The sequence below is a fragment of the Salvelinus namaycush genome, chromosome 41 (genome assembly GCF_016432855.1).
Source record: "Salvelinus namaycush isolate Seneca chromosome 41, SaNama_1.0, whole genome shotgun sequence".
NCBI classification, from domain to species: Eukaryota; Metazoa; Chordata; class Actinopteri; order Salmoniformes; family Salmonidae; genus Salvelinus; species Salvelinus namaycush.
The window spans coordinates 3,095,251-3,167,339 of NC_052347.1; the positions used below are offsets into that span (position 1 = coordinate 3,095,251).

A 72,089-nucleotide genomic window follows, 5' to 3' on the forward strand; every position below is an offset into this window, starting at 1 on the left:
GTTGCCCTCCTACGGCCTCCTCCACATCTCCTGATGTACTGGCCTGTCTCCTGGTAGCGCCTCCATGCTCTGGACACTACGCTGACAGACACAGCAAACCTTTTTGCCACAGCTCGCATTGATGTGCCATCCTGGATGAACTGCACTACCTGAGCCACTTGTGTGGGTTGTAGACTCCGTCTCATGCTACCACTAGAGTGAGAGCACTGCCAGCATTCAAAAGTGACCAAAACATCAGCCAGGAAGCATAGGAACTGAGAAGTGGTCTGTGGTCACCACCTGCAGAATCACTCCTTTTTTGGGGGTGTCTTGCTAATTGCCTATAATTTCCACCTTTTGTCTATTCCATTTGCACAACAGCATGTGAAATGTATTGTCAATCAGTGTTGCTTCCTAAGTGGACAGTTTGATTTCACAGAAGTGTGATTGACTTGGAGTTACATTGTGTTGTTTAAGTGTTCCCTTTATTTTTTTGAGCAGTGTAGTATAGAATCAGCTTGATCCCCTCTGTCAAAGACACTTGAACCTTCTTTTTTATATTTTCAGTGGTATTGTGAACAAACATGACCCCATAAAGAAAATAAGAATTTAAAAAACAGGTTCAGCCCTGGTTCGAATGTGATCTTGCAGTTACTCCACCTCAATAATTGCATTTGGTGAAAGGCTCGGCACACGCATACTCAGGCTGTGACTGGCTCTCGTTCAGGCAAATGAGATATAAGGCTATCCGGAAGGCCAAAGTTAGTTAGCAGTTCTCTCTTTGTGGGTATAACACCAAGAAGTTCTGGAAAATAAACCCTCCTCACAGCTGCCCATATCCCTTAATGTTGATACTGACTAGAAGCACATGGCTGAGCTCTTTAATCACCACTTCATTAAGTCAGGATTCCTATTTGACTCAGCCATGCCTCTTTGCCCGTCCAACATTTCCTAATCTCCCACCCCTTCTAATGCGATTAGCCAGATGCTTCTCCCTCTTTTTCCCCTGCAGGCAGTCACTGAGTCCGAGGTGCTAAAGGAGCTCCTGAAACTTGACCCCAAAAAACATCTGGGTCAGATGGTTTAGACCGTTTCTTCTTTAAGGTTGCTGCCCCTATCATCGCCAACCTTATCTCAGAAATGTTTAACCTGTCTCTCCATTATGGGGAGTATCCCATTGCTTGGAAGGCAGCCACAGTTCGTCCTTTTTTAAACTGTTATAGGCCTATATCTATTTTGCCCTGTTTATCAAAATGGTTGGGAAAAAATTTCAATAATCAACTGACTGGCTTTCTTGATGTCTATAGTATTCTCTCTGATACGCAATCTGTTTTCCGCTCAGGTTATGGATGTGTCACTGCAACCTTAAAAGGTCATCAACGATGTCACCATTGCCCTTGATTCTAAGCAATGTTCTGCTGCTATTTCTATCGACTTGGCCAAAGCTTTAGACATGGTAGACCATTCCATTCTCGTGGGCCGGCTAAGGAGCATTGGTGTCTGAGGGGTCTTTGTCCTGATTTGCTAACTACCTATCTCAAAGACTGCAGTGTATAAAGTCAGAACATCTGCTGTGTCAGCCACTGCCTGTCACCAAGGGAATACCCCAAGGGTCAATCCTAGGCCCCACGCTCTTCTCAATTTACATCAACAACATAGCTAAGAAAGAAGGAAGTTCTCTTGGCAATTTATATGCAAATACAGTCTTATACTCAGCTGGCACCTCCCCGGATTTTGTGTTAAACACTCTACAACAAGCTTTCTCTACCCTTTACCTTTTGTTTTGGAGGTGTTCAGAACAAGGTTATGTGGTTTGGTAAGAATGCCCCTCTCCCCACAGGTGTGATTAGTACCTCTGAGGGTTTAGAGCGTGAGGTAGTCACCTCATATAAGTACTTGTGAGAATGGCTAGATGGTACACTGTCCTTCTCTCAGCACATATCAAAGCTGCAGGCTAAAGTTAAATCTAGACTTGGTTTCCTCTATCGTAAACGCTCATCTTTCACCCCAGCTGCCAAACTAACCCTGATTCAGATGACCATCTTACCCATGCCAGATTACAGAGACATAATTCATAGAGTGGCAGGTAAGGGTGCTCTCGAGCAGCTAGATGTTCTTTAACATTCGGCCATCGGATTTGCCACCAATGCTCCTTATAGGACACATCATTGCACTCTATACTCCTCTGTAAACTAGTCATCTCTGCATACCCGTCGCAAGACCCACTGGCTGATGCTTAATTTATAAAACCCTCTTAGGCCTCACTCCTCCCCATCTGAGATATTTACCCCCCCCCCCCCCCACACACACACACCTTTGGGGGGGTGGAGAGATAGAGGTCCAGAGTAAGAGCTATTTAATCCCTGGGCCTGTTCGATCTGACAGAGCAAGTCTTATCTTAAGCCATTCTCTCATGCGAAACACAGGAGGAAAAACTCCAGTTTGTTGGCTAAAAAAGGGTGTTGAGGCAGCTGTGTGTGAAAATCTTCACTGATGAATCGTTCGGTTGGAAAATGTAACCCATATGGCCTTCACTCATATCAAATCACACCATTAAAACAATCCGGTGCATCACAAAGAATGGCATCGATGGTTTTGTCATCGTGGCCCAGACATGAAGGTCACAATACACCTAGAATTGGTCTAGGAGACACGTTTTCTGTCGTTTCGCTCTCGAGGTTTCTTGTCGCTCGTAGTGTTCACAGGACAAGTCTAACACTTACTTCTACTCAGGCAGACCTACCTAGAAATGACTTTTTCCACTCTACAGAAGGGTCACAAGCTCACTACAGAGCAGCTCCATAAGTTCACTACAAAAATTCAACTGTTTCAAATGGTCAAACACATTTTCTTTAAGTTCAACAAGGTCACTTCACCACACAATCACCAGTCCATTACTTTTGATTTCAAACATGTGCTTTATTTCAGACAGGTGCCCTATCAATTTACACAAGCACACCCGAAATAGCGAGAACATCTGGACAGGATATCCTTAAAAAGGGCATAAACACAGGACACAGAAATAACTCATAAATCACTTTTTGACCACAACTGTCTACTATACTCTTTATCACTAGTGAGCACAGAACTCAGTAGAGGAGAAAGTACCTAGAGTGACAGTTTTCAGACCGTTTTAAATTTGACTCTGTAAAACCTTTATTTTTCCCACAAACAGTCAAAACAAGATACTGGTTTTGTCGCCTCATACTCATTTGCTTCCTGTACATTTTTTGAAGAGAACTGCACCACTAGACGGGATGCCGCGATTACACATTTGGAATAGTGCACCTCACTATTGCACCACTATTTTCACCGTTTAATTATTTGTAAACTATCCATAACGGATACATTTCAGGTGGTTCTTGAAGAAGTGGTGGGCTAGTTTCTCTTCCACATCTTTTGATTGTTGATGTCGGAACGACGAGTACTTTGCGTTTTCAATTTTGGGTTGGTGGCCGATGCTGACATGACTACAGCTGGCAACCAGCAAACTGCCCAACCCATCCATGAAGAACTCTGAAACGGACATATGGACAGGGAAAATGGAATGGAGAAAATATGAATTACCAAAGACAGCAGTGCCTTGTGTAAGAACAGCAACTTGGGTTAAAAAAAAAAGCAACATGTTCATAATCATCTGTAGAAACAATTGACTTTTTCCAAACTTACCACACGTAACCCAACAACACTGAAACGGAACATCACGCTCGAATTTGTCCATCTGTCTTTCTTATTGACACAGCTTTCCAGATTTCCTATTGACATAGTTTACAGACTTGCTGCAATCTGTCGATGTGCCGTTGAGCAAGGCACTTAACCTAATTGTTCCAGCAAGTCACTCTGGTTAGAGTGTCTGCTAAATTACTCAAATGTAAATGTAAAATGTGTGCAACGGTTTTTAACGGGGATTTAACGGCCGTCTTAGCATAGGATAAACTTTAATGACACTGGTGGGAAAATTGTCTTAGACACACAGTACTGCTATAAACAATACCAACAGACTGAAAAATACACACTCAACATTATACGATACCGCCGCCACACACATTGTGCACGTCTCATATTGTATATCTACATACAGATGAAGTAGGAAGTTTACATACACTTAGGTTGGAGTCATTAAAACTCTTTTTTCAACCACTCCACAAATTTCATGTTCAAACTATAGTTTTGGCAAGTCGATTAGGACATCTACTTTGTGCATGACAAGTCATATTTCCAACAATTGTTTACAAACAGATTATTTCACTGTATCTCAATTCCAGTGGGTCAGAAGTTTACATGAACTAAGTTGACTGTGCCTTTAAACAGCTTGGTAAATTCCAGAAAATGCTGTCATGGCTTTAGAAGCTTCTGACACAGTGCCTCTTTGCTTGACATCATGGGAAAGTCAAGAAATCAGCCAAGACCTCAGAAACAAATAATTGTAGACCTCCACAAGTCTGGTTCATCCTTGGGAGCAATTTCCAAACGCCTGAAGGTACCACATTCATCTGTTCAAACAATAGTACGCAAGTATAAACACCATGGGACCACGCAGCCATCATACCGCTCAGGAAGGAGACGCGTTCGGTCTCCAAGAGATGAACATACTTTGGTGCGAAAAGTGCAAATCAATCCCAGAACAACAGCAAAGGACCTTGTGAAGATGCTGGAAGAAACAGGTAGAAAAGTATCTATATCCACAGTAAAACGAGTCCTATATCGAAGAAGCCACTGCTCCAAAACCGCCATAAAAAGCCAGACTACGGTTTTCAACTGCACATGGGGAGAAATGTCCTCTGGACATAACTGTTTGGCCATAAAGACCATCGTTATGATGGGAGGAAAAAGGGTGATGCTTGCAAGCCGAAGAACACCATCCCAACCGTGAAGCACGAGGGTGGCAGCATCATGTTGTGGGGGTGCTTTGCTGCAGGAGGGACTGGTGCTCTTCACAAAATAGATGGCATCATGAGGTAGGAAAATTATGTGGATATATTGATGCAACATCTCAAGACATCAGTCATAAAGTTAAAGCTTGGTCGCAAATGGGTCTTCCAAATGGACAATGACCCTAAGCATACTTCCAAAGTTGTGGCAAAATTGCTTAAGGACAACAATGTAAAGGTATTGGAGGGGCCATCAAAGCCCTGACCTCAAATTCAATAGAAAATTTGTGGGCAGAACTGAAAAAGCGTGTGCGAGCAAGGAGGCCTACAAACCTGACACAGTTACACCAGCTCTATCAGGAGGAATGGGCCAAAATTCACCCAACTTATTGTGGGAAGCTTGTGGAAGTTAAGTTAAACAATTTAAAAGCAATGCTACCAAATACTAATTGAGTGTATGTAAACTTCTGACCCACTGGGAATGTGATGAAAGAAATAAAAGCTGAAATAAATCACTCTACTATTATTCTGACATTTCACATTCTTAAAATAAAGTGGTGATCCTAACTGACCTAAGACAGGGAACTTTTACTAGGATTAAATGTCAAGAATTGTGAAAAACTGAGTTTAAATGTATTTGGGTAAGGTGTGTGTAAATTTCCGACTTTAACTGTACATAACACATACTGGCCAAGTCTCCCTCCTAAAATAATCAAGAAGCTAAACAAATAACATACACTGCTCAAAAAAATAAAGGGAACACTAAAATAACATCCTAGATCTGAATGAATGAAATATTCTTAAATACTTTTTTCTTTACATAGTTGAATGTGCTGACAACAAAATCACACAAAAATGATCAATGGAAATAAAATGTATCAACCCATGGAGGTCTGGATTTGGAGTCACACTCAAAATTAAAGTGGAAAACCACACTACAGGCTGATCCAACTTTGATGTAATGTCCTTAAAACAAGTCAAAATGAGGCTCAGTAGTGTGTGTGGCCTCCACGTGCCTGTATGACCTCCCTACAACGCCTGGGCATGCTCCTGATGAGGTGGCGGATGGTCTCCTGAGGGATCTCCTCCCAGACCTGGACTAAAGCATCCGCCAACTCCTGGACAGTCTGTGGTGCAACGTGGCGTTGGTGGATGGAGCGAGACATGATGTCCCAGATGTGCTCAATTGGATTCAGGTCTGGGGAACGGGCGGGCCAGTCCATAGCATCAATGCCTTCCTCTTGCAGGAACTGCTGACACACTCCAGCCACATGAGGTCTAGCATTGTCTTGCATTAGGAGGAACCCAGGGCCAACCGCACCAGCATATGGTCTCACAAGGGGTCTGAGGATCTCATCTCGGTACCTAATGGCAGTCAGGCTACCTCTGGCGAGCACATGGAGGGCTGTGCGGCCCCCCAAAGAAATGCCACCCCACACCATGACTGACCCACCGCCAAACCGGTCATGCTGGAGGATGTTGCAGGCAGCAGAACGTTCTCCACGGCGTCTCCAGACTCTGTCACGTCTGTCACATGTGCTCAGTGTGAACCTGCTTTCATCTGTGAAGAGCACAGGCCGCCAGTGGCGAATTTGCCAATCTTGGTGTTCTCTGGCAAATGCCAAACGTCCTGCACGGTGTTGGGCTGTAAGCACAACCCCCACCTGTGGACGTCGGGCCCTCATACCACCCTCATGGAGTCGGTTTCTGACCGTTTGAGCAGACACATGCACATTTGTGGCCTGCTGGAGGTCATTTTGCAGGGCTCTGGCAGTGCTCCTCCTTGCACAAAGGCGGAGGTAGTGGTACTGCTGCTGGGTTGTTGCCCTCCTACGGCCTCCTCCACGTCTCCTGATGTACTGGCCTGTCTCCTGGTAGCGCCTCCATGCTCTGGACACTACGCTGACAGACACAGCAAACCTTCTTGCCACAGTTCGCATTGATGTGCCATCCTGGATGAGCTGCACTACCTGAGCCACTTGTGTGGGTTGTAGACTCCGTCTCATGCTACCACTAGAGTGAGAGCACCGCCAGCATTCAAAAGTGACCAAAACATCAGCCAGGAAGCATAGGAACTGAGAAGTGGTCTGTGGTCACCACCTGCAGAACCACTCCTTTATTGGGGGTGTCTTGCTAATTGCCTATAATTTCCACCTGTTGTCTATTCCATTTGCACAACAGCATGTGAAATGTATTGTCAATCAGTGTTGCTTCCTAAGTGGACAGTTTGATTTCACAGAAGTGTGCTTGATTTGGAGTTACATTGTGTTGTTTCAGTGTTCCCTTTATTTTTTTGAGCAGTGTATATACAGTACCAGTAAAAGGTTTGGACACACCTACTCATTCAAGTTTTATTTTCTACATTGTAGAATAATAGCTAAGATGTCAAAACTATGAAATAACACATATGAATCATGTAGTAACCAAAAAAGTGCTAAACAAATACAAATATATTTTTCAAAGCAGCCACCCTTTGCCTTGATGACAGCTTTGCACACTCTTGGCATTCTCTCAACCAGCTTCACCTGGAATGCCTGTCCAACAGTCTTGAAGGAGTTCCCACATATGCTGTGCACTTTTTGGCTGCTTTTCCTTCACTCTGCGGTCCAACTCATCGCTCGTCTTTCTTGGTCCCACATCTTCTTCTAATTGGTGTCCTTTAGTAGTGGTTTCTTTGCAGCAATTCGACCATGAAGGCCTGATTCACACAGTCTCCTCTGAACAGTTGATGTTGAGATGTGTCTGTTATTTGAACTCTGAAGCATTTATTTGGGCTGCAATTTCTAAGGCTGGTATCTGAAATTAAATTATTCTCTGCAGCAGAGGAAACTCTGGGTCTTCCTTTCCTGTGGCGGTCCTCATGAGAGCCAGTGTTGTCATAGTGCTTGATGGTTTTTGCGACTGCACTTGAAGAACCTTCAAAGTTCTTGACATTTTCCAGATTGACTGACATTCATATCTTAAAGTAATGATGCACTGCCATTTCTCTTTGCTTATTTGAGCTGTTCTTGGTCTTTTACCAAATAGGGTTATCTTCTGTATACCAACCCTACCATGTCACAACACAACTGATTGACTCAAACGCATTAAGAAGGAGAGAAATTCGGACTACAAAGGGACATCGACGGGGCTGTAGAGGAGCGGGTCGAGAGCTTCAAGTTCCTTGGTGTCCACATCACCAACGAACTATCATGGTCCAACCACACCAAGACAGTTGTGAAGAGGGCACGACAACACCTTTTCCCCCTCAGGAGACTGAAAAGATTTGTCATGGGACCCCAGATCCTCAAACAGTTCTACATCTGCACCATCGAGAGCATCCTGACCGGTTACATCACCGCCTGGTATGGCAACTGCCCGGTATCTGACTGTAAGGTGCTACAGAGGGTAGTGTGTATGACCCATACATAACTGGGGCCAAGCTTCCTGCTATCCGAGACCTACAGTGGGGAGAACAAGTATTTGATACACTGCCGGTTTTGCAGGTTTTCCTACTTTCAGAGCATGTAGAGGTCTGTAATTTTTATCATAGGTACCCTTCAACTGTGAGAGACAGAATCTAAAACAAAAATCCAGAAAATCACATTGTATGATTTTTAAGTAATTCATTTGCATTTTATTGCATGACATAAGTATTTGATCACCTACCAACCAGTAAGAATTCCGGCTCTCACAGACATGTTAGTTTTTCTTTAAGAAGCCCTCCTGTTCTCCACTCATTACCTGTATTAACTGCACCTGTTTGAACTCGTTACCTGTATAAAAGACACCTGTCCACACACTCAATCAAACAGACTCCAACCTCTCCACAATTGCCAAGACCAGAGAGCTGTGTAAGGGGTAAAATTGTAGACCTGCACAAGGCTGGGATGGGCTTCAGGACAATAGGCAAGCAGCTTCGTGAGAAGGCAACAGCTGTTGGCGCAATTATTAGAAAATGGAAGAAGTTCAAGATGACGGTCAATCACCCTCGGTCTGGGGCTCCATGCAAGATCTCACCTCTTGGGGTATCAATGATCATGCGGAAGGTGAGGGATCAGGCCAGAACTACACGGCAGGACCTGGTCAATGACCTGAAGAAAGCTGGGACCACAGTCTCAAAGAAAACCATTAGTAACACACTACGCCGTCATGGATTAAAATCCTGCAGCGCACGCAAAGTCCCCCTGCGCATGTCCAGGCCCGTCTGAAGTTTGCCAATGACCATCTGGATGATCCAGAGGAGGAATGGGAGAAGGTCATGTGGTCTGATGAGACAAAAATAGAGCTTTTTGGTCTAAACTGGAGGTGGAAACATCATTCTTTGGGGATGCTTTTCTGCAAAGGGGACAGGACGACTGCACCGTATTGAGGGGAGGATGGATGGGGCTTGGCGAGATCTTGGCCAACAACCTCCTTCTCTCAGTAAGAGCATTGAAGATGGGTCGTGGCTGGGTCTTCCAGCATGACAACGACCCGAAACGCACAGCCAGGGCAACTAAGGAGTGGCTCCGTAAGAAGCATCTCAAGGTCCTGGAGTGGCCTAGCCAGTCTCCAGACCTGAACCCAAAAGAAAATCTTTGGAGGGAGCTGAAAGTCCGTATTGCCCAGCGACAGCCCCGAAACCTGGAGGATCTGGAGAAGGTCTGTATGGAGGAGTGGGCCAAAATCCCTGCTGCAGTGCGTGCAAACCTGGTCAAGAACTACAGGAAACATTTGATCTCTGTAATTGCAAACAAAGGTTTCTGTACCAAATATTAAGTTCTGCTTTTCTGATGTATCAAATACTTATGTCATGCAATAAAATGCAAATTACTTAAAAGTCATACAATGTGATTTTCTGGATTTTTGTTTTAGATTCCGTCTCTCACAGTTGAAGTGTACCTATGATAAAAATTACAGACCTCTACATGCTTTGTAAGTAGGAAAACCTGCAAAATCGGCAGTGTATCAAATACTTGTTCTCCCCACTGTATATACTAGGCGGTGTCAGAGGAAAGGCCCAAAAATTGCCAAAGACTCCAGTCACCCAAGTCATAGACTGTTCTCTCTGTTACTGCCGGGCAAGCTGTACCGGAGCGCCATGTCTATGACCAAAAGGCTCCTTAACAGCTTCTACCCCCAAGCCTTAAATCTGCTGAACAATTAATCAAATATTTTCTTAACTCTTCTTGAACTGCATTGTTGGTTAAGGGCTTGTAAGTAAGCATTTCATGTACTCTGCGCATGTGACAAATAAAGTTTGATTTGATTTCCAAAAATTAACTTTTAATTAACAAAGCACACCTGTTAATTGAAATGCATTCGAGGAATCTGGTTGAGAATGCCAAGAGTGTGCAAAGCTGTCAATGCAAAGGATGGCTACTTTGAAGAATATAAAATACATTTTGATTTATTTAACTTTTTTGGTTATTTCACCGTTTTGATATCGTCACTATTATTGTACATTGTAGAAAATAGTAAAAATAAAGAAAAACCCTGGAATGAGTAGGTGTGTCCAACCTGTTGACTGGTACTGTATGTATATAAAATAAAAGTATCCCACCAAATAGAGATCTTCAGACCTCAGCGAGACTTCCTGGATAATTACACGTTAAATATATATAAATAAATAAAAATTCAAGCCAACCTGAATGCGCCACTCTCTTCAGCCGGGGGTCAAAGCCCACTTTGCGCACGGCGTCGGTGCGACCAAGGAATAAGTTGACCACCCCGCTGGTGAAGGAGCAGGTGGGGAAGCCTGGAACAGGTTGGTATTTCACTGCACCCTTTCTGTTCAGACAACCCCCGTCCTCCCCATTACCCTCCTCGTACACCAGAGAGAAGTAGAACTGGCCGTGGCCCGCCACAGAGCCCCCCACCTGATCACAGGAGGCAGAGAACAGATCAGGTCCACATGTAGTAATAATTATTATTATTTTTATCATTTGTAAAGCACATCTCAGACCCAATGTGTAGAAGAAAATTGAATAAAACAATCCAAAACAGAGAACATAGCACTCCCCCTCCCTAAGAGTGTATCTAGATCCTAAAAGAGTTATTCTGCTGTACCCATAGGAGAACCTTTGATTAACTATTTTTAGTTACAGGTAGAACCCGTTTCGTTTCCATGTAGAAACCGTTCTACGGAGTGTTCTACATGGAACCCAAAAGGGTTCTACCTGTAACCAAATTGGGTTATCCTATTGGGACAGCTGAAGAACCATTTTGGAACCCTTTTGAAAATAGAATTAGCAGAGGTCCTTGAAAGCTTTTCTGAACAGCAGGGTATTGACCTGTGCCTTAAACGAGGACAGAGACTCTGCAGCCCTGACAGTGTATGGCAGTACGTCCTACAGCCGCAGAGCCGCTCAACTGAAAGCCCTGTCACATAGTTATTAGTCTGCTGAAGGGAGATGGACCTGGAGGAGTGAAATGTGCATGTGGGGCAGGAGGGTAGAGGTCAGACAGGTACTTGGATCCAGAGTTGTGGATAGCTTAGTCGGTCTGAAGCAGGATTTTTTTCTTCTTCACACCATCAATATTGTGACGAGAAAGTGTTGATTTGGAGTTGTGTTAGCACTGAATTCCAGCCCCAGTCTAAGCAAAACAGTTAATACTTGTTCTAGCCTGGTGACATATCGGGGGAATCAGGCTACAGTTACTCTGCTCACCACGTCTAGTTCTGGTGTGGCCTCCATCACCTCCACCAGATTCTCGATCTTGGTTTGGTCTGTGAACAGGAAGTCGTCGTCGACCCAGAGGAAGTATTTGGTAGTAACCTGAGAGACAGCCAGGTTCCTGCCAGCAAACCAGCCCTTTGGGAAGGAAAATGTCCTCAAAATTACTTTGTAATCTGTGATGAAAGTATCCTATAAAAGAATGGTAAACTTGTTAACAGCAGAATGTGTTCCTGACTCAACAGTTCATCATCAAAAGTCTTTGGGTGCAGGGTTCGAAAGGCATACAGATGTAGGATCTTAATTTGACCAGCACTGTCATCGCAAAATAGTCCTGCAGCAAAGGGATTTGAACATTTAGTACATCATGTTGCTTGATAGGTGATTAGGGTATTAGCTGGCTAAAATTACACTAAAGAAGTGCAATACTGTTAATATAACCATGTGTTAGTACAGGTTCAGTGAATTTATGTAAATCCCAAAGCTCATCTGTATTTTCTTACGGTGTGTGAAAATTCACAGCAACAGTGATCAAATTAGGATCCTACACCTGTATAACATAGAAAAGGAAACCCTGCACCAACTGAAATAGAATGTTCTTTAGATCTGCTGACAAATTTCTCTAGCGGTAGGAGAACAATTGGCATGCACCTATTATTTCTAGCTTATGCCACATTGTCATACTGCTTTTCTTCATATTGAACATTTCTTATGTACATGATAAAAAAAACACTTTTAAACAATTCCAAAACAGCTTCACAATGGTTGGCATGATTATACACCAAGTGTACAACACAGTAAGGACACCTGCACTTTCCATGACAGAGATTGACCAGGTGAAAGCTATGATCCCTTATTGATGTCACTTGTTAAATCCACTTCAAATCAGTGAGTATGTTTACATGCACGCTAATAATTGGATATTAAACTGATTATGGTAGTAGGCAGATTATGCAATAGTCATGTAAAATAGTCACCTTACTCTGTTTATCTTAAATCGGCGTCAGGTCAAAATCTAAGTAAGCATACGCCGATTAAAACACCTGGTTTTCTGAGCAATCTTTCAAATGATTACGACATGTAAACACCTTATATCAGAGGTACTGGATCTGCGCATGTGATACCACCAGCCGAGCGAGCATCCCTCTTTAGCGCGAGTGAAGTGTGTTCGGAACAATGGATGGCTCTTAGAAGTAGTTCACATGCAAACTTTATATGTCCGTACTCAGAATAAAACACGCTTCCCAAAAATAGCATGCTCGCTGTGGTAGAACGTTTAGTGTGATTGGCGTTTGTCTGCATTTATCAAAGTAGCATTAGTTAGCCTGATTTCAGGTGTGTCCATGGAAACAGGATTGTTATGGAAATCGTTCTTCTTACAAAGCACGCGAATGTCTTAATCAAACTATTATATTAAGGGGGGAGTGGAACTCAATATTAGGAAGGTGTTCTTTATGTTTTGTACACTAAGTCTCAGTGGAGGCTGGTGGGAGGAGCTATAGAAGGATGGGCTCATTGTAATAGCTAGAATTGGACTAATTAATTTCATTCCAGCCATTACAATGAGCCTGTCCTGCTATAGCTCCTCCCACCAGCCTCCACTGCTCCGTGTATATTGACAATCAAAATAAAATCTGATTTTGATATGGTTAGATTGGTGAAAGCAATTTACATTACTGGAGTTAGCATAATATTTTTTAATACCACACAAAATGCCCAAAATGACAAGCTACCCTGACACTGACAAACAATAGTGGTTTTATCTATATTGTTACAGAATAGCTTTTTTAACAATAGTAGCACAAAAACTACAACCAGTTTCTATGTTGATAAGGCTAATAAGAAAATATGTCAAATGACAAAGGCGTAACAATTTGTATTTGCATCAGTAAGTGACTGAAACCCATCATACAAATATTGATCAGTAAAAAAATATCTGCATTTCTTCATTTGCGGTTTTGTCACAGTACCTTCTAATGTCGCCTGCGTGGCTGGTGAGCATTGTGAAGGGAAACAGTCTTACCTCTCAGGAACGGGGTGATAATTAAAGTTAGAACGAACGTTAGAGCGCAATGTGGAGGAAGAAAAACAAAACCACTTAACTGCTGATTGCGGACATTTCATCTACAATCTGAGCCAGATTGACAGCGCTCTGACCCAATGAGAATGGGGAAGCAATCATATTTCAGGTGGGGTTCCACCCCTGCTACCCACATGTCCACATCGTAACCGTTTGCATCTGCACATGGTAGTAAAATGTCTCTTAACCTTCCACTGTGTCTGCATCGTGACCATATCCTAGTGCCTCCCTCTATTCAAAATATGACAGATATTCTTTCTAAATAATATTTATTTTAAGACATATTAGATGCCATAAGTCAATGGCATCACCTGTCAATGATTTTAGAGGGCGGGATAATGATGATTTAAATGGTTTCACTGTCCAGATCCATCTACACTTGTAAGATATCCAGACAGAATGCTCGTCTTCCTCGGGAGATGGTCATAAAGATCTGATAACAATTAGATCACAATGAGTCTTTTAATGGTCTACACCCATCTAAAAATGTGGGCACAATAATAAGGTGGACAAGATCAGGACAAAGGACACGTTAGAGCCAGGTAGGCTGTGTTTAAGCAGGCTGCCCAATTGTAATATTTTTTCCACTCATTGGTCTTTTGACCAATCACATTAGATCTTTTCACATTAGCTCTTTTTCAGAGCTGATATGATTGGCCAAAAGACCAATTAGTGAGGGAAAAAAATTATCAAAATTGGGCTGCCATTTAAACAAGCCTTTTGTTTCAACAATAGCCACCATGAATGAGAAAAACGTATGTGACGTCATCTAAATAAACGTGCATGCTTACGAAGGCTGTTGCCTAAACCTGCTCATTTGTCTGACTGCTGCTGATAATGACAATTCAAACTTCAAGGCTTTGGTGGTTGTCTGCGTTCTTCTCAAATGTATTTTTATTCAATTCCAGTGTGGCCGACTGGAGTTTGTTACAGATGTAGGATCTTAATTTGATTACTCATTTGTTGAGAATTTTCCTGCACAGCTAACGTTTGTAATTTGCACTTCAAAACTTGCCCCAACGGGGGAAAAAAAAAGAATCAACCCCTACAAAAATGTCCATTAATTATAATCCACATTTCCTGTTGCTGCAAGATTATTTTCCTGCTGTAGCAAACTGGCTCAAATTAAGATCCTACATCTGTAAGTGTAAGTCTATGGCAGGTTGCCCTTATTGCACTGATCTGCTCCTGGAGACAAATACATACACCTGGGTTAATTAATAACAGACAATAACATTTCAATAAAATGTTATTTCTATTCCTTACAACTCAAATTCAATCACACATGCTCAACATGTATTTTATGTCCATCATCAATTCACGTTGAATGTCCAGTTTGAGGTTTTCAATTTGACCAAAACCAGCTTGTACCTGTGCTGGGGGCATGATGTACTGCTCAATGTTGGAGCCGTTCACTTTCTGTGGCTCCAGGCTGTCGTCGGCGATGATGATTTTGATGTCCTTGTAATAGGTCCTTATGCTACTGATGAGGACCTGCAGCTCGGTGTATCTCAGAAACGTCTTGGTGACGATGGTAACCCGGGAGTTGATATCTGCAATGAGAGAATCTCTGGTTTAATGCAGCGACATCCGAGAACCTACTGCATTTGGAGGTGGACGTGTCTGTTTGATTTGTATAATGAAAAAAATATAAACGTAACATGTAAAGTGTTGGTCCCATGTTTCATGAGCTGAAATAAAAGATCCCAGAAGTTTTCCTTCCACAAAAAAAACGTATTTCTCTCAAATGTTGTGCACAAATTTGTTAACATCCCTGTTATTGAGCATTTCTCCTTTGCCAAGATAATTCATCCACCTGACAGGTGTGGCATATCAAGAAGCTGATTAAACAGCATGATCATTACACAGTGCACACATTACCTTGTGCTGGGGACAACAAAAGGCCACTAAAATGTACAGTTTTGTCACATCACAATGCCACAGATGTCTCAAGTTGAGGGAGCGTACAATCGGCATGCTGACCGCAGGAATGTCCACCAGAACTGTTGCCAGATAATTGAATGTTTATTTCTCAACCATAAGCCACCTCCGTCATTCTACAGAATTTGGCAGTACATCCAACCGGCCTCACAACAGCAGACTACATGTAACCATGCCAGCCCAGGATCTCCACATCTGGCTTCTTCACCTGCAGGATCGTCTGAGACCAGCCACCTGGACAGCTGATGAAACTGTGGGTTTGCACAACCGAAGAATTTCTGCACAAACTGTCAGAAACCGCCTCAGGGAAGCTCATCTGCATGCTCGCTGTCCTCACCAGCGTCTCGACCTGACTGCAGTTTGTCGTCGTCACCAACTTCTGTGGGCAAATGCTCATCTTCCATGGCCACTGGCATGCTGGAGAAGTATGCTCTTCATGGATTAATTCTGGTTTCAACTGTACTGGGCAGATGGCGTTGTGTGGACGAGCAGTTTGCTGATGTCAACGTTGTGAACAAAGTGCCACATGGTGGCGGCGGGGTTATGGTATGGGCAGGCATAAGCTACGAACCCAATTGCATTTTATCGATGGCAATTTTAAAAATGGACAGAGATACCGTGACGAGATCCTGAGGCCCATTGTCGTGCCACTCACCGCCATCACCTCATGTTTGATAATGTACAGCCCCATATCACAGGGATTATAAAGCACAGCCCCATGTCGCAAGGATCTGTACACAATTCCTGGAAGCTGAAAATGCTCCAGTTCTTCCACGGCCGGAATACTCACCATATATCACCCATTGAGCATATTTGGGATGCTCTGGATCGACGTGTACGACAGCGTGTTCTAGTTCCCGCCAATATCCAGCGACTTCGCACAGCCGTTGATGAGGAGTGGGACAGCATTTCACACGCCACAATGAACCACTCTATGCAAAGTAGATGCAATTTTTTACATTTTAATTAAGGTATCTCTGACCAACAATGCATATCTGTATTCTCAGTCACGTGAAATCCCGTATTAGGTGTCCTTTTAAGGTTTTATACACAATGTTTGCTAGTGGTAGGCACCAATATTGATAGTTCAATAAGATATTGATAACTTTCATATTGGTTTATTCTCCCTGTTAACCTACACTATTATGTAAAAAAAAGGCATACATGACTGTTCCTGCATGCACAAAACCTTCTCACTGACCTTACAGGCTGTCACATTAGGAAAGTCTGTTTAATAATGTGTTACCAGACAACCGGCAGAGGAAGTTGAAATTAAATTTTATTTAACATCTGACTTCCCACAGACTGTTCCCACGGACTGTTATGGTGGTGGATCTGTGATATTATGGGGATTTTTTTGTTGCTTCCACTGGTCCAGGGGCCCTTATGGACAACGGCATCATGAACTTGACCAAATACCAGGATGAAGGATATCAAGGATCTGTAAAGATTCTGTATGAAGGAATGGTCTAAGATCCCTCCCAATGTCTTATCCAAACTCACAAAGCATTTTAGGAAAGGTCCTCGAGTGTTGAAAACAATCATTTTTTGACCCCTATCTTTTTTACTTCTTAAATCTATTTCTGAGCAATTATATTACTATAAAATAACAATTTCTCTCTTTTCTTGTATACAATATACAGCAACTCAGTGTTTTTTATTTTATAGTCTTTTTAGCTCTCTTTATCAAAAGGTGCCAATAATTTTGGACCCGACTATGTCAATACACCAACATTGCTGATAGCAGTTCAGTGATGGCAGGTTGAAGTTGGTAAGACAGCAGAGTTTGGACTCATGATGAAGATGCTTAAAGCTCAACTGTTCAGGAATGGAGGAAGTAGGGTTATGGAATGTTGAATTTGGCAAGCTGACAGCATGTTTGTTCTGCTTTCATATTTTCATCATATGAGGGGTGATGTCATAATTCTCCCTGATGACCTAATCTTGGTACCTGCCGATAGCCATAAGTTTTGCAGTTTAAAGACGCCGCCGTTTGCACATACCTGTAGAAGCTTCATGACCAAAAACAACAAATTAACAATCACATTATCTTTAGTGTACCCTTTATGTCTATCCCCACCACTCTGATCCCGAGTCTTGATCCTCCCCCTATGGTTGATTCATTATCCCCAATTTCACTTTCAGATACTGGCTACATTACAAGGGAATAAAGGGGGATCTCACCGTTTCCTATGTCATATAAAACGGGCACTGATGTCTGCTGGATGACAATGGGGAAGACAGCCTCATGGTGTTCAAACGTGAAGTGAGCTGGTGAAAGAGCAGGGAAGGGTGGTGTCATATGATGGTCTCAGATCATGTGGAGAGGAAGACATGGGTATGGTAGGAAAGCTGGATCGATGGCCTTACCCAAGTCTCCAGTCCTCATCCGGTACACAGTGCTGGTGTAGGTAATTCGTCCCAGAAGATTGTTGAGGTCAGATAGGCTGGTAGACTGGACAGTGATCTCTTTCTCTACCTGTCCCTCTTTGTCCCCCTCTCCAAGGGCCTTGATGGCCAGGACACCACTGGACACACTCAGAGTCACCTGCAGGTACATAACGCCATAGCGTTTTCATAGACTCAGGTCAAAGGTTGAGCAGATGGACCATTTCCCACTTCTATGGAACTTATGTGATTGTACAGTTGTTGAATCAATGTGGTTCCCGTTAGCATCTGCATACTTCGTTCTCTAATCAATTAAGTTCCTCAGGGGTGTATTAAAATTAAGTAGCTGTTAAAAGTTAGATTGAAGCAGAAAAACACTGAATTGAGATTTAGCGTTTAAATGTACAGTTCAAAAATGATTTGTATCTTTTGGAGGACAAAACGTGTTAGCATTACTGTCATTGTAGACAAATGTGAAAAGTAGGTGGAAGATTTGTTCTACATGGTAAAACTTTAAATTTGAACATTTGCCTTTAATATTTGCGAAACTGTCTGTGAATAGGCAGTTAGCTAGGAAAACATCTGGAAAAAAAAACCTTGTCAATCCTGTTCATTTCAATGCAGTCTCAAAAAGACATACCGTAACCGAGGAATGAACCAGTGGCAGAAAAAAACGATTTGCTGCTTACTTCAAGGAAAGGAAGAGAGTGAGAACCGGTGTGATGGTACTGATGATTTGTTTACATAGCAGGTTATGATAATTAACGCGGCAGGTTAGGTGAATTAACGTGGCAGGTTAGGAGAACTAACGACGCAGGTTATGTGAATAAACGGAGCAAGTTAGGAGAATGGCTTAGGGTTTGCTACAGTTGTCATGCGTCCACTAAATGAAGCTGTTGTTACTCCATCTAGTCACAACGGTAGAAGCATAAACAAACCATCTGTGGGACAAATCATAAGCATCATAACACTGGGACGAAAGTAACACAGGGTTGAAAGTAACATGCCCATTTTCTCAGATAACTCAGAAGCTAGAACGATGTAGGGAAGTCAGCACGACCATCGGACCCAGAAATGTTTTTGGGTTGTAGAGATGTGCTTACATATGTCATTTTCTTAACCCATCTAGTGACTAAACGACAGCATAGCTTTTAAGTATCATGTTAGCTAGTCTTGGGTGAGACAAAATGTCAACTGATGACCTGGAATAAAATAAACACATGTTTAAGCACTGGCCATTGCCTCTTCTAATTCATATTGCTATCTAAATGTTTAAAAATTATATGACATCTTTAAAATAATGCCTTAATTGACTTGATAGCTTCTCACAATAAGCTTTTATCGACAGGTTAGAGGTTAAAAAAAAAAAAAAAAATATATATATATATATATATATATATATATATAGCTATGATTCTGGGGGTCAATTATCTCACGCCATGGAAATGTGATAAGCATGATGAGTTTGCCATTTGTGAAGAGAATATAAATGTTTATTCCATTACGTCACGAGGAGTACGCATGACAAAGCCAACTGGTGCACATCTGATTTGTAGGGCTAAACATGAATAGTCATTTAACATTTCCATTAAAGAAAACTTTGGTTAATATAGCTATTATGTGTTCATTTTAGTCCGATTAATAGGCTAAATAAGTCAAAAATAGTGGTTGCGCGACTTAGCGATGTTGACGCATGGTTAATTTGAATGAATTTCGAACCGATATACTTATTTATTGAATCGAGACAAATAAACTATGGCTGATAGTACCTTTGTTGAAAGTAAGGAGCATTACAAACCAGAAAAAATGTAAATAAGACAGATAGTGCACTTTTGGCCAGCTGTTAATTTTGCCCCAAGCCTGTTTTAGTTTAGACCCGCCTGGCAGGTACAAAAGTAGTGTTAGTTTCGTTCTCTGTCTTTTTATTTTAAAATACTCTATCCTAGACATTTAATTACAATTTATAATGGTATAGGACATATATACTGTAAGTTGTTTATCAAAAAATATGATTTTTTTCTAGCACTATCGATCTCTGAGTAAATAGGAAAAAACTAAGAAAAAGTGTTACTTTCATCCCGGTTCTCCCCTACATGAAGTAAAAGCTAAGCAGAAAATGGTAGGCATGACAGCTGATGTAAAGAACCACCACCAAAAAGAGCAGGTAACTCTTAACAGTAAGGGTAAAATTGACTTTGTTTGTACACTGGCTTTAGCCATAACATACACTGCATACGTTAAGTCAATAAATATCCTGACTGTAAAGTCTATACCAAAGATTCCAATCAAACACCAACAAATAGTTGTTCATTACAACACAAGACCCATAAACCCATTATCAATTCAAAGCGTTTCGAACAAACCGTGTAACTTTGTCTTTTTGCTGCATGGAGAGCTAAACCTGAAATAATATTTTTATATGCACAATTTAAACATCGAGTTACTAATCTATTGTGTAACTGCTTTGCAGAGAACATACTGTATACAGTTAGCCTTTATTGATGATGGACGGTACATAAACAAAATGGTTATTGCATAGGCTACCTGGTATCAATGTCTTCTGAAGAGGGACAACAGTGAACCCCTGGATTGGATACTGAAGAGGGGAGTTGGATGGAGCAAAAATAAGCCTGTTCAGACTGGAGCTTGTCCTAGGTGATTATCAAATGGGAAACATTAATGTTTCCCCGAGTACAGCACGTACAGTAGGCCGTGCGCATATCTAAGACATACCAATCAATTTAGTGAGTATTCTTACATTTTTGAAATGGAAGAATATCATGCCCAGAAATGACCTGCTTGCCAGTGTAACGGAATTACAATAAACTAACTCCACAGTTGGCTTGAAATGTTAAATGGGTGACGGTCACGAGTGTTGCGAAGCACTGGTCTCGTGTTCGAGCCAGGTATGAGCCGAATCGGGCGGGGAAAGGGGTTACTCGCTAAGCAAGCTACGTGATTTCCGTAACACCAGGTTACATTTGTAATATTTTCACCCACCTGATATGATGATTCCTGTACTCCTCAGCTCTTCGTTTGACTATGTCATCATACCGGTCTTTTGGAAGGTGATCTTTCAGTACCAACACTCCGCTTCCCTGACAGGTGCAATTGGGTTGTCTGAGACTGGTGGATGGTACGGCTCTATTGATTCGCAGGGACAAATAGATCAATCTGCAAGAACTGGAAAGGTTCCATTGCTGAAGATAGAGGCCCAATATACAATTTTAAAACTGGTACAGTACTTTATTGATTTTCGCAATTGCAGAACCGTCTTTAAAAAACAAGTGTGTTTTCAGGCTTCACCATAACCGGTGAAAGTCTTCCAACTAAAAGTTCAAACAAACAGTTACTGATAAAGAAAATGTACCTTGTTTGCTGAGGAACTAATTGATATGCGTCTTCTTCTGTTGTGCTATGGTGGTATATGAAGGAGTACATCACTGATGCTGACAGACAGAAAATAGCTAGGACAAGTACCTGCTTGCACCTACCCATCTGTAGAAGACTGCCCATCTGTTAGAAGACAAGAGCATCATATTTTGACCAAGGAAGCAATGTAAAATCTTGAAGGGGCTACCCACTGGGAACAAACTGGTTGAATCAATGTTATCGCCATCATATATATATATATATATATATATATATATATATACACACACACACTGCTCAAAAAAATAAAGGGAACACTTAAACAACACAATGTAACTCCAAGTCAATCACACTTCTGTGAAATCAAACTGTCCACTTAGGAAGCAACACTGATTGACAATACATTTCACATGCTGTTGTGCAAATGGAATAGACAAAAGGTGGAAATTATAGGCAATTAGCAAGACACCCCCAATAAAGGAATGGTTCTGCAGGTGGTGACCACAGACCACTTCTCAGTTCCTATGCTTCCTGGCTGATGTTTTGGTCACTTTTGAATGCTGGCGGTGCTTTCACTCTAGTGGTAGCATGAGACGGAGTCTACAACCCACACAAGTGGCTCAGGTAGTGCAGTTCATCCAGGATGGCACATCAATGCGAGCTGTGGCAAAAAGGATTGCTGTGTCTGTCAGCGTAGTGTCCAGAGCATGGAGGCGCTACCAGGAGACAGGCCAGTACATCAGGAGACGTGGAGGAGGCCGTACGAGGGCAACAACCCAGCAGCAGGACCGCTACCTCCGTATTTGTGCAAGGAGGTGCACTGCCAGAGCCCTGCAAAATGACCTCCAGCAGGCCACAAATGTGCATGTGTCAGCATATGGTCTCACAAGGGGTCTGAGGATCTCATCTCGGTACCTAATGGCAGTCAGGCTACCTCTGGCGAGCACATGGAGGGCTGTGCGGCCCCACAAAGAAATGCCACCCCACACCATGACTGACCGACCGCCAAACCGGTCATGCTGGAGGATGTTGCAGGCAGCAGAACGTTCTCCACGGCGTCTCCAGACTCGGTCACGTCTGTCACATGTGCTCAGTGTGAACCTGCTTTCATCTGTGAAGAGCACAGGGCGCCAGTGGCGAATTTGCCAATCTTGGTGTTCTCTGGCAAATGCCAAACGTCCTGCACGGTGCTGGGCTGTAAGCACAACCCCCACCTGTGGACGTCGCGCCCTCATACCACCCTCATGGAGTCTGTTTCTGACCGTTTGAGCAGAGACATGCACATTTGTGGCCTGCTGGAGGTCATTTTGCAGGGCTCCGGCAGTGCACCTCCTTGCACAAAGGCGGAGGTAGCGGTCCTGCTGCTGGGTTGTTGCCCTCCTACGGCCTCCTCCACGTCTCCTGATGTACTGGCCTGTCTCCTGGTAGCGCCTCCATGCTCTGGACACTACGCTGACAGACACAGCAAACCTTCTTGCCACAGCTCGCATTGATGTGCCATCCTGGATGAGCTGCACTACCTAAGCCACTTGTATGGGTTGTAGACTCCGTCTCATGCTACCACTAGAGTGAAAGCACCGCCAGCATTCAAAAGTGACCAAAACATCAGCCAGGAAGCATAGGAACTGAGAAGTGGTGTGTGGTCACCACCTGCAGAACCACTCCTTTATTGGGGGTGTCTTGCTAATTGCCTATAATTTCCACCTGTTGTCTATTCCATTTGCACAACAGCATGTGAAATTTATTGTCAATCAGTGTTGCTTCCTAAGTGGACAGTTTGATTTCACAGAAGTGTGCTTGATTTGGAGTTACATTGTGTTGTTTAAGTGTTTCCTTTATTTTTTTGAGCAGTATATATATATATATATATATATATATAAAATGTTCAAAAAGTCATCAATCTAAATAAAGGAATTTTGTGGATTTCTTAACCTAAATCCAATGACATGGTTCCACGTTTTGTTGATTTCACTTTTAAATTGTTTAGTTGACAACTCAATCAAATGTACATCAAAACTAGACTTAAACTGACGTCTGTGGCCCGTGGGTAATATGCTTTCGTCACTCAAACATTACAGCTCTGCTACTAACACTTCACAGGGCAGCTTTTTATATTTTTTTTTGCCAAAAGTTTCAATCACGTTTCCAACCAGTTTTTATGCACATTTTTATGCAAATAAAATCATACCATATATAGAAAAAAGTAATGACAGCTGTGAGAAAAACAGGAAGTTGCGATGAAATTGTATAAATTCATTATGCAAGAAATGGCGGTGGAAACGTATTTATGCGGGAATATTGATATAATAACCAATTTATCGAAAGTAATCTTGGAGTCACGCGAGGATATGGTGTGTTGTCCTCACACAACGACTCGGGAAACCAGGCAGTTTATTAGGATACAGATTAAATAGATTATTAACTTCACAGGGCACTGAAAGTGCACAGAGATGAACTTGATGCTCCTTTCCAATAAATATTGAGGGTCTTATTCTCATGACATGATGATCGATGCTTGACTGCCGTTCAGTGCTTAATTTGAGCCGGATGCACCTCTCAGTTTCGTTCCGGAACCTATTTGCCAAGATCCGGTACCTCTCGTGGCACGAATAATAATTTCCACTGTTTGCAATGTAAACATTTTAATAAAAGCGATGAAAATGTATTTCAGTTGCCTACTCTGTAATTATCCTGCCACCTAAAAAAAAAAAAACGTACTCGAATGTGAAAACGTAGATGTTCAGCCCGCGCCTGATAAGCGTGACTGTATCTCTCACAGAACCAGCATTTTTATGATCTTTCCCCCTCTCTGCTCTGAGACATGAGCCTGCAACTACCATCTCTCCAGAGTTGTACTTCATCATGTATTTCATTAGAGAATCATAACCATGGGAAGTACATTGAAATACATTTGCCTGTAATTTAGCCACAGAGGATCAATAGATTACAAAAGAAATCATGTATAGCCTAGCTGTGGGTTGTGTGTAAACCCAATCACAATGCATTGCTTACAGTCGGGAACGCATGGCAAATCTGTCAGTGAACAGCATGCGGCCAAAACAGGCCTTTTGCAATATTTCAAATGCAATTGTGGGATAGCGAGGTTGGAAAGCAAATGGCTCCTGCTGAAACAAAATAAAATAAAAGCCTATCTTGAGAGAGATAGGCATTTGGCAGGAGCCAATCGGCTATCGTCAGTGAGTGAGATGCACATCATTGGGTGAGTCATTGAACCTGGAAAGCTGTTTGATGACTAGATTTTCCTCCTCATATCAAATCAAATGTTATTGGTCACATCCACATATTTTGCAGATGTTATTGCAGAAACATTAGTATACATACATACAATAAGTATACAAACAGACAATGATAACATATGCTAGGGGGCACAACAGATTACAGATTGAAGACCTTAAAAGATGCACACGTATTCACTGTTTTAACAGCTTTCTTATTGGAAGAATGTAGAATGGTCTTAAATGTACTGCTCGAATTCCTTATAGAAAACATGAAAGAGTTCACTCGTAAAAAAACATTTACATTTATGAATATGACATTTTACCATTAGCACAATTAGATTTATGAGGTCAAATTGTTTTTTCTTTATCCTTATTATAGATAAGGAAACCGAGCAGCACATTCTCCCAAAATAAACAAAAGTCATCAAGAATATTAACAATTATAAATATCTTGCGGTAATGCCATAATAAATGCAACATTGTTTCTGGATGCTCAACACAATGTGTTGTTAATGTCTTTTTTGAGTTTCTTCCGGTAATGATTCACAAGGTAATACTTATAGATCATTCTGAGAGACCTCTTTGACCTTGTTAACAAGCAGGTTCTTGTGTGGTAATAACCATACTTTTTTCCAACAGATATTATTGACAAATGTATTCTAGTAAGTTGTGACATAAGGAATATATACAGTATCCCTTTGAAATAAAGCACGTGTAGATCGGTTGTTCTGAGGAAGTAATGAGAAACACATTTTTCCTATTGGAGAGTCAACTGGATTAAGCGAGGTTAGCTCAAGAAGTTGAGGTCTGGTTACACCTCTAAACAACATGAGAGTTCCAGATGGAATAGCATCAAAGACTATGGCGAACTCTCTACGTGTGAGTTATATTGTAACGAGATAAACATTCCTCATAATTGAGTAACAATCCTTCTGCATTAAAAAGTTGACTCACCAGGAGGATATGAAAAAATAAAGACTTGTTTCTATACAAAATATCCTTACTGTTCCAAATGAAATACCTATGCGGGGGGAATTACACACACATATATTTTAGTGACCACGCTAAGAATACTTGCCTATGAAAAGCAGATAATTTTGCAGGAATCTTATCAATTTTATAGTTACAAAGTAACAAAATTGAAGCCGATATTATTTTTATTTGTCAAACGGCAGCAAAGGATCGATCATAATTTCACCAGAATAAGACCCTCGATATTTATTGGAGTATAAAACGCCATCACAACATTTTCACCACCCTGTGAAGTTCATAACATATTTTAGCCTAATAAACTGCATGCTTTCCTGAGTCATAGTAGGAGGTACAACACCATCGTGTGACTCCATGTTTAATATGATGGTTATTATATCAATATTTGCCGCATAAAGGCGTTTCACCAATATTTCTCGCAAAATTACCGCCACAAAGATCCCACCTTGTCTAGTGCATTTTATTTTGTGACATTTGAAAAGTTTACCGACAAATTTGCCCTGTCATAAAAAAAAATTATCCGACACATAGGCTACTCACATAAAAAGGTTGGATGGAAAACTAGTTAGTGTAGCTCCGCGCAATTATAGTTGTAGGCTACAATCTTATTTTAGGTTTGTGGTGCGTGGAACAAAAAGTAATCGTAATGAATAAAAAAAAGAACAAGGTTGGGACAGTTGATCTAAGAGGCATGCATTTAATGCATTTATGAGCTCCGAGTGGCGCAGCGGTCTAAAGGCACTGCATCTTAGAGGCGTCAATACAGGCCCTGGTTCGATGTATCACAACCGGCCAAGATTGAGAGTCCCATAGGGCTGCGCACAATTGGCCCAGCGTCTTCCGGGTTAGGTTTTGGCTAGGGTAGGCAGTAATTGTAAAAAGGAATTTGTTCTTAACTGCATATATTTTTTAAACTAAGTTATATTCTTTCTTTATTTAATCTACCGATTTTGAAGAATGGCTTGCAGATACTTATTGGATGGATAAACCACAATAAATGTAAATTGAATAGCCTAATGTAAATACAAAAAAAGCTGTTATAATATAGCCATAGCATTACTAATAAACATTTACATAAGACAATATGCAAATGTTTACTATTAATTTAATGAATGTTCCGTAGGTCTACTATTTAGGCCTATAGGGCTAATTGTATGCCTTGACGCATAGCCTACTAGTCTATACAAACAGAAAGCCTATATCAATTATTCTAACTACATTTTAAAACTGCTTAGTGAAAAGTAAAGCTAAAATACAAACCTTTTTGCACACAATTCGACGATGGTCCAGTCTGTCCATTCATTTAACTTAAAAAATCAAAAAAAATCTACAGCAGATCTGATCAGAGGGTGAACCAAAGATTATGGATATATTGACAAGACACACGTCTCTCTGCCCTAACAATGAGTCGTTGTCAGCAAAGCAGCACAACGGCTGTCTAGCTCCCGGCAATACTTTATTTAGCTTGGTGCATAGGTCATTACTGTAATCAGTTTTTGAATATTCGATAAGGTTGTTGACATCATCCGCCTGTATTCAATGGAGAGAGATGCTATTGTAACCCTTGTTATTTGGGTGCTTTGAGGTACAGTCCATATCCTTCCGCCACTCTACATCCTCTGATATTAATGAACCTAGACTATTCAAATGAGATGTGTACGTGTTTTAGGAATGCTGCTGAGACACGTAGTCACATCCTTGCTCATCGTACATTACTTCAAAAACGTCACATGGGTAAGCAATACTTCTGTGAGCTGTTTTATATTGATTTAGGTACTTAATATAACGTAGTTCCATGTGTAATGGTGTTAAAGTGAAAATATGTTAGTATTTACAGAGCATTCGAAAAGTATTCAGACCTCTTGACTTTTTCCACATTTTGTTAAGTTACAGCCTTATTCAAAAATGTATTCAATTGTTTTTTCCCCCCTCATCAATCTACACACAATACCCCATAGTGACAAAGCAAAAACAGTTTAGATTTTTTTTTTATAGCAAATTTATGAAAATAATAAATGGAAATATCACATTTAGATAAGTTCAGACCCTTTACTCAGTACTTTGTTAAATCACCTTTGGCAGCGATTACAGCCTTGAGTCTTCTTGGGTATGACGCTACAAGCTTGGCACACCTGTATTTGGGGAGTTTCTCCCATTTTTCTCCGCAGATCCTCTCAAGCTCTGTCAGGTTGGATGGGGAGCGTCGCTGCACAGCTATTTTCAGGTCTCTCCAGAGATCTTAGATTTGGTTCAAGTCCGGGCTCTGGCTGGGCCACTCAAGGACATTCAGAGACTTGTCCCGAAGCCACTCCTGCGCTGTCTTGGATGTGTGCTTAGGGTCGTTGTCCTGTTGGAAGGTGAACCTTCGCCCCAGTCTGAGGTCCTGAGTGCTCTGGAACAGGTTTTCATCAAGGATCTCTCTGAACTTTGCTCCATTCATCTTTCCCTCAATCCTGACTAGTCTTCATGTCCCGGCCACTTAAACATCCCCACAGCATGATGCTCCCACCACCATGCTTCGTCGTAGGGATGGTCCCAGGTTTCCTCCATACGTGACACTTGGCATTCAGGCCAAAGAGTTCAATCTTGGTTTCATCAGACCAGAGAATCTTGTTTGATATTTTATTAGGATCCCCATTAGCTGTTGCAAAAGCAGCAGCTACTCTTCCTGGGGTCCACACAAAACATGACATAATACAAAACATTAGTAGACAACAGCAGCTCAAGGACAGAACGACAAACATTTTTTTTAAAGGCACATGTATCCTACATATACACAAACTATCTAGGTAAAATAAGGGAGAGGCATTGTGCAGTGAGGTGTTGCTTTATTTGCTTTTTGAAACCAGGTTGGCTGTTAATTTGAGCAATATGAGATGGAACGGAGTTCTATGCAATAATGGCTCTATATAATACTGTACACTTTCGTGAATTAATTCTGGATTTGGGGACTGTGAAAAGACCCCTGGTGCCATGTCTGATGGGGTAAGAGTGTGTGTGTCAGAGTTGTATGTAAATTGACTATGTAAACAATTTGGGATTTTCATCAGATTAATGTTTCTTATAAAAAGAAGGTGATGCAGTCAGTCTCTCCTCAACTCTTAGCCAATAGAGACTGGCATGCATAGTATTTCTATCAGCCCTCTGATTACAATGAAGAGCAAGATGTGCCGCTCTGTTCTGGGATAGCTGCAGCTTAACTACGTCCTTCCTTGCAGCACTGGACCACACAACTGGACAAGAATCAAGATTAGACAAAACTAGAGCCTGCAGAACTTGCTTTTTGGAGTGTGGTGTCAAAAAAGCAGAGCATCTCTTTATTACAGACAGACCTCTCCCCATCTTTACATCCATTGAATCTGTTTTGAACATGGCATTACCTTAGATTGTAAACTGTCATGTCATTTAGTCTCCTCAACTTGTTCAACAGCCACACCATTCATTACCAGATTCAGTTGAGGTCAGGAACATAGGAAATGATTTGTACCAAATACAATGCTCTTAGTTTTAGAGATGTTCAGGACCAGTTTATGACTGGCCACCCATTCCAAAACAGACTTCAACTCTTTGTTAAGTGTTTCAGTGACTTCATTAGCTTTGGTTGCTGTTGCGTATATGGTTAAATCATCAGCATACATGGACACATGCTTTGTTTAAAGCCAGTGGCAGGTCATTGTCAAAAATAGAAAAGAGTAGATGGCCTAGAGAGCTGCCCTGAGGTACACCATACTTTACATATTTGACATTAAATCAATTTAAAGTTTATTTGTCACGTGCGCCGAATACAACAGGTGTAGACCTTGAAGTGAAATGCTTACTTACAGGCTCTAACCAATAGTGCAAAAAAGGTATTAGGTGAACAATAGGTAGGTAAAGAAATAAAACAACAGTAAAAAGACAGGCTATATACAGTAGTGAGGCTACATACAGACACCGGTTAGTCAGGCTGATTGAGGTAGTATGTACATGTAGATATGGTTAAAGTGACTATGCATATATGATGAACAGAGAGTAGCAGTGGCGTAAAAGAGGGGTTGGCAGGTGGGACACAATGCAGATAGCCCGGTTAGCCAATGTGCGGGAGCACTGGTTGGTCGGCCCAATTGATGTAGTATGTACATGAATGTATAGTTAAAGTGACTATGCATATATGATCAACAGAGAGTAGCAGCAGTGTAAAAATAGGGGTTGGGGGGGGGGGGGGGGGGGGGCACACAATGCAAATAGTCCGGGTAGCCATTTGATTACCTGTTCAGGAGTCTTGTGGCTTGGGTGTAAAAACTGTTGAGAAGCCTTTTTGTCCTAGACTTGGCACTCCGGTACCGCTTGCCATGCGGTAGTAGAGAGAACACTGACTGGGGTGGCTGGGGTCTTTGACAATTTTTAGGGCCTTCCTCTGACACCGCCTGGTCTAGAGGTCCTGGATGGCAGGCAGCTTAGCCCCAGTGATATACTGGGTCGTACGCACTACCCTCTGTAGTGCCTTGCGGTCAGAGGCAGAGCAATTGCAGTACCAGGCAGTGATGCAACCAGTCAGGATGCTCTTGATGTTGCAGCTGTAGAACCCTTTGAAGATCTCAGAACCCATGCCAAATCTTTTTAGGTTTCCTGAGGGGGAATAGGCTTTGTCGTGCCCTCTTCATGACTGTCTTGGTGTGTTTGGACCATTCTAGTTTGTTGTTGATGTGGACACCAAGAAACTTGACGCTCTCAACCTGCTCCACTACAGCCCCGTCGATGAGAATGGGGGCGTGCTCGGTCCTCCTTTTCCTGTAGTCCACAATCTTCTCCTTGATCTTGGTTACGTTGAGGGATAGGTTGTTATTCTGGCACCACCCGGCCAGGTCTCTGACCTCCTTCCTATAGGCTGTCTCGTCGTTGTCGGTGATCAGGCCTACCACTGTTGTGTCGTCTGCAAACTTAATGATGGTGTTGGAGTCGTGCCTGGCCATGCAGTCGCGGGTGAACAGGGAGTACAGGAGGGGACTGAGCATTAGAGAAGCTTCCATTAAAGAACACCTTTGAGTTCTATTAGATAGACAGCTCTGAATCCACGATATGGGAACAAGATTACCCACATGTATCGATCACATTTTTACTAATACTGTAGAACTTTGTTCTAAAGCTGTATCCGTACCCATTGGATGCAGTGATCACAATATAGTGGCTATATCCAGGAAAGCCAAAGTTCCAAAAGCTGGGCCTAAAATATTGTATAAGAGATCATACAAAAGATTTTGCTGTAACTCTTATGTGGATGATGTTTGTTGTGGAAATTCTAAATCGATAATGAGGTCGAGACAAGATATCACCAATCAGGATATTACTTTATTCAAAATGTATTAATAAGGAAAGCATGCTCTGCAATAACGATGGCTGGTCAACACAAGACTTGACTGTTGGGTTGAGATCCCTGACAAAGAAATGTTATAGCAAAGATACACCTCCTTAGTCTACATGACAAACATATGTGTTTTGAATGGGTCAAAAGGTTAGGATTCGTATGAAAGAAATTAATAATTCATAGCAGACAGTATCTGCTGTAAAGACTGTTCACATTGTGCAGAAACATCATTATCCATACCTGAGCCATCCACACCCTGGTATCTCCAATTACACAAACTTTCTATGGAATGCGGGCTCCGAGAGAGGACAAGACCATCATAAATCAGTTGCTAGAGATCAATCTCAGAAGCCCACTCTCAGTTCACACAGACACAGTAGAGTTCTAAGAACCCTAGTCCACTGTTCTCAATCCTGGTCCTGGGGACCCAAAAGGGTGCACATTTTTGTTTTTGCCCTAGCACTACACAGCTGATTCAAATGATCATCTCATCAAAAGGCTTTGATGATTTGAATCAGGTGTCTAGTGCAAAAACAAAAATGTGCAACCTTTTGGGTCCCCAGGACCAGGATTGAGAACCACTACATTCTGTTGCATAAAACAAACATTTGATGCAATAACAATATTACAACAATCTTGTAATTTCCCCACCATATGTTAAAACATTTTGTTGGTCTTATGTGATTAATAAGGAGCATCCAGACGCTGCACTTGAATTTATGAAATTGCTTCTTCCAATTATTGATGAACATGCACCTGTTAAGAAACTGACTGTTAGAACTGTTAAGGCTCTGTGGATTGATGAGGAATTGAAAAACTGTATGGTTGAAAGAGATATTGCAAAAAGAGTGGATAATAAGTCTGGCTGCACATCTGACTGGCTGACTTACTGCAAATGTGGCTAAACTCAACAAAAAAAGAAGAAACTGTATTATGAAGCCAAGATCAATGATCTAAAGAATGATGGAAAAAAACATTGGAGTACTTTAAATGAAATTATGGGGAGAAAGACAAATTCTACTCCACATTTCATCGAATCATCACAAAACTATTTGATTTTGCCAATTATTTTAATGGTTACTTCATTTGTCAAAGTGGGTCAACTTAGGCAGGAAATGCCAACAACGAACAGTGAGCCATCGTATTCATGCATAAAAAAAACTAATAACGATAGAAAAGCATTGCAACTTTAAACTTTGTAAAGTTCGTGTGGGAGAGGTGGAAAATGTATTGTTATCGATCAATAATGACAAACCTCCTGGCATTGACAACATAGATGGAAAACTACTGAGGTTGGTAGCTGACTATAGCCACTCCTATTTGTCATATCTTTAATCTGAGCCTAGAGGAAAGTATTTCACCTCAGGCCTAGAAGGAAGTGATGGGGTCAAATTGGGGTCATGATAGGGGCTGCACCAAATGTTTGATGTATTATAATATGTTGTATTAATAGAAGGGGAGGGGCTATGGGACCCCTCCTCTACATTTATACGGTCCTAGACTACAGATTAACTATATATATATATTCATTGTAAGGTTTTAGAATTGTTCCACAGTCTTTAAGTCTGTGCCTCTTATAAAGAAATGTGGGGTCTGTGAGAAAGCATTTCAATGATAAACAAAGAGCTCTGCAGGGGAGTAGAAGATATAAGAGGCTAGTCAGACATACCTCTATAAATCAACTTGGGGGTAATGGACTTTTACTGCTGAGGCCTTAGAAAACACTGGAACTATTGTATCTCTTGCAAGTTTGTATAGCTGTGTTTGCATGGGCTTGGTCTGAGGAGTAGCAGGTAATGACATCACAGGGGATTGACTACAAGCATGATACAAGCAACTTGGACTTTTCCTATGGGGCAGAACTCAGGAGAGACATCGGTTGTATGTGTGATCTTTGACTTCTGTCGACAGCTGTATTTTGATTTATAAGTGCACGTTGAGTGTTCCTTATTTGTTAAGTAATAAAACGGAGCACAGAAAAACGGAACCAACAGAAGCCAAAGTAATTCCCCTACCCAAGAGTGGTAAAGCGCCCTTTACTGGTTCTAACAGCATACCTATAAGCTTGCTGCCAGCTCTTAGAAAACTGTTGGGGAAAAATGGTGTTTCACCAAATACAATGCTATTTCTCTGTAAACAAATTAACAACAGGCGTTCAGCATGCTTATAGAGAAGGGTACTCAACATGTACTGCACTGACACAAATGACTGATGATTGGTTGTGTTAGGTTCTTATTTTTCCAGAATAAATGACCCACGGACACTAGGGAAGCTTAACCAAGTTTAATTCTTCCCAAAGGTTCTGTACAGCTGTACTCAGACAGCAAAACATTTCTCACATCACAGTTTATATACATCCTACTTAACTTCTTATGGCTGCAGCCCGGTGTCGGTACACTTATGACAATAGCCAGCTCAAGTGCAGGGCGCGAAATTCAAAAGATATATTTTTTTAAATATTTAACTTTTCACACATTAACAAGTCCAATACAGCATATGAAAGGTACACATCTTGTGAATCCAGCCAACATGTCCGATTTTTAAAATGTTTTACAGCGAAAACACCACGTATATTTATGTTAGCTCACCACCAAATACAAAAAAGGACAGACATTTTTCACAGCACAGGTAGCATGCACAAAGCCAACCTAACTAACCAAGAACCAACCAAACAACTTAATCAGATGACAGTCTTATAACATGTTATTCAATAAATCTATGTTTTGTTCGAAAAATGTGCATATTTCAGGTATAAATCATAGTTTACATTGCAGCTACAATCAGAAATTGCACCGAAAGCAGCCAGAATAATTACAGACACCAACGTCAAATACCTAATTACTCATCATAAAACATTTCTGAAAAATACATAGTGTACAGCAAATGAAAGACAGGCATCTTGTGATTCCAGCCAATATTTCCGATTTATTAAGTGTTTTACAGCGAAAACACAATATAGCGTTATATTAGCTTACCACAATAGCCAGAAACACAAGCCATTTCCCAGCAGTAAAAGTTAGCGATCGTAACAAACCAGTAAAAGATATATAATTTTTGACTAACCTTGATATTCTTCATCAGATGACAGTCCTATAACATCAGGTTATACATACACTTATGTTTTGTTCGAAAATGTGCATATTTAGAGCTGAAATCAATGGTTATACAGTGTGCTAACTTAGCTACTTTTTCCACAACGTCCAGATATTTTTCGGACACTTTTTCTGACACACATATTCTGACCAAATAGCTATTCATAAACATAACTAAAAAATACATGTTGTATAGGAAATGATAGATCCATTAGTTCTTAATGAAATCGCAGTGTTAGAATTCTAAAAAATAACTTCATTACGACATCCAGCTTCGGTATAGCTAGAGTACCCAAAAGTTGGGCGCCCACGACTACTTCACATGTACGACAGATATATGAAATAGCATCATAAAATGTTTCTTACTTTTGCTGATCTTTCATCAGAATGTTGGACAAGGGGTCCTTTGTCGGGAACAATCGTTGTTTCGATTTAGAACGGCCACTTTCCCTCTTGAATTAGCAAGCACACTAGCCAAGTGGCACGAAGCTCTCCATCGTCAACAAAGTCAGAGAACGGAACACGGCAAAACTCCCGAAAAAAATTCAATAATCTGATTAAACTATATTGAAAAAACATACTTTACGATGATATGGTCACATGTATCAAATAAAATCAAAGCCGGAGATAGTAGTCGCCTATAACGGCAGCTAAACAGAAGGCAATCCCAGGTACCTCCTCGCGCTCTCCAGAAAACCGGAAATGGGGGACACGTCATACAAAGAGCTTGTATTCCACTTCAGACCAAGATAAACACTCAATTTCTTCTCTCACCGCCTCTTGACATCCAGGGGAAGGTCTATGAAGTGCATGTATACTAATACGTAAGGGTAATGGCGGACTGAAGGGATTTATGTAGAGCACCTCAAGATAAAACATAATATTCGAAATATCTGCTAAATTAGACTAAAATATTAGCACTACTTAATCTGGTGAGTGATAACCTTCAATCTGGACAATAACACAAAACAAATCCTAAAACTAGAGACATTTATCGACAAATATTACGAAAACAGGCAACAACCAAACATGACGGAGAGTAAGACAGGGGAACCGATTACAAAACGAAAACGTGACTCTTCTACAGACACTGATGATTTAATATTCTCACCACCGGGAATGGTAAAGGTCGAAACCGATCTGTTAAAATCAATAAATGACAAACTGGGTATACTTGAATTAGTTAGTAAGGATATAAAAGAGTTGAAGGCAAGCCTAGAGATGAGTGATGAAAAAGCTGCGACATTGGAGAAGCAAACACACGCGCTAAAAGGGACAGTCAATAAGATTGAAACCGAAATGAATGGAATTAAAAAGGAGAACACCGTTCTGAAGGAAACCTTACTGGACATACAAACTAGATCCATGAGAGAGAATTTGGTACTTACAGGTATCCAAGAAAAAGAAGGAGAAGTTCCTGAATCTATAGTTAGAGAGTTCCTCCTTACAGCGCTTCAGATTCCACGCGAAGTTATCGACAAAATCCAACTTGAACGCGTTCACCGCTTCGGACAGAGAGGGCAGAGGTACGAACGCCCAATCGTTGCCAAATTTGCTTCATTTAAAGATAAAATAATGGTTAAAAGCCTGGGTAAAAGACTTGCTGGGACCAAAATTGGCATGAATGATCAGTTTCCGAAGGAAATTGCAGAACGGCGCAAAGTTCTGTATCCAATTTTCAAAGAAAATAGATTAAAAGCGAAACGAGTAGCTCTCGTCGTTGATAAACTATATATTGATAACCAGTTGTTCAGAGACACAAAGACTACTCCATGGTTATTTTAAAAATTACAAAGTTCTCATAGACGAGGGAAATAAACACAATTCAAGCCCGGTTACTGATTGTAACAATACAATAAAAAATATAGCTTTTCTATAAATCTTCACATATAACTAATTGAACACACAAGCACTAATTCAACATAGTGAAGATAAAAACTAAGTAAACAGAAGGCACAGTATGTGTGGATGGTATGGTTTGTGTTTATTTTTAATTTTATTTGTTATGTTTGGAAAGTTGAGTGAGTGAGTAATGAAATGGTTGCATATCCCAGAGCCAATGTATTGCTGTGAGCCGGGTATGAGAGGGCTTTCAATGTTGTTCAGATGATGGATATACTTTTATAATGAATTATACGTCTTATTTATTTATTGTCCTATCATGGAGAACTACATTTTTTTATTTATTTTTTTATAAATTATATCTAATTATTTATTATCCTATTTTAATGGTACGGTCCATGGCACTATACCCTAGACACCCACCTGAATGACCCAGATACTAAGGAGAAGTCCCTAACTGTTTTATGTGCCCGCTGTAAGCGGTCTGTATGCAGCTAAAATGAGGTCAGAGACCAAGAGCAGCACTGCCCCCTCAAGATTCTGAGCCTGCTTGGCAGGGTTGGTCCTGCAAAGCCAAAGCCCCATAAAGGGAGAGCATAATATACAAGGAAATTCTCAAAGCTGCTAATGAGAACCTTGACGACCTTGTACCTAGCCGGTGGGGATTCCGGTGGGGTGCCCCCACCCAGGCAGTGGCAGTGCTGGCAACACTAGCTGCAGTAACCCATGGGGAGGGGGTCACACTCGGACATTCAGAGAGGGGGTATATTATTGTGGCCCTGGCGGCACAAAATCAAAGTCGGACTGCATGGAGATGCGTGGGGACATGGTCATGACGGGTGGCCGTATTGTGGGTGTTTCAGGAATAAGGTGTACATTTGACCTCCATTATCTAGGATATGACAATGGTAAATAAATCTCTCAATTTTTGCTAATTTTTTGTGCGGTCTTGCAGGCCTTCTCATGCAGCTGCAACTGCAAGTGCATTTGTAAATCATGACCCATCTTGAGTTGGGCTCTGGGATGGTGCAATTGTTGAGAAAGTGAGCTTATGGTTGTGTGGGGGTAAGGGCTGAGTGTGTGTGGGTGTATGTGTGTATCCCACAACTGTTGCGAAGGAAGAAGTAAAAGATGTTAGGGACAATAGAGGATGATCCACAGATATATATAATACAAATCGAGGTAAGGGCAATGGAAATGCATATGGCAATTGATCTTCTTCAATTCGGTAAATGGCACTGTATGCTCTTTTCAAAGAATGGATCCCAGTCGGTTCAGGGCTATGGGATACAGGGGGTCGAGGGTGGTCTGCCGGGCATTGGGATGACAAGCCATCTCGAGATGAGGCCTTTTAGCGGGTGGAATAGTAGGGACCAATTGGAGGTTTACTTAGTAGAAATGCAAATATCATGGTACAACTATATAGACACTCAATCATTATGTTACTTTTTAATAGTACGTTTACAAAAATATATTCTGATTAAAAGAATGAAAAGGTGTGTCTCATTATGGTAAGTGGTGAAATAAGTATAGCCAGTTACAATTGTAATGGCTTAGCAGATAATAAGAAAAGACGATCAGTATTTACCTGGCTAAAAGAGAAGGATTATAATATCTATTGTTTACAGGAAACCCATTCAACAGTTTTAGATGAAGTTTTGTGGAAAAAGAACTGGGGGGGCAAAATATATTTCTCCCATGGGCAAAGAAATTCAAAAGGGGTGATGGTTTTAATTAACAATAATTTTGATCCAAATGTGCAAATTGTCCAAACAGATCCTCAAGGTAGATGGATTATTTTAAATATGTTATTGGACAATAAACAAATATGGCTTGTTAACCTATACGGTCCGAATAATGATGATCCAAGCTTCTTTGAAAATATATATAAGAATTTATCAACTCTACAAGCAACACTAGACTCTATTATTATAGTGGGAGATTTTAATACGGTCTTAAATACCTCTATAGACCGGAAAGGAAATCACACTACAAACTATCACCCTCAGGCACTTAAGGAAATCATGAATGTCATGGATATATTGGAATTAGTGGATATATGGAGACTTAAATACCCTGATTTAGTGAGATATACATGGCGGAGGCTGAATCAAGCTAGTCGTCTTGACTACTTTCTTATACCATTCTCTCTGGCACCAAAAGTTAAAAAAGTGTTGATAGGGGACAGAATGCGGTCGGATCATCACATAATTGGCATATATATTTCTCTTACAGAATTTCCACGTGGGCGAGGATATTGGAAATTTAATCAAAGTCTACTAGATGATAAATTGTTTAGAACTAGGACAGAAGATTTTATAACTGACTTTTTCAGACATAACATAGGTACAGCAGATCCCCTTATTGTATGGGACACTTTTAAGTGTGCCTTTAGAGGCCATGCAATTCAGTACTCATCTATAAAACAAAGGGAATTTAGATCAAAAGAGTCCATATTAACAAAGGAAATTGAAGGACTAACAGTACAGTTAGATAGCAATAAAAACGGTACCATAGAGGCACAGAATAAGTTAGAGGAAAAACAAAAAGAAATGGAGGAACTTATTCAAGAAAGATCCAGTGAAATATATTATAAAAATAAAGCAAACTGGATGGAATATGGGGAAAAATGCACCAAATTCTTTTTCAATCTTCAATATAGAAATGCTACCAAAAAAAATGTATTAAAACTTGTTACAAATGATGGAGTCACGCATGATTCACCAAATGATATTTTGAAAGAGGAAGTAAAGTACTTTAAGAATATGTTTTCGTTTCAGGCTCCTCCATCTCCACTAACTGAAACTAATTGTATGGATTTTTTTCCTATTAATAATGTAAAATTAACATCTGTACAGAAAGACTCATGTGAAGGCCAAATTACAGAGGAGGAACTGCTTGATGCAATTGGGGCCTTTAAGGATGGGAAAACTCCAGGGCTGGATGGCATACCAGTGGAAGTATACAAAACTTTTTTTGATATACTCAAAGGACCATTATTAGCTTGTTTTAACCACTCCTATATAAATGGTAGATTATCAGACACGCAACAAGAAGGTCTGATATCGTTATTACTGAAACAGGACCCAAGTGGTATATATAAAGATCCAGTCCAATTAAAAAATTGGAGACCTCTTACACTTCAGTGTTGTGATGCAAAAATCCTAGCAAAATGCTTGGCGCATAGAATAAAAAAAGTTTTGTCAGATATTATTCATCCTAATCAGACAGGTTTTTTACATGGACGATACATTGGAGATAATATAAGGCAAGTACTGGAAACAATAGAACACTATGAAATATCGGGGACACCAGGTCTGGTTTTCATAGCTGATTTTGAAAAGGCTTTTGATAAAGTACGACTGGAGTTTATATATAAATGCCTAGAATATTTCAATTTTGGGGAATCTCTTATAAAATGGGTTAAAATTATGTATAGTAACCCTAGGTGTAAAATAGTAAATAATGGCTACATCTCAGAAAGTTTTAAACTATCTAGAGGAGTAAAACAAGGTTGTCCACTATCGGCATATCTATTTATTATTGCCATCGAAATGTTAGCTGTTAAAATTAGATCAAACATTAATATTAATGGATTAGAAATCCGTGGCTTAAAAACTAAGGTGTCATTGTACGCTGATGATTCATGTTTTCTTTTAAAACCACAACTAGAGTCTCTCCACGGCCTCATAGAGGATCTAGATACCTTTGCTATCCTCTCTGGATTAAAACCAAATTATGATAAATGTACCATATTACGTATTGGATCACTAAAAAATACACATTTTATATTGCCATGTAGTTTACCAATTAAATGGTCTGACGGAGATGTGGACATACTCAGTATAAAAATCCCAAAAGAAAGAAATGATCTCACTCCAATAAATTTTTATAGAAAGTTAGCAAAAATAGATAAGATCTTGCTACCATGGAAAGGAAAATACTTGTCTATTTGTGGAAAAATCACCCTGATTAACTCTTTAGTCATATCACAGTTTACCTATTTGCTTATGGTTTTGCCTACACCTAGTGACCTGCTTTTTAAATTATATGAACAAAAAATATTCCATTTTATTTGGAACGGCAAGCCAGATAAAATTAAAAGGGCCTATTTATATAACGAATATGAATTCGGAGGGCAGAAATTATTAAATATTAAAGCATTAGACCTCTCACTAAAGGCATCAGTCATACAAAAGTTATACTTAAATCCAAACTGGTTCTCTAGTAAATTGGTACGAATGTCTCATCCTATGTTCAAGAAGGGCCTTTTTCCCTTTATTCAGATTACACCTGCTCACTTTCGGTTGTTTGAAAAGGAAATAATCTCCAAAATATCCTTATTTTTTAAACAAGCCTTAGAAAGTTGGTTGCAATTTCAGTTTAATCCACCTGAAAGGACGGAACAAATAGTACAACAAATATTGTGGTTAAATTCAAATATAGTAATTGATAAAAAAAACTGTATTTATCGAAGAAATGTTTAAAAAAGGTATAATTTTTGTGCATGATATCATAAATAGGACTGGTGGAGTTATGTCACACATGCAGCTAACACAGACATATGGAAATGTCTGCTCTACCCAAAATTACAACCAATTAATTGCAGCATTACCACAAAAATGGAAGAGGCAAGTAGAAGGGGAAAAAAGTAAGGAACTTGTATGTCGGCCCTGTATTAAAGAACATAAATGGTTAAAGAAAAGTGTGATAAATAAAAACATATACCAATTTCATTTAAGGACCAAAAAACTGACAGCTGTGCCATATAAATTGCAAAATAGTTGGGAAGAGATTTTCGATGTACCCATTCCATGGCACATGGTTTATGAATTGATACGCAAAACAACGCCGGATTCAAAACTTCGAATTTTTCAATTTAAATTACTGTACAAAATTCTTGCAACTAATAGAATGTTATATATATGGGGTATACAATCTTCCCAGCTCTGCAGAGTCTGTTGTGAGGAGGCAGAGTCATTAGATCATTTATTTTGGTATTGTCCATATGTAGCTCGTTTTTGGTCACAGGTCCAGGAATGGCTGAAGAATTGCAACATTTGCCTAGAACTAACGCTACAGATAGCAATACTGGGGGATTTGAAAAGCCATAGTCAATCAATCAATAATATAATAATTATTTTAGCAAAAATGTTTATTTTTAATTTACAATCTGTAGAAGCTATGAGAATAGGAAGGTTCAAATCTTTTGTGAAGCATCACAGCACAGTTGAAAAATATATGGCAAATAAAAATCCGAAATGGATGATGTTGGAAGATAGATGGGAAGGGTTGAGTGGAACTGAAGGGTGGGACTAATAACAAGATAAACAATGTAGGGCATACGGGATCTGTGAAATGTGTATAGATGCGGAGCTTTTGTGAAATAGCACAGTTACAAGTGGAAATAAAACTGGATGGACAACAGAAATAGAGGAAGGACTAAGAACAAACAAGAGAGAACTATTATAAAGTAGTCTGTGTCTGTAAAATAGGTATAAGATGTATAAATTGAAGGTAAAAGCAGAAGTGTTTATTAGTTTACTCCAATTGGGGGAGCGGTGGTAGGGTTGCGGGGAATAATAATAAAGGTATATTCTTTAAAAAAGTATGTATGTCTATATAGGTATGTGTATGTATATATGTATATATGTATGCATGCGTGTATGGATATATATATTTACCCAAAAAAATAATGGGGGATTGGAAATGATGCAGACAATTACATTGGAAGCAACATTCTTTCCGCAATATTAAGCTGATCCACCCCTAAAAAAAAAAAAAAAAAAAAAAAAATACGTATCATGCCCATTTATAGGCAGGAAGTAGAACAGAGCCTCGATTTCAGACTTTCCACTTCCTGGTCAGGAAGTTTGTGCCAAATGAGTTATGTTTGACTCACAGATATAATTCAAACGGTTTTAGAAACTAGAGAGTGTTTTCTATCCAATAGTAATAATAATATGCATATTGTACGAGCAAGAATTGAGTACGAGGCCGTTTGAAATGGGCACCTTTTATCTGGCTACTCAATACTGCCCCTGCAGCCCAAACAGGTTAAGACACTCCTCCTCTCCAATCCTTACATCTTATTGCTCCACGGGAAGCTAATAAAGAGGGTAACAGGATAACACACCTTTATCACTGCCTTAAAATAATCTGTCCTCACCTCCTGACCTCAACCCCTCTTTCATCTAATCTACAGATGTCCATCTATCTCACCCGTTTCACACGTTGCTCTCCTCTCATCCCCCTCGAACACATTCCGAAGCCATCTGTCTTTCAGAGAACCATTAACTTCTGACATAGGAAATGAGACTGTGTTCTATCTCAATGATCAAAGCTTCCAACAGTTGAAAGACATTGATAAGAAGATTGAGGGAGCTGTACTGCAAGATTCCAGTGCAGCCTTTGATATTATTGACCATAACCTGTTGCAAAAAAAACACATTTGTTTTATGGCTTTTCAACCTCTACCATATCGTGGATTCAGAGCTATCTAATAGAGCTCAAAGGTTTTCTTTAATAAGAAGCTTTTTTAATGTCAAACATGTAAAGTATGGTGTACCAATGACCTGCCACTGACATTAAACAAAGCATGTGTGTCCATGTATGCTGATGATTCAACCAGATAAACATCAGCAACCACAGCTAATGAAGTCACTGAAACCCTTAACAAAGAGTTGCAATCTGTTTTGGAATGGGTGGCCAGTAATAAACTGGTCCTGAACATCTCTAAAACTAAGTTCATTGTATTTGGTACAAATCATTCCCTAAGTTCTAGACCTCGGCTGAATCTGTTAATGAATGGTGTGGCTGTTGAACAAGTTGAGGAGACTAAATTACTAGGCGTTACCATAGACTGTAAACTGTCATGGTTTATTGGTTTATATATTAATTGGTTGTAAAGATGGGGAGTGTCACAAAACCTCCAGGGCGCCCTATTGTAGCGGGCATTGATGCAGTAACGGCTCCTCTATCTACTTTTGGTGACTTTTTTATTAGACCACTCGCAGAACAGCTCCCCTCCTTTGTAAAGGACACCAGCAGTATGATCCCTATTATTGAATCTCTTGATCCTCTCCCTGATAATACTTTGTTAGTTACTTTTGATGTTGAGTCGTTATACACAAATATTCCACACGAGGACAGTATTGAAGCTATGGAACATTTTCTTCTGCAACGTGACCCTAATGAACTACCTTCCAGTGCCTGCATTATAACATTGGCTGAAATAGTACTCACACAACTACTTCGTGTTTCTAAATTATTTCTTTATTCAGACGAAGGGTACTGCCATGGGATCCCCCATGGCTTTTAACTATGCTAATTTGTATGTGGGTTACATGGAGAAACCGTCTATTTTCAATCTTCTCAAATGTTTTTTTGCCTAACATTATTATTTGGAAACGGTATATTGATGATTTTTTTGTTCTATGGAGGGGTGATGCAAAACAGCTCCAGGCATTCCATGCTTTTCTGAACTCCTGTTCAGAACATCTGAGATTTACTATGCAATCTGATACACTTCAAATCAGTTTTCTTGATATTCTGATCTTGTGTGAAGATAATGTTCTATACACTGATCTTTACAGGAAACCTACTGATCGGAACAGTTTGTTGAGGGCTGATAGTTGTCACCCACTTCCCTTGAAAAACAGTGTGCCCTACAGCCAATTCTGTCAAATCAAAATAATTTAAATAATGTAAAAAACAATCAGATTGACAGAAATATGGCTGAGACGCAAAGAAAATTCAAGTAGAGGGGGTACAAAAATGGTCAGATAAATACTGCCATTGAGAAAATTCTAAATAAAACATGACCTTTTTCAAGGTGAGTCTAGCAAAAATAAGCATTCTTGCGTACTAACTACCCGCTATTCAAAGTGTTCTGAACAAATTAAGGGAATCGTTAAAACACTGGCACATTCAAAGATCCGATGATAGTATCGGTAATGTGTTTTCGGACCTTCCCTTGGTCGTATTCTCGCGGGACAGACACCCCAGAGATCAATTGGTAAACTCTGATTTACCACCAAGATATCCCTGCACAATGTCTATTTGCGCCCTTAGTAGATGGAAACTACAAGTGTAATGGCTGTGCTCAATGCAATGGCACTTATAAATGTAGATCCTTCAAACACCCCATTTATCTTATAACTTGTCCTTGTGGTAAAAATGATCTGGGTAAAACAAAGCGCGAATTAAAAGTACGTATCTTGGAGCATCATTAGGTGCAAAAACTTGACTTACCCAGTTGCGACCAACTTTTTGGAAGAAAACCACTCGATTTCGTCTCTACGTTATATTGGCATCGAACATGTAACCCTCCCTAGGAGAGGGGTGACCTCGACAATTTATTGTTAAAACGAGAGGCTGCCTGGATCTTTATTTTAAAGACCCTTGCTCCCTTTGGTCTCAACGTAGACTTTGATCTGAAGCCATTATTGTGATTTTGCTATTGTAAATGTTAGTAGGCTTATGTAGCCAAATTGGGGTGTGTATAATTTGTAGAACGTTCCAACAGGAATCCGTTCCAAAAACTTAGTAAATATCAAGGTTGCCAACAAACAACGCATACAAAGTCGTATAACGGTAGAATGAGATACATAGCTCACTCTCTACCCGGTATTTACGTTTTTCACTCACCACGTTTATTCAGAAAAATGTCTCTCTTCGTTCTGGTAGCCTCAACCATTGGTTCGTTGGTTTAGTTATTATTTCCGGTGTTCCTGCATTCGCAGGTGAACTCTGTTGCACCTCAATTAGGGAATCGCTATGGTTGAAATGTAACTAATGACCGCCAGCCCCAGTATTTTATTAGTTAGGTGGCTTGTACACGATTGTTACCGATGATACTGTATACACCAGCCTACTCGTACTACAGAAACATACATTGTATTTTGCCAAGTTCTCTCTGTGTTAATCCTGTTTCCCAAATATAGCAGGTAACTTGTCTGTGTCGATGTTGTTGAGTTCATCTTGCCTAGTTAAATAAAGATTAAATAAATTAGAACATTTAATATATATCCTTTGACCTATTTCAGGTAACCTCAAGATGCTTGATTCACTACAGCTGCTTTTGAAGAACTTTCCAGTCGTTTTTGCTTTACATTCCGAATTTGAACGTCTGTTTATTGAACATATATATTAGTGTCTAATAAAAAAGAGCAACGTATGTAAAGCATCCCATCTGTTTTAAGATTATAGTGTGTATGTGTGGTGTAGTTCTTCTTGATGTCCACCAGGTGTCAGCACAGTTTCAATAGTGTCACACCAGGTTCACAACATGAATACATCGAATGAATACATTCGAAACAAGGTGTCACTTAATTATTGCTATTTGATGGGAACTAGCCCCTGTACCCCTACATACCTCTTGTTTGCTCTTTCAGGCCCACAAAGGCAGCAAGAAAAATGTTTCCCCATAAACTGCTTCTCTGGGATTTGAACTGTCAAACTCTGGTTTGGGGAGCAACCACCATAACCACTACTCTACCAAACAGTCAAAATATTAAGGGGTACTTGAAGATGCACACATCAAAGACAACATTTCAGAGGTTGGAGAATGGTGTGGGGGCTTGTACTTCTTGGATCCACCAACCGTTCCTCAAACTTCTTCTGATGACTACAAGCATAGATAATGAATCTTCAAAACCTACACTATAGGATGGATGTGTTTAGAAATGGGGGACGAGTGCTATCTCTCGGGGGGTGGGGGGGCATTTTTATACCTATGCAGTACATTTAGCAAAGTAATAATAATAATAAACCTCTACTTTAGTAAAGAAAATAAATATGACAGGTGTGTTGTAATAAAAACGAGTGGTGTCCACTGACTAAATGCATTCTTTCTGGAAAACCCAGATATTCACAAAGAGTTTGATGAATGACAGGTTGTTTCTTCATGCAAAATAGATTTGGCCTTTAAAATTCAATTAAGCGGCTTTATTTTCAGGGTTTAGTGAAGGTGGATCATTTTTGACCCTTGGGACAAGGGGAGTAAACAGAATGTTAAAACTACACAAGGGTTAAGTCAAGTATTTACAAGGTGTCTAGTCATTTCTGGTCGTTAATGTCTAATTGACCACACGTAAGTGCACGTTGAAGTGTTGTCAATGCTACACAGGTGTCTGTAGTCTAGGTGCTCGTTATAAGTGCTTGAAATCATAGATTGCCGCGTTCCAGAGCATCAAGACTGTGATCGATCAAAGGTGAATTGTGACTGAATTACTGAGCTACAAATAATATTAAGTAGTTATTTATAAATCAAGGTTAATCTAAATCAGTCTCGACTCGCCTTAAAAGTCATCTGCAATGTGGAACGTGCCTCCAACAACTCATTGACACAGTTGTGACTGGTAAGGTTTATTTGTTATAGCATCACATTTTACACGAGACATGCCAAAATTCATATAAAGATCATTTTAACATACACATGCCATTGTCATGTCTCATTGTGCCTCCTCCAGACTCATTCAAAGCCGTCGGCCAGCTCTTTCACATCAACCATCTAATTGACATGAAAGGACGTGACCCTCCAATCTAAAATGTAAGACTTATCTTCACATTTCAAAAGTAGTGTAATAAAAACATTTCACCAAATTATATTTTAGAGTGTCATGTCCCTTACATTTCTTGAATTTGAAAATTCTGTGGTAAAGGAGGTTATTGGGGGTCTTGAGGCACAAGAGGTATTGAAATAGGATTGCTCTAATACTAAGTCCATTCCTGTGTTTGAATTGATATTAGATGACCCACTGTTGACAAAGTGACTGCAACAACCCTTTTAACAGTCAGTCATCCATGCTATATGAAATGGGTGATGAACACCGTATGGGTGGAGGTCATCCGGAATTTAGAATGATCAAAGGGTCAACGGTCCAATTTCTTATCTTTAGGCACAGAATGGCACTAGTAACACATGCAGGTGAAATACCCTGTAATTGACCAGAATGACTGCTTGCGTTATCAGACAAACTTGCATGCATGCATTACCCTAATAATCTTTTGCCTTTACAGTTATGGAAATATACAGAAATGTTGAAAGTGGGTTTTCTGCTACCTTGGTGGTCTGCGGCACCACTAAGGACCATTCTCGTATGATGTAGTAGACCCTATCAGAAAACATTTAGTAACTTTTTGCTTTTATACAAAAAACATGCCATTTCTCCATTTTGGTGAAAGTGGCCCATTAGCTAACCACAACTTTCCTGTCCAACGACCTCCATGAACCACTAAAACTATATCTGACAGTTTGGGGTAGAGAAATTCCATCTAATGGGTGAAAAATGAACCAGGTCTTTTCTGTGTATGTGCCAGTCTTTAAGCATAACTGTATACAAATATACTAATAATGCATCCAGTCTCTGGTTATTGGTGATACTTCCCATTCTGCCCAATTGTGACCTTTGACCTCTTGTATATGGCCTTAAATTTCCACATTCTGGATGACATCCTGCCAAACTTTGTTGGTATTTCACTGATTGATCTAGCATATTACTGTTTTTTTTCCCCCAGCACTTGTCCCATGTTGGCTGGCCTACTATGCAGTTAAATGGAAAGGTTCTACACAATGTAGACATGACATGTGAATTGGGATGAGGGGAAATGCCAATCAATGACAACTGAAATGGCAAATATTATCTGTATATCACTTTGTTCTTGTAGGTGAAGCATTTCGTTTGTAGTCTTTCTTAATTTGTCGTTTTGAGTGGCCTGTAAATATTTTTACATAATTTGGTCGGATGTCTGTGTAACAAAATAACTAATGATCATGATTTAAATTCAGTTTAATGACATCAAACACTCACTTCTCCTGAAGGGCGCACATAATATTATTCACTGTTCGCCATAAATGTAAAAGGATTAGATTGGCTTATGCATGGGCTAAAATGAGTTTTCACCATATTTCCTCTAAATTCTGAGAATTGAATGGGTGCACTTTGGGAGAACTGAGATGTTTGGTACTAATTACTCCCTCAATGAAGCAATCACTGCTTAGACAGGATTGGGCAGGTCAAACCAAGGGCTCCACTACATGGGTTTAACCCTTCTAGTTATTTATAATCAGTGATTACTTTTAGGGAGGAAGAAAGGAGGGATATATGTAAAGATTGAGCGAGCCACTATTGTCAGCTCGACAACCCAATCGTGTTATTTGCATATAATAGACTTTTGACCTCTGACCTGTATACTGTCTGTACCATTCCACAGATATCTCGTACAGTGGAAACACTTGAGCCTCTGCGTTATCCGCGTCAGCAATAACTCATCACTCCGACTCCAGGTAAATTCATTAGCATGAAGTTTGATACCCATATGACCCCAATCAACCCCAGGGGCCAAATGTCAACATTCAATCTAACCTGGGGCCTTATGTATCAAGTGTCTCAGAGTAGAAGTGTTCCTCTCGGATCAGTTTTGCAGTTTACAACAAGAATAAGATTATAGACACATCCTAGATCAGCAATTACTCTGAGATGATTTGTGGATGAAGTCCCAGGTCCCCCTCTGTCACGACTTCCGCCGAAGTCGGTCCCTCTCCGAGTTCGGGCGGCGTTCGGCAGTCGACGTCACCGGCCTTCTAGCCATCGCCGATCCACCTTTCATTTTCCATTGGTTTTGTTTTGTCTTCCCTCACACCTGGTTTCAATTCCATCAATTACATGTTGTGTATTTAACCCTCTGTTCCCCCATGTCCTTGTCCGTAATTGTTTCTTGTAGTGCCTGTGTACGTTATGCTGGTGGAGACTGGGTTTTGTTTGACCCATTCATTGATTGTTCTGTTTACGGTGGTTTTTATGTCTATTAAACGACACAGTTGTAAATCAGTTTTCGCTCTCCTGCGCCTGACTTCTCTGCCGCCAGTACGCACCCCGTTACACTCTGTCCATGTTCTATTGTTCATTTGGATCTTAACATGCCTTTTGGGGGCCCTAACTGAGATTTTGTTAGGGTGCCCCCCCACCTCGCTGGCAAAACATTTTACCCCCCCCCCCCCCGACGGTGGAGCGAAATAGACATTTATAATCATGCAATTAGACTCATTTTTGCCATGGAGCAGTATTGCAGGGAATTTCCTGCAATTCTACACATTTTGCCAAGACTTATGTTTGTTAACCATATCTGAGTGAGAGTGACTTAACAAAATCGGTATTGGGGCATTATTACTAGAAGTTTAGACAACTGGCTAGACTAATTTACCAATCTAAATGTTTGTAGTTGACATGTGACTCAGTAACTTACACAACTTGTTCTGATATTTATTATACATTTTTAAGATTGTGTTTTCTATTGTTAGGTATTACTGCATTGTGGGAGCTACAAACACACATTTGTTAGGTATTACTGTGTATTTGATAACCAGCTGCTGATTCATAACCAAATCTCAATTTCACCTTGTGTATTTTACTATTCTAATACAATAGTAAGTGATAGAATTCTTTAATAAATAAATCCTAATAATGGTAGGTGGCCCCCTAGCTACTGCTTATGTAGCTTATACCTGCAGGCCACTGGTTATGAATGATAGCGTAATTCCATCCTCCCTGGAAGTAATCATTGCTTAGACATGATTTGGCAAGTCATGTATTTAGAAATGATCACTGATTAGAGGGGGGATATGGTTTTATTTTTTTCAAAGAATAGAATTCACTTTAAATCCATTTCCTTGACCTTCAATGTCAAACTCTGCATGCAGATTTTAATTCAAAATTATGTAATTTATGTAGAATGTAACAGGTCTCAATTTCATTCTGAATGTACCCCAGTCTGGCTTGGTAAACTATGAGGCACTAGGGGATATTTTTACATATAACATTCCATATAGTTAGTTAACTGTCTTGAACTTGTCCTAAGTGTAATCTCAATACTTATACCAATGTAATTTTCCTTGTCAGAATGCCAAAGAGAAAGAGGGCCCCAACTTTTGATGACATTGCCTCAGTTGTTGAAAGGCTAGGCAGCGAGCTACCATCAGGAAAATTGATTATTTTCTGTGATAGTCATTGAACTGGAAATGTCTAACACCCTCAGCTATCGCCGTCAACTCTACGACGTGTGGAGTAAGGGAAGGATGGCCAATGCACAACCCATCTCCCAGATTGCCCCATCACAAACCCCAGGTTCCCCAATCACTACCTCAGCAAGTATACACCACACGGCAGCTGCCTTTAACACCAGCACAAGCAGTTGAAATGATTGAAACGGTTGATCCCGCTAAGGTATCCCACCTTCCACCCCAAGCCTGGAGACATTTTTCTGTTTGCAGGTAGTTCCTTGTCATGTGAGCACTGGAAGGCGGACCAAAAAAGATGGATTCAGAAGGGATCCCACAGCCTTCCTCGCCGTTCACCAAAACTAAGGGTGCGGTACTATGCAGGAAAGGAAGCACCAGGGCTCCAAAAAAGGAGTATGAGTTGCTTCACCAGCCTGATACTCCTGTGCCAATTCACTATTTTGGTGAGGAGGCACACTCCAATGTCTCCCACGGCAACAGCCAACAGCAGCAAGCAAGGGATTTCATCCGATCGGCTACCTCAATTATAGATGAAATGTCCCGGCGAAAGACTGAAACGCCTGGCAAAGTATACTCAGACATGACCAATAACCCACCACCATCCCCAAATGCATCATTCATGCCAGTTTACCAACCTCGCAACTTGGCACAAGTGAAGAACACAATTCGTCGAGCAAGGGACGTCATTGTTTTGGACCGGGACGAGTTGGTGGCAACACAAATGATGGGTGACATTCTCCCCGGATTTGTCACCCATATGGAGACTCGACCCGCAACCCTTCTGGTAGTGGCAGCACCAGAAATGGTTGAAGAGGCCAAGGCAGTTATTAAAAGCAAACACCAAGGGGCGCACATTTTACACTATGACACCACATTTGACCTCGGCAATTTTTATGTTTCACCCCTTGTTTTCCGTCATGTTGCGTTTCAAGAGGCACCTGTCCTTCCCCTTGCATTCCTCATTCACACCACCCGGCACATGGAAAACCACAAACAGTTCTTTCGCACCATCCTTTCATTCCTTCCTCAATTATCAACAGCAATCTTCTGCACAAACCGGGAAGCGGCTTTTGAGGGAGCAATCCAGTCTGTGCTGCCGCAAGCCAGGACTGTCAATTTCTGGAACCACATCTCCAACAATGTGAAGCGCAAGGTGGGGTCAGAGGGTGCCGAAGATGTGGCCGATTACCAGCAGGCCATCAAAGAGCTCTTGGCCACGAAATCAAGGAGTGACTACAAATGAACACTGGAGAGTGTGTGCCTTCACTGGAGCCCTGATTTCATGGCTTATTTCCATCAGTCACTGACACCATGGACAAGAGCGCACAATATGTGCTCAACAGCTTGGGTATCCAGTCAGATGGAATTACCAACAACTGCTCAGAGCTTCAATGCTGTCCTCAAGGCATTGGTTGGATGGAAGAAGGTCAGAGTAGATAAATTGGTTTTTCTACTCTACCAACTCCAAACCAATGCCTTGAGGGAAGTGCTGCGGGGCTACTGTAACCTAGGGAATTTCCACCTGACCCCTGAGTGCCATGAGCAATTTTCCAGGCAAATGCCCACCACCAGTTTCCCCTACTACATGTCAGAGGGAGACATGGTGTCTTTTGCTGAAGGCATCCAGTCCTGTGTGGCACAAGAAGAGGTTGTCATGGCAGTAACTGGAGCTGAGGCCTTGGTCAGGATGATTGTGGCAAAAGGACGAATCCTCCTGCTTCCAAGCACCAAATTGTTCCTCTACCAGGGCTTCTCAGACAAGCAGCGTTACTCTGTTGCCAATGGAGACGTGCTCCTGCTCTGCTTCTGACAGTGCACAGAGGTGTGTCCACTGACTGGCAGCTGTACTGGCCATTGGCAGAAGTGTGGACAGTCCTATGCCAATAAAGCTGAGGACAAGGCATCTGGCCGCAAAACGCTCTGGCCATAAGTGTGCCACCAAGGAGCATGTCCAGACGGGCGCCAAACACCAGGAAGAACAATCGACCGTTCATCAACAGGTCGGTCTTATGTGTTATTTAGTTACATGTCTTATTTGGGTATGTTAAAATGATAACCATTTTACTAAGCCATGTGGTACCCAATGAGTTTTATGTATATCCGTGAACACAAAATGCAGATCTGTCCCAAACTGAACTGTCACCATTTATTCAATAGGGTGACCTGTCTGTCTGACAAACACCCCAGCAGGGATGAAGAATTGGAGAATAGAGTAAGTGGAATGTGACTGTTTTGGTTACATTCTGCATGTTTTCCTACTGCATGTTGATCACATCTGTACAGTCAGGCAGTTTTTTGATGCACAATCTGTTTGTATTGGTGAAGCAACTATGGGCAATGTCGTCGGATGGAGTGGACAGGGCAACCGCAAGAATTTTGTTGGAGGGATCCGTTGCCATCCTGCACCTCCATGACTTCCTTACGTTGAAGCCCAATGAGTGGCTTAGCGGGGAGGTATGTTAAGGTCCCCCACATGTTATGGTTTAATTGTATGAAATTCCCATGCGTGCAGTTGGTATAAAGTACAATTAGAGTTGTTGCCTGAGCTGACTGTATTGCCTGGGCATCATGTCAACTTTGACCAACCATGTGCCATTCTGCTTTAGGTAATTGACTTCTACCTCCAACTGAAGAGGATTGACCTTCAAGTGGAGGGGGGATGTTTTTATTGTGGATCACTTTGTGGCAGGGATGATCCTGCATGGGGATAAGGTGGCGATGCGCAAGAACACCTTGTCAAAGGTAAAGGCACGTCCGCAGAGTTGCTTTTGTGTCATGGTTCTAAATAAGAGGCTGGAGGGGTCAATGTAGGGAGAGCTGCCACCTTCCTGACAAAATATTGCCTGCCACACCATATAAATGTATCTTCACTTCCTGTAGACCAGTCTGGAGCAGCACAGTTGCTGGATTAGAGTTTGCAACGTGGGAAACTACCACTGGATACTCTTGGTAAGCTCCACAAGAATGACCATTTTAGTGAGAGATTAGACAGTACTATTCTTGAATATGTTATGTTTGAGGCCATTTTGATAAACTGACTTGAAATTACCGCTTGTGTTTAGTATGTCAATCGCAGGACCCACTCTGCCATTGTCCTGGACCCTACTGGTTCCCCTGACGCGGAGAGCCATATGAGCGAGGACCTGGTGAAGCACATCAGGTATGGTCAATCCAGTGGTGTAAAAATACTTAAGTCGTTTTTTTTAAATTTTTTATCTGTGATTTACATTACTATTTATATTTTTTGACCACTTTTACTTTACTACATTCCTAAAGATATGTCGTTTTTACTCCATACATTTTCCATGACACCGAAACTACTCGTTACATTTTGAATGCTTAGCAGGACAGAAAAATGGTTCCATTCTCAGGCAGTTATCAAAAACATACCTACTGCCTCTGATCAGGCGGACTCACTACACACATGCTTAGTTTGTAAATTATGTCTGAGTGTTGGCGTGTGCTTCTTGCTCTGTAAATTCAAAAAAACTAGAAAATCTTGATCGCAATGATTTATCCTTGAACTTTTACGTTTGTTTAAGTATATTTTACCAATTAAATTTGCCTTTGATACTTAAGTATATTTCAAACCAAACACTTTTAGACTTTTACTCAAGTAGTATTTTACTGGGTGACTTTCACTTTTACTTCAGTCATTTTCTATGACGGTATCTTTACTTTTACTCAAATATGACAATTGGATACTGTGGTGGAAATTCTAATTGCTATCAAATCAGAAGACACACTTATCACACAAGTCTGAGTCATACTTAAACTACACTACCGGGCTCATGCATTTTTTTTCTTTCCCTAAGCTGCTGAAATATATATAATTATAAAAATATATATTTTTCATATGTTTAAAACATAAACTTTTAGTGTGGGTGAAAACAACCAGGTTCTATTTTGTATTTTTATGCGGGAAAACAAAACAAATGGAAAATGAAAGGTGGAGCGGCGATGTCTAGAAGACCGGTGACGTCGACCGCCGAACGCCTCCCAAACAATGAGGGACCGACTTCGGCGGAAGTCGTGACAGTACCTCCCCCTTGACGTGCGGCTCGAGCAGCGCGCCGATATCGGCCTCGGAGACGACCCGGAGGGCGAGGTGCAGGGCTATCCGGACGAAGACGGTGGAACTCCCGCAGCATAGAAGGGTCCAAAACGTCCTCCACCGGGACCCAGCATCTCTCCTCCGGACCGTACCCCTCCCAGTCCACGAGGTATTGAAGGTCCCTCGCCCGACGCCTGGAATCCAGTATGGAGCAAACGGAGTATGCCGGGGCCCCCTCGTTGTCCAAAGGGGGCGGAGGAACCTCCCGCACCTCAGACTCCTGGAGCGGGCCAGCCACCACCGGCCTGAGAGACACATGGAACGAGGGGTTAATACGATAATCGTGGGGAAGCTGTAACCGGTAACTAACCACGTTCAGTCTCCTCAGGACTTTAAATGACTCACAAACCGCGGCCCCAGCTTCCAGCAGGGCAGGCGGAGAGGCGGGTTTCGGGTCGAGCAGTGATGCTGGGAGATGGAGCCGACAGAGCCGCGTCTGAACGTCCGCGGGTGACCAGCCGGATGGACAGGTCCACCAGCTGGTCAAAGGTGAGGGTGGTGTCCCTGTAGGCCAACTCCCGACGGACATCCTCGCGCAAGCTGCAGCGATAGTGGTCGATCAGGGCCCTGTCGTTCCATCCGGCGGCCAGGGCCCGGAAGTCCAGGGCGAACTCCTGGGAGCTCCTCGTCCCCTGCCTCAGGTGGAAAAGACGTTCACCCGCCGCTCTACCCTCGGGCGGGTGGTCGAAGACTGCCCGGAAGCGGTGGGTGAACTCCTCGAAGTGGTCCAGCGCCACATCTCCTTCTACCCACACGGCGTTAGCCCACTCCAGGGCTTTCCCTGAGAGGCACGAGACGAGGGCGGACACCCCCTCAATTCCCAAAGGAGCCGGGTGGACGGTCCCCAGATACAGGTCCACTCAAAGAGCCAATAGAAGCAGGGATGGTCTTATTTCTGTAGATGTATAGATTTGTAAAGCCAGGGCGATTCAAAAGTTAGTTAGGTCGAGCAGTTGCCATACCAGGACAGTGATTCAACCTGTCAGGATGCTCTCGATGGTGCAGCTGTAAATCCTTTTGAGGATCTGAGTAGCCATGCCAAATCTTTTCAGTCTCCTGAGTGGGAATATGTTTTGTTGCGCCCTCTTCACGACTGTCTTGGTGTGCTTGGACCATGTTAGTTTGTTGGCGATGTGGACACCAAGGAACTTGAAGCTCTCAACCTGCTCCACTACAGCCCCATCGATGAGAATGGGGGCATGCTTGGTCATCCCTTTCCTGTAGACAACAATCATCTCCTTTGTCTTGATCACATTGAGGGAGGGGTTGTTGTCTTTGCCCCACATGGTCAGGTCTCTGACCTCCTCCCTATAGGCTGTCTCATCGTTGTCGGTGATCAGGCCTACCACTGTTGTCATCAACTAACATAATGATGGTGTTGAAGTCGTGCCTGGCTGTGCAGTCATGAGTGAACAGAGAGCACAGGAGGGGACTGAGCACGCACCCTTGAGGGGCCCCCGTGTTGAGGATAAGTATGGCGGATGTGTTAACTATCCTTACCAGCTGGGTGCGGCCTGTCAGGAAGTCCAGGATCCAGTTCCAGAGGGAGGTGTTTAGTCCCAGGGTCCTTAGCTTAGTGATGAGCTTTGACGGAACAATGGTGTTGAACGCTGAGCTGTAGTAAATAAATAGCATTCTCACGTGGGTGATCCTTTTGTCCAGGTGTGAAAGGGCAGTGTGGAGTACAATACAGATTGCATCATCTGTGGATCTGTAAAGTAAACGTCCTGGTAACCCGTCTGGTAGGCTTGTGTCACTTGGCAGCTCGCGGGTGTGCTTCCCTTTTGTAGTCTAATAGTTTGCAAGCCCTGCCACATCCGACGAGCGTCGGAACTGGTGTAGTATGATTCGATCTTAGTCCTGTAATGACGCTTTGCCTGTGTGATGGTTCGTCGGAGGGCATAGCGGGATTGCTTTTTTTCCCTTGAAAGCGTCAGCTCTACCCTTTAGCTGAGTGCAAATGTTGCCTGTAGTATATGGCTTCTGGTTGGGTTATGTATGTACAGTCACTGTGGCGACAACGTCCTCGATGCACTTATTGATAAAGCCAGTGACTGATGTGGTGTACTCCTCAATGCCATCGAAAGAGTCCCGGAACATATTCCAGTCTATGCTAGTAAAGCAGTCCTGTAGTTTAGCATCTGCTCCATCTGACCACTTTTTATAGACGAGTCACTGGTGCTTCCTGCTTTAATTTAGCTTGTAAACAGAAATCAGGATGATACTGGTATCATCACACCCTGATCTCTTTCACCTGTCTTTGTGATTTGTCTCCACACCCCTCCAGGTGTCGCCCATCTTCCCCATTAGCCCCTGTGTATTTATACCTGTGTTCTCTGTTTGTCTGTTGCCAGTTCGTCTTGTTTGTCAGGTTAACCAGCGTTTTGTGTCTCAGCTCCTGCTTTTTCAAGTCTCTTTTTCTCGCCCTCCTGGTTTTGACCCTTGCCTGCCCACCTGAACATTCTGCCTGCCCCTGAGCCTGCCCACCTGAACATTCTGCCTGAGCCTGCCAACCTGACCACTCTGCCTGACCCTGAGCCTGCATACCTGACCACTCTGCCTGACCCTGACCCTGAGCCTGCCCACCTGACCACTCTGCCTGACCCTGAGCCTGCCCACCTGTCCACTCTGCCTGCCCCTGACCTTTGCCCACCTGAACATTCTGCCTGCCCCTGAGCCTGCCCACCTGAACATTCTGCCTGAGCCTGCCTACCTGACCACTCTGCCTGCCTGACCCTAAGCCTGCCAACCTGACCACTCTGCCTGACCCTGACCCTGTTTACCTGACCACTCTCCCTGCCCCTGCCCACCTGAACTCTGCCTGCCCCTGACCCTGAGCCTGCCCAGCTGAACATTCTGCCTGAGCCTGCCTACCTGACCACTGCCTGCCCCTGACCCTGCCCACCTGCACATTCTGCCTGCCCCTGAGCCTGCCTGTCGACCTGGACCTTTGCTTCCCGTTTGATTTCTGACCTCTGCCTAACCCTACCCTGAGCCTGCCATCTGGTACCGTTGCCCCACCTCTGGTTACTGACCCGTCATACCCGGGCGTTGGACATGCTGCTAGAGCAATTCCGCGGGTTCTTTGGAGGGCAGCCTGCCACAGAGGTAACCCCACCGCTTCTCAGTCACTCGACGGTTAGCAGAGCCGTCCCACCCCGGGTTACCTCCTCCAGAACACTTTAATGGAGAGCCGAGCACCTGTCGGGCGTTTTTAGCCTAGTGTGCCCTAATTTTCGAGCTTCAGCCCTCCTCCTTCCCCTCGGATCGCTCCAAAATAGCCTACCTCATCACGTCGATGTCTGGAAGGGCTCTCACCTGGGCTACCGCCGTATGGGAACAGCAGCCAGCCATATGCGTGAGCCTGGAGGGGTTCGTGGGAGAGGTGAGGAAGGTTTTTGATGCCCCGTTCTCCGGGCGAGAACCTGCCTGTACGCTAACTCAGCTCCGGTAGGACGCCCGCAGGGTGGCCGACTATGCAGTGGATTTCCGCACGTTGGCAGTGGAGAGTGCATGGAACCCGGGAGCACTGTTTGACATGTTCTTGCACTGCGTCTCGGAGGTTAAGGACGAGCTTGCTGCTGGGGAGTTACCCACTGGTCTTGACTCTCTCTCATCGCTTTGACCATGCGCATCGATGGGGGATTGCGGGAACGTCAGATGGAGAGGAAGTTTGATTTCACTCGCACGTTCAGGGATTCGACCTCACCTCCGAGTCATCCTGGAAGGCCCCGACGATCCCGTGGCCGAGAGCACCCGAGAGTTCCCAACCTTCCTCGAGAGTCACCAAAGAGGGCAGAAGCACTGTTTCCCGAGTCCATGCAACTAGGCAGCGCTGGGCTGTCCTCGTTTTCAGTAAAAGACCAAGCTCAGACCAGGAGCGAGTACTCTGGTTGGCCATATGGAGAACTTTTCTGCTCCCCTTCCTCTCATCATTTCACTCTGCTGTGGGGAAACCAGTCCAAATCTCTCCGGGTCTGTTAAGTGGAGCGACATAGGGGAACCCAAGAGCAGACTCAGATGAGGAAACAGGGATGAATAAACCAAAATATTTATTGTTACACAGAGAGATATGGAGTGCAGATCCGGGGAAGCTCGGGAGTTGCAGAAAAAAAAAGAGATGTGGAGACTGAGGATGAAGTTGGCTGAGCAACAGGGTAACAGGTCCTGAGGGGAATCCAAGGTAGTAGTGGTGAGTAAAATCCAGAGCAAGGTAGTTGGGTGGTGAGATATGGAACAGGAGACAGGAGCCAGAGACAGAGCGGTAACTGCAATGAGAGGATAAACGGTGTCAGGCAGGGAAACAAGCACAGCAGAGTAACAGGATCTTGAGTAATCATAAATGGCTAGAATCATAATCTGACTGAGCAGAGATTAGAATCTGGCAGAGTGGAAGTGGCAGGACTGAGTATTTGTAGAGGTCTTGATTATGGAACAAGTTGTAGCTGGTAGGGATCTGCTGACTCCAGCACACATGTCTCCAACCACACAGAGAGAGAGAGAGAGTATAGGGGGAGTAACTGCAGGTCAAGAAGGCACCGGATGAACACCATAGGGCGTAGCAGGAGCAGATGCGACAGGGTCCTCATTGACTCTGGGTTGATGAGAGCTTTTTGGACGCCACACTGGCTTCCGAGTTGAACATCCCTACTCAGCCCCTCTTTATTCCCATTGATGTCCGAGCGTTGAACGGGCGCTCTATAGGTCGGGTCACCCATAACACCACTCCCATAAACCTACGGGTGTCAGGGAATCACAGCGAGACCATTCAGTTCCTGCTCATTAAGTCCCCCCAGATTCCTGTGGTTTTGGGATTCTCCTGGCCCAAACGGCACAATCCACTCATCAACTGGTCTACTGGTGCTATCATGGGCTGGAGTCCGTTCTGCCACAGTCATTGTCTGAATTCGGCACAACCTGCCCCGGGAAGGCTTCCTGGGTCCTCGTAGGTGGTTAAGGACCTCTCCGACATTCATGCGGAGTACCAGGACCTCTGGGAGGTTTTGAACAAGTCCCGGCTCACTTCCCTTCCGCCGCACCGCACCTATGACTGCGGGATTGACCTTCTTCCTAGCACCACGCCATCCCGGGGTCGTCTGTACTCATTGTCGGTACCAGAGACGAAGGCTATGGAGAACTACATTGGACTCTCTAGCTACAGGATTTATCCATCCCTCTTCCTCTCCCACTGGCGCAGGCTTGTTCTTCGTGGAAAAGGACAAGACCCTGCACCCGTGCATTGACTACAGTGGACTCAATGACATTACTGTTAAGAACCGATATCTGCCACCACTCATTTCCTCGCCCTTCAAGCCTTTCCAGGTGGCAACTGTATTCTCCAAGCTGGATCTACGAAACGCCTCCCACCTGGTGGGGATACGAGAGGGGGACGAGTGGAAGACCGCCTTCAACACGGCCAGCGCCCACTAAGAATATCTGGTCATGCACTTTAGCATCACCAACTCCCCTGCCGTGTTCCAGACTCTGGTGAATGATGTTATCCGTGACATGCTGAATCGGTTCGTCTTCATCTACCTTGATAACATCCTTGTCTTCTCCCGCTCCCCCCAAGAACACATGCTCCATGTCCAGCAGGATCTCCAGCGCCTTCTGGAGCAATTTCCATCGCTCCACCATTCCCTTTCTGGGCTACATGATCTCTGTTGGGAGTGTCCAGATGTATCCCGAGAAGGTGAAAGTGGTGGTGGACTGGCCTCCGCCTACATCCAGGATGCAGCTGAACACCTCCTGGGGTTAGCCAACTTTTTTCACCGCTTTATCTGGGATTACAGCATCCTTGCCTCCCCCATGTCTGCCCTCACCTCTACCAAGGTTCAGTTCACGTGGTCCACGACCGCTGACCGGGCGTTCCGGGACCTGAAATAGCGCTTCACCACACCTCTGATCTTGGTTCATCCAGACCCTTCCTGTCAGTTTGTGGTGGAGGCAAGTGCTTCTGATGTTGGAGAGGGGGCTGTTCTGTCGCAACGTTCTGCCCTGGATTGGAAGTTGCATCCCTGCGCCGCCTTCTCCCACCACCTCAACGCCACAGAGTAATTATGATGTGCGGAATCGGGAGCTTCTAGCAGTGAAGATGACAATGGAGGCACTGGCTTGAAGGAGCGGCGCATCCGTTCATTGTGTGGACCGACCACAAAAATCTGGAGTATCTCCGCACCGCCAATCGCCTCAACTCCAGGCAAGGGAAATGGGCGCTGTTGTTTACCCAGTTCAACTTTTCCCTCTCCTACCGGCCGGGGTCCAAGAACGTCAAGCCAGATGTTTTGTTTCACCGCCATAACCCCACGGCTAGCACCCCGGAGCCCAAGACAATCCTTCCTGCCTGGTGACGGCACTCAGCTGGGGTATAGGGGAACAGGTCCGGGAGGCGCAGCGGTCCTAGCCAAAACCTGGGGGGGGGTCAATATAACCAGATGTTCGTGCCTGACGCTGTCCGCTCCGCGGTCCTGGAGTGGGCCAATTCCTCCAGGTTAGCCTGTCACACCCACCGTCCCTGGTCCAACATATTTTTCCAAAGCCGCCCACTTCATTCCTCTCCCCAAACTACCCTTGTCCAATGAGACGGCCCAGCCCATGGTGTAGCACGTCTTCCAGATCCATGGACTGCCCTTGGACCTGGTCTCCGACCGGGGGACTCAGTTCTCATCCCGGGTCTGGAAGGCATTCTGCACCCTCATTGGATCGTCGGCCAACCTGTCCTCTGGGTTCCACCACCAGTCCACTGGTAAGTCGGAGAGAGCAAACCAGGATCTAGAGACTACTCTGCGCTGCCTGGTCTCCGCCAACCCCACCACCTGGAGCCAGCAGCTGGTGTGGGTCGAGTACGCCCGCAACACCCTACCCTGCTCTGCCATGGGCCTATCTCCGTTCGAGTGTTCCCTGGGGTATCATCCTCCGCTCTTCCCCGAGCAGGAGGAAGAGGTCGGCATACCTTCTGCCGAGATGTTTGTCCGCCGCTGTCGTCTTACCTGGAGGAGAGCCCGATTGGCCCTCCTCAATACCACCTCAAGGTATCGAAGACAAGGGGATCGCTATCGGACCCCAGCATCGGCTAGGGCCGAAGGTATGGCTGTCCACCAGGAATCTGCCACTGCGGGTGGACCTCGCAAACTCTTCCCCCCAGGTTATTGGCCCATTTCCCATCTCCAAGAATATTAGGCCCTCTGCTGTTCATCTTCTGTTGCTCCGTACTCTTCGTATACATCCCACCTTTAATGTGTCCAGAGTTAAACCCATGTCTCACAGCTCTTTGTCTCCTGTTTCTGACCTCTGCCTACCCAGAACCTGAGCCTGCCGTCTGGTACCGTTGCCACACCTCTGGTTACTGACCCCTGCCTGCCTTGTACTGTCAAATCAAATTTTATTAGTCACATGCCGAATACAACAGGTACCTTACAGTGAAATGCTTACTTACGAGCCCCTAACCAACTGTGCAGTTTCAAAAAATACAGATAAGAATAAGAGATAAAAGTAACAAGTAATTAAAGAGCAGCATTAAAAAATAACAATATATACAGGGGGGTGCCGGTACAGAGTGATTGTGCGGGGGCACCGGTTAGTTGAGGTAGTATGTACATGTAAGTAGAGTTAACTAAAGTTACTATTGCTTGCCCCTGTTTGAGTATTAAACTATTGTTTCTTCGACGTGGTCTGCATCTGGGTCTTACCGTAATTATCAGGTATGAAGGTAAGATTTGCCAAGTGTAGGGCGAGGGAGAGCTTTGTACACGTCTCTGTGTGTGGAGTAAAGGTGGTCTCGAATTTGTTTCCCTCTGGTTGTGCATTTAACATGCTGATATAAATGAGGTAAAGCTTTATTTTTTTGGACACACAGATGTGCCTTTGCTGCAACCAATTAAATTACATTTGCTACTTCTCCCTTAAATTGAAAGGAAAAGGTAATGTGTGAAAAGATTAAGTTAACAGAAATTGAAAAAATATCAAAGGCATGTTGGATTTAACTATTTTTACTCAGTACTTTGTAAATTATATACTTTACCTTGTAGGCATTTTTATATACAGTATATCACAAAAGTGAGTACACCCCTCACATTTTTGTAAATATTTGAGTATATCTTTGTGACAACACTGAAGAAATGACACTTTGCTACAATGTAAAGTAGTTAGTGTACAGCTTGTATAACAGTGTAAATTTGCTGTCCCCTCAAAATAACTCAACACACAGCCATTAATGTCGAAACCGCTGGCAACAAAAGTGAGTACACCCCTAAGTGAAAATGTCCAAATTGGGCCCAAAGTGTCAATATTTTGTGTGGCCACCATCATTTTCCAGCACTGCCTTAACCCTCTTGGGCATGGAGTTCACCAGAGCTTCACAGGTTGCCACTGGAGTCCTCTTCCACTCCTCCATGACGACATCACGGAGCTGGTGGATGTTAGAGACCTTGCACTCCTCCACCTTCCGTTTGAGGATGCCCCACAGATGCTCAATAGGGTTTAGGTCTGGAGACATGCTTGGCCAGTCCATCACCTTTACCCTCAGCTTCTTTAGCAAGGCAGTGGTCGTCTTGTAGGTGTGTTTGGGGTCGTTATCATGTTGGAATACTGCCCTGCGGCCCAGTCTCCGAAGGGAGGGGATCATGCTCTGCTTCAGTATGTTACAGTACATGTTGGCATTCATGGTTCCCTCAAGGAACTGTAGCTCCCCAGTGCCGGCAGCATTCATGCAGCCCCAGACCATGACACTCCCACCACCATGCTTGACTGTAGGCAAGACACACTTGTCTTTGTACTCCTCACCTGGTTGCCGCCACACATGCTTGACACCATCTGAACCAAATAAGTTTATCTTGGTCTCATCAGACCACAGGACATGGTTCCAGTAATCCATGTCCTTAGTCTGCTTGTCTTCAGCAAACTGTTTGCGGGCTTTCTTGTGCATCATCTTTAGAAGAGGCTTCCTTCTGGGACGACAGCCATGCAGACCAATTTGATGCAGTGTACGGCGTATGGTCTGAGCACTGACAGGCTGACCCCCCACCCCTTCAACCTCTGCAGCAATGCTGGCAGCACTCATACGTCTATTTCCCAAAGACAACCTCTGGATATGACACTGAGCACGTGCACTCAACTTCTTTGGTCGACCATGGCGAGGCCTGTTCTGAGTGGAACCTGTCCAGTTAAACCGTTGTATGGTCTTGGCCACCGTGCAGCTCAGTTTCAGGGTCTTGGCAATCTTCTTATAGCCCAGGCCATCTTTATGTAGAGCAACAATTCTTTTTTTCAGATCCTCAGAGAGTTCTTTGCCATGAGGTGCCATGTTGAACTTCCAGTGACCAGTCAGTATGAGGGAGTGGGAGAGCGATGACACCAAATTTAACACACCTGCTCCCCATTCACACCTGATACCTTGTAACACTGACGAGTCACATGACACCGGGGAGGGAAAATGGCTAATTGGGCCCAATTTGGACATTTTCACTTAGGGGTGTACTCACTTTTGTTGCCAGCGGTTTAGAAATTAATGGCTGTGAGTTATTTTGAGGAGACAGCAAATTTACACTGTTATACAAACTGTACACTCACTACTTTACATTGTAGCAAAGTGTCATTTCTTCAGTGTTGTCACATGAAAAGATATACTCAAATATTTACAAAAATGTGAGGGGTGTACTCACTTGTGATATACTGTATAGTCAAATGTAATTAAAGTAACAGTACCACAATGTCATAATATTGCAATACTTAACTGTATAGATGGGTTATGGTTGAGCTGGCATAAGCGAATGGTAGTGGATTTCAGTGAACTTGTTTTTTTTTTGGTTTTGTTTTCAGTTTTCTGACAAATTTACCTCTAGGTTCTTAATTTGGAATTTAAAAAACAACCTATTCTTATGATTTGAGTGACAATTGGCAGCCAGCAGGAAGCCTACATAGCTACAGTAGGTATTTTCCTTTCTGCAACTTCTACAGAGAAGGTTAACCATTATATTGATGAAAAAGGAATTTGACACAAAGTTGGTGTTTATCATCAGTGGCATTAAAAAGCCTTAATTACCATAATGGTATAAAGATATTACATTTAAGTCATTTACATTTAAGTCATTTAGCAGACGCTCTTATCCAGAGCGACTTACAAATTGGTGCATTCACCTTATGATATCCAGTGGAACAACCACTTTACAATAGTGCATCTAAATATTTTAAGGGGGGGGGGGGGGGGGGGGGGTTAGAAGGATTACTTTATCCTATCCTAGGTATTCCTTAAAGAGGTGGGGTTTCAGGTGTCTCCGGAAGGTGGTGATTGACTCCGCTGACCTGGCGTCGTGAGGGAGTTTGTTCCACCATTGGGGTGCCAGAGCAGCGAACAGTTTTGACTGGGCTGAGCGGGAACTGTACTTCCTCAGAGGTAGGGAGGCGAGCAGGCCAGAGGTGGATGAACGCAGTGCCCTTGTTTGGGTGTAGGGCCTGATCAGAGCCTGAAGGTACGGAGGTGCCGTTCCCCTCACAGCTCTGTAGGCAAGCACCATGGTCTTGTAGCGGATGCGAGCTTCAACTGGAAGCCAGTGGAGAGAGCGGAGGAGCGGGGTGACGTGAGAGAACTTGGGAAGGTTGAACACCAGACGGGCTGCGGCGTTCTGGATGAGTTGTAGGGGTTTAATGGCACAGGCAGGGAGCCCAGCCAACAGCGAGTTGCAGTAATCCAGACGGGAGATGACAAGTGCCTGGATTAGGACCTGCGCCGCTTCCTGTGTGAGGCAGGGTCGTACTCTGCGAATGTTGTAGAGCATGAACCTACAGGAATGGGTCACCGCCTTGATGTTAGTTGAGAACGACAGGGTGTTGTCCAGGATCACGCCAAGGTTCTTAGCACTCTGGGAGGAGGACACAATGGAGTTGTCAACCGTGATGGCGAGATCATGGAACGGGCAGTCCTTCCCCGGGAGGAAGAGCAGCTCCGTCTTGCCGAGGTTCAGCTTGAGGTGGTGATCCGTCATCCACACTGATATGTCTGCCAGACATGCAGAGATGCGATTCGCCACCTGGTTATCAGAAGGGGGAAAGGAGAAGATTAATTGTGTGTCGTCTGCATAGCAATGATAGGAGAGACCATGTGAGGATATGACAGAGCCAAGTGACTTGGTGTATAGCGAGAATAGGAGAGGGCCTAGAACAGAGCCCTGGGGGACACCAGTGGTGAGAGCACGTGGTGCGGAGACAGATTCTCGCCACGCCACCTGGTAGGAGCGACCTGTCAGGTAGGACGCAATCCAAGCGTGGGCCGCACCCACGCAATCCAAGCGTGGGCCGCACCTATTGACTCTTGATTAATCTAATGTATTGGAAGACTGTACCAAATGTCTTGGATATGATGGGATAAGTTATACTATCCTAACTGTATTAGTCTCAACCTACCATTTCTGAATTTAACTATACGGTTTAAAAAATATTTGGTACAAGGTGACTTATCAATATTTACAGTGCTTCGGAAAGTATTCAGACCCCTTGTTTGACATTTTGTTACAGCCTTCTACAATTAATTACATTGGTTCTCTCGTCAACTACACACAATAGCGAACAATGTCAAAACAAAAGCAGGTTTAGTATAAGAGCACAAGGCGAGACCCAGATGCAGACACGGGAGGCAGATGGTTAAACAATCCAAAAGGGCTAGGCAAGAGAATCGTCGTGGAAAGGCAAAATGTCAACCAGTTCAGAGTCCAGGAGGTACAGTGGCAGGCAGGCTCGAGGTCAGGGCAGGCAGGTACGGAGTCCAGAAAACAGGCAAGGGTAAAAAAAAAAAAAAAAACGTGAGGACTAGCAAAAGAGAATAGAAGCAGGAGTAAGGGAAAACACTGGTTGCCTTAAAGCATACAAGACGAACTGGCACAGAGAGATAGGGATATATACACTAGGGATAATAAGCGACACCTGGAGGGGGTGGAGACAATCACAAGAAAGGTGAAACACATCAGAGATAACATTATGCCGTGGAGTAACACAACCATTCTCTGCAAAAGACAACTTTTACCTGGGGGCATGCTTTGTAGACCATTCAAAGGTGTCCCTAATCTTGGCCCCCCTGAAGAAAACCACATGTTAAGATAGTTTAGAAATAGTTGTAGTAGGTATGGTGGTGAATTCCCAAAGGAGAGGTTGTGAGTTAAGATCCTTGCAAGAGCATGCCAACTTGCTTTTGTTGCCTTGACAGAACAATGTTGAGGTGGGGTTCCGGAAGGACGTTAGACAGCAAGGGAAATTGGATTATAAAATGTTAAGTTACACCAACTGTTGTTGAGTAGGAGTGCTAATCTACGATCAAACCCACCCGTCCAACCCACCCGATTCAGTATGATCTAGGCAAAGCTGATCGTACAACAGTACTCCTCTGTACCCATTTATGAAATGTTGCAGACTAAGAATGCTGAACTGGAATCAGTCCCCCCTGTCAAAGTAATGTTATTCATTCTACTCAAAAACGCTAAACAGATCCTAGTTCAGCACTCCTACTTCAAGCCACCAAGTGAATGTTGGGTCTTGGGTGCTAAATGTCTTGAACAGTGGTGGAAAAACTACCCAATTGTCAAACTTGAGTAAAAGTAGATATGTTAATAGAGAATGTGTCAAGTAAAATACTAAGTAAACGTCACTGCTAAAATATACTTAAGTATCAGTGGTGAAAGTATAAATTACTTGACCTTCCACATATTAAGCAAACCAGATGGCACGAGTCTTATTTTATTTAAGAAATAACCAGAGGAACACTCCAACACTCAGACATCATTTACAAACGACGCATGTGTTTAGTGAGTCCGCTAGATCAGAGGCAGTAGGGATGACCAGGGATGTTCTCTTGATAAGTGTGTGAATTGGACCATTTTCCTGTCCGGCTTAGCATTCAAAATGCAACAAGTAGTTTTGGGTGCCAGGGAAACTGTATGGAGTAAAAAATACATTATTTTGAAATGTAGTGAAGTAAAATTAAAAGTTGTAAAGAAACAGAAAGAGTTAAAGTACAGATATAAATGGAATGTATTGGAGTAGTTTAAATACATTTGTTAAGTAATTTACACCACTGGACTTAAGGAACACCTCAATTACCTTCACTAACCGGTACACCATGTATATATCCTCGCAATTTTTTTTTTACGGCTGCTCTTTCATTATTTGTTACTTTAATTTATTATTATTATTTTTTTTTTTTTTACATACCACATTTTTATTTAAACGAAATTGTTGGTTGAGGGCTTGTAAGTCAGCATTTCACTGTAAGGTCTACATCTGTAGTATTCACAACATGAAAACATGTTGTGAACCTGGTGTGACATTATTGAAACTGTGCTGACACCTGGTGGACAGCAAGAGGAACTACATCACACAAACTATAACCTTAAAACAAATGGGACGCTTCACATACGTTGCTCTTTTTTATAAGACACTAATATATATGTCCAATAAACAGACGTTCAAAAGTCGGAATGTAAAGTAAAAACGACTGGAAAGTTCAAAAGCAGCTGTAGTGAATCAAGCATCTTGAGGTTACCTGAAATAGGTCAAGGGATATATTTTAAATGTTCTAATTTATTTAACTACGCAAGTTGAACTCAACATCGACACAAGTTAGCTGATATTTGGGAAACAGGATTAACACAGAGAAACATTGTATTTTGCCAAGTTATGTTTCTGTAGTACGAGTAGGCTGGTGTATACAGTATCATCGGTAACAATTGTGTACAAGCCACCTAGACAATAAAATACTGGGGCTGGCGGTCGTTAGTTACATTTCAACCATAGCGATTCCCTAATTGAGGCGCAACAGAGTTCACCGGCGAATGCAGGAACACCGGAAATAATAACTAAACCAACGAACGAGGAATGGTGGAGGCTACCGGAACGAAGAGACATTTTTCCGAATAAACGTGAGTGAAAACGTAATTACATAGCTCACTCTCTACCCGGTATCTCATTCTACCTTTATACGACTTTGTATGCGTTGTTTGTTGGCAACCTTGATATTTACCAAGTTTTTGGAACGGATTCCTGTTGGAACGTTCCACAAATTATACCCACCCGCCAAATTGTATCTATAATCGTACGCTATCCATTTGTTTTTTGTATGCTATTTTAATATGATAAATAACCAATGATCAGGCCGCACCCGGCCATGATTACAGGCACCTGTGTGCAGTGTTGCTATATTTAGCGAGTATTCAGACCCCTCTAGCGACAAATTTTCAAAAAAGGGACTAGCGACAAATCTAGCGACTTTTTCCGGTGTTATTGGATACTTTGACGTGAAAGTACTCTTCTCAACGAGCCGCGGGTGCGTGCCGCGGGCCCCGTCCCAAAGCACTAACAGGCGGTCCAGTCCTCGCGCTGCAGTCAGAGTAGGAGATGTTCACCCCTCCGTGTCCAGACTGCAAATGAATCATGTATGCGGGAAGCCGCAGCTGGCTGATCCCGCCCTGGCTTACATTTAAAAATATATATTTTTTTACCTGAATTAGGGCCAGACTAGTTACCATAGTTCTCACATTGCCATTGACAGTTTTTTCTATTGTCTTTTTTTGGTCCATTTAGATTGTATACGTAAAAAATGTTATGGTTAAGAATGTTCATGTTTTACCACAGTGACTTGTTATATGCTCCTAAGTGGACCATGAGGTTAAAAACCAAACCAAATAAGAAATCTAAACAAATAAACGAAGTAACTCCGCCAGAGTGTCTATTTTGGGTAACTTTTGCCGGTCCCAAGCCCAGATAAGAGGGTTGGAATTGTGACAACAAAAAAAGACTAGCCAGAACAAAGTTCATTTGTAGTTCTAAACATATTTAGGGTGTTTTTTACTCACTTTTTGTCTCTCCCACGACATTATTCTTCTCTACTACAGCGTCCATCACAATTAAATGCACATGTCCAATTATGCAAATTAGGTGATGGCGTAATTTAGCGACTTTTAGGACAGCCAATAGCTACTTTCCTTACCTGCTAAATTGGCTAGGTTTCACCAACAAGCTTTAAATGGCCTGGAAAATATGTTTCCTGCACAATTTTTCCCCACATAAAGCTCTTTTGTGGACTAATTCAGACATAACTGTAAGGAATAAGTCATTGTTCTACCCCAGCTGGCATGAGAGGAATATTGACTTTGTTCTTGATGTTTTCGACAACAAGGGTAATATTCTCACATATGAACAATTTATAACATTGAAAGAGTTTCCAATACCTTTCAGATAGTTTATTTATGTGATCAAAACTGTTCACAGGGGTCTAACTACACTAATGAAAACTCATATTAGTTTTGGTAATGATCACAAAGTTGATCCAGAACTCAGATTGGAAGGCGTGGGCTTACTTGAGATCTTGTTGTAATAAATATGTAAGACAAATTCTTCATTCACAAAACCAACTTACACCAGAGGAAAGTTTTTCTGGAACATGCTTATTCCTGACATTGTCTGGAAAAATGCATGGTTAAGGCCTTACAAATATTGTATACCAAACAAAGTTAAGGAAGTGCACTTCAAAATTGTACATAAGATATATCCATGTAATTCTATGATATCCAAATTTGTGGCTATCGATGATATCTGCGTTTTCTGTGACAAAGGTGAGAATCTGTCATTTGTTCTTTGAATGTAAATTTGTGTCAATTTTGGGAAAACCTTGCAAAATACTTATTTACCATTATGAACACGACCTATGTTTTTGACATGAAAGATAATGTTACTACTGCAATGATGGATGGAAATGACAAGTGTAATGCCTGTGCTCAATGCAATGGCACTTATAAAATGTAGATCCTTCAAACACCCTGTTACGTTCCCCAGTTTCTGTGTTCTGGTTTGTATTTGAGTGTGTGTGTTTCAGGAGAAATTCCTGAAACTCCCCAAGCAGCTGATTGGTCGACCCCAGGCTAATTGATGATTGGAGCTGACCCCACCCCTCGTCAAGAAGCAGCTGACTCTAATCACCATTGCCACCAGAAGATATAACATTTACATTTACATTTTAGTCATTTAGCAGACGCTCTTATCCAGAGCGACTTACAGTAGAGTGCATACATTTTTATTACATTTTACATACTGAGACAAGGATATCCCTACCGGCCAAACCCTCCCTAACCCGGACGACGCTATGCCAATTGTGCGTCGCCCCACGGACCTCCCGGTTGCGGCCGGCTGCGACAGAGCCTGGGCGCGAACCCAGAGACTCTGGTGGCGCAGCTAGCACTGCGATGCAGTGCCCTAGACCACTGCGCCACCCGGGAGGCGCAGCCAGGCGCAGCCATATAAAAGCCAGTGTTCTGTTCAGAAGAAGAAAGATCATGAGAAAGATTAGAGAGAGATTTTTTTTTGCTGGAGAATTAGATTGTGATATAGTGTTGGTTGTTTAACAGAAAGTGTGGTATGTAATGTGTTAGTTGTTGTTGGTAGCAGCTTTGATATGTTCTGTGTTTGTTGCTTTGTCAAAGCTTCTTTAGTGGCCTGAGTTAGTTTACTCAGTTTTGTTGTAAAGTGTTTGTGAAATTGTTAATAATTATTCTGTTTCATTTGTTCCCAGGGGGGAAGGGGAAGGCACTTAGGGAGTGCTTAGGCAAGAGGCCCGAGGGCATACATATACCCATAGTATATTCAATGTCTAGGCACACTAGGTAAGACCTCTGTATTTTGGTTAGGGCACCAGGTGGTGCTAAGTTAGGTAAGTAGTGGGTAGGCAGGTTAGATAGGAGAGGGGGAGCTTTGATATTTACTTTCTTTGCTTTGGTTCCGTCCAGCCCCTTTTCCCCATATTACCGTTTAAGGAAATAAATCCTAGTAAACGGTAAATTCTGACTTTTGTCATCCTTATTCGCACCTACAGTTCATACCTCTTTCACTTCACGGGGAGTTGAGTTGTAGCAGGGTGTTGCGTTCCCTCTTCTCAGAGGCGTGCGTAACACACCCACAAACAGGGAAACAGATCCCAATCAAAAGGTGTTATCGCGTGCTCAACTAAGGCAGTTATTTATCTTATAACTTGTCCTTGTGGTAAAAAATTATGTGGGTAAAACAAAGCGCAAATTGAAAGTACGTATGTCAGAGCATCGTAGCACCATTAGGTGCAAAAACTTGACTTGCCCAGTTGCGGCCCACTTTTTGGAAGCAAACCACTCGATTTCGTCTCTGCGTTATATTGGCATCGAACATGTCACCCTCCCTAGGAGAGGGGGTGACCTTGATAATTTATTGTTAAAACGAGAGGCTGCCTGGATCTTTAATTTAAAGACCCTTGCTCCCTTCGGTCTCAACGTAGACTTTGATCTGGAGCCATTCTTGTGATATTGTGACTTTGCAAGCTTGTGTAGTCTAAAATGAATCTATGATCGTATGCTATCCATTAGTTTTTTTGAATGCTGTTCTTTGTATACCATTTTAATATTTGATAATTAACCAATGATATTAGGCCACACTTGGCCATGATTACAGACACCTGTGTCTTTTGACACTATATAAACGAGTCATACCGCAGTGTTTGATTATACCCTGATGAAGACAGCTTGGCTGTCGAAACGTTGGACATTACATTTTTGCATCTGAGCTCCTAGAGTGTGGGGCTCTTTATTTTCAACTATTGCAATGATAACAAGACCACTGAAATGATTGTGAATATTTTTATTCTTGTTGCCAAATACTTCATACACAAACAAAAATTATATACCAAAATTACACTTTTGATTGAATTTAACTATTTTATTAAAACATGAACTCTAGTAAACAAGAATAACATCTTCCTAAATCATTACAATAAGATTTTTCAGAGTGATTACAATTGCACTAGAATTGTTTATTTTTTTACATATTTTTTGTTTGTTCCAGTATTTTCTCATTAATACCCGCGTTCTGTTTTAATGTAATGTTCTGATGTAAGAATGTAAATTGTTGATTTGTATTTTGAATTTAAAAAATAAAATAAATAAAAAATAAAAATGAATCTGCCAAATTTCTTTTTTTTGTAAAAAAAAAGAAGCTACTTTCCTTACTGAGGAGTTGGCAACACTGCCTGTGTGTGTCTTTTGGCACTATTTAAATTAGTCATCCCGCAGTGTTTGTCATTATACCCTGATGAAGACAGCTTGTCTGTCGAAACGTATATATATTTTTGCATCTGAGCTTCTAGAGTGTGAGGCTCTCCCTAATTGTTATGTGTTCCACTC

General features: G+C 42.3%; 1 protein-coding gene across 1 annotated transcript; it reads right to left on the bottom strand.

Annotated features, from left to right (window-relative positions):
• Positions 1-3,123: 3,123 nt before the first annotated feature.
• Positions 3,124-58,882, bottom strand: LOC120033949 (beta-1,4 N-acetylgalactosaminyltransferase 2-like). Its single transcript, XM_038980351.1, has 13 exons — positions 58,828-58,882; positions 57,620-57,681; positions 57,229-57,274; positions 54,603-54,691; positions 20,898-20,995; positions 20,442-20,548; positions 20,261-20,298; positions 17,880-18,057; positions 17,694-17,780; positions 14,940-15,121; positions 11,483-11,626; positions 10,459-10,690; positions 3,124-3,495 (listed from the first exon to the last, which is right to left on the bottom strand). Exons 1-13 carry the CDS (start codon positions 58,880-58,882, stop codon positions 3,311-3,313), a joined length of 1,503 nt encoding a protein of 500 aa, XP_038836279.1. The 3' UTR covers positions 3,124-3,310.
• Positions 58,883-72,089: the final 13,207 nt, after the last annotated feature.

Excerpts from the sequence above, each read along its gene's own strand:
- LOC120033949 (XM_038980351.1), bottom strand. The coding sequence starts at position 58,882 with ATGTCGGAGAGGTCCTTAACCACCTACGAGGACCCAGGAAGCCTTCCC. Across the intron at positions 57,682-58,827 it reads AGGAAGCCTTCCCGGGGCAG|GTTGGGAACTCTCGGGTGCT; the intron begins GTTGTGCCGAAT and ends CTCTCGAGGAAG. Across the intron at positions 57,275-57,619 it reads CCTTCCAGGATGACTCGGAG|GCTCACGCATATGGCTGGCT; the intron begins GTGAGGTCGAAT and ends GAACCCCTCCAG.